The 62,697-nt window shown below is 35.7% G+C and overlaps 3 protein-coding genes across 26 annotated transcripts; 2 read left to right on the top strand and 1 right to left on the bottom strand.

Annotated features, from left to right (window-relative positions):
* Positions 1–8,519: 8,519 nt before the first annotated feature.
* LOC148881008 (alpha/beta-Hydrolases superfamily protein) lies at positions 8,520–24,841 on the top strand. 2 transcript variants are annotated; one of them, XM_088963193.1, is made up of 11 exons: positions 8,520–8,911; positions 8,996–9,209; positions 9,507–9,589; positions 10,438–10,538; positions 11,997–12,092; positions 20,243–20,296; positions 22,052–22,200; positions 22,305–22,422; positions 23,987–24,074; positions 24,156–24,363; positions 24,451–24,841. In XM_088963193.1, exons 1-11 carry the CDS (start codon positions 8,797–8,799, stop codon positions 24,479–24,481), a joined length of 1,257 nt encoding a protein of 418 aa, XP_088819319.1. In that variant the 5' UTR covers positions 8,520–8,796; the 3' UTR covers positions 24,482–24,841. The 2 variants fall into 2 exon arrangements, with proteins under 2 accessions (XP_088819319.1, XP_088819320.1); XM_088963194.1 differs by having other exon boundaries at positions 8,648–8,911; positions 24,156–24,246.
* A 2,984-nt stretch (positions 24,842–27,825) lies between these two features.
* LOC148881007 (protein ABIL3-like) lies at positions 27,826–31,736 on the bottom strand. Its single transcript, XM_088963192.1, has 9 exons — positions 30,844–31,736; positions 30,002–30,084; positions 29,739–29,889; positions 29,342–29,441; positions 29,139–29,231; positions 28,991–29,033; positions 28,777–28,841; positions 28,493–28,611; positions 27,826–28,255 (listed from the first exon to the last, which is right to left on the bottom strand). Exons 1-9 carry the CDS (start codon positions 30,946–30,948, stop codon positions 28,085–28,087), a joined length of 930 nt encoding a protein of 309 aa, XP_088819318.1. The 5' UTR covers positions 30,949–31,736; the 3' UTR covers positions 27,826–28,084.
* Positions 31,737–46,078: 14,342 nt separating this feature from the next.
* LOC148881006 (uncharacterized) lies at positions 46,079–55,519 on the top strand. 23 transcript variants are annotated; one of them, XR_016104708.1, is made up of 7 exons: positions 46,317–46,785; positions 49,714–49,783; positions 51,741–51,858; positions 52,690–52,745; positions 53,224–53,270; positions 53,932–54,049; positions 55,396–55,519. XR_016104708.1 is itself a non-coding variant. In XM_088963187.1 (7 exons), the coding sequence occupies exons 4-7, from the start codon at positions 51,747–51,749 to the stop codon at positions 53,946–53,948; spliced, it is 333 nt and encodes a 110-aa protein (XP_088819313.1). In that variant the 5' UTR covers positions 46,317–46,785; positions 49,714–49,783; positions 51,093–51,159; positions 51,741–51,746; the 3' UTR covers positions 53,949–54,119. The 23 variants fall into 23 exon arrangements, 5 of the variants coding, with proteins under 5 accessions (XP_088819313.1, XP_088819312.1, XP_088819314.1 ...); XR_016104706.1 differs by having other exon boundaries at positions 53,224–53,371; XR_016104707.1 differs by lacking the exon at positions 55,396–55,519 and adding an exon at positions 54,536–54,667.
* The last annotated feature ends 7,178 nt before the right edge of the window (positions 55,520–62,697 follow it).

The raw sequence follows: 62,697 nt of genomic DNA, 5'->3' as shown, positions 1-62,697 counted from the left end.
TGGGGAGGGTGAAGCAATCTTTTGGGCAAGCTTGGTTCAGGTCGGTGTAGTCGACGCACATGCGCCACTTGCCATTTGCCTTTTTTACCAGAACTGGGTTGGCTACCCAACTCGGGTAATGAACTTCCCTTATGAAGTCTACTGTGAGGAGCTTTTCGACCTCCTCATCAACCGCCCTCCAACGTTCTGGGGCTAAGTTGCATTTCTTCTGTCTAATGGGTCTGACTACAGGGTCAGTATTAAGTTTGTGAGTTATAAGGCTGGGATCAATACCGGGCATATTGGCCACGGACCATGCAAAAATATCTAAATTTTGAAGTAAGAAACTTACCAGTTCATATCGTAGAGGTTCCTGGACGGAAGCACCGATTTGTAGCGTCCGAGCCGGGTCAGCAGCTGAAGCTGGGATTGCAACCGTTTCTTCTGTGAGCACAGCTCGTTCTTCACCTTGCTCCGTAGGCCGCTCCAATTCGAGGTTGTCGGCCACCTTGGTTTTTCCCTCCAGGGCGGCAACATAGCACTTGCTGGACTCGAGCTGGTCGCCCCACGCTACCCCCACATCGAAGTCTATAGGGAACTTCATTGCCAAATAGTAGGTGGAGACCACTACCCATAGGACATGAGTGATTGGCCACCCTATTATGGCATTGTATGGGGAGGGGGTCACGACCACCAGGAAATCGTGGTTGTCTGACTGCACAGGGCCATGTGCCGACTTCCACAGGTACTGTTATTTTCCCGAGGGGCCTGACTTCCTCTCCACTGAAGCCCACCAGAGGAGTGTGTGCAGGCTTCAACTCGCTTCTCTACAACTGAAGCTGGTCAAACGCCGACTTGAAGAGAATGTCCGCCGAGCTGCCTGAATCAACAAGCACGTGCCTGACTTCGAAGTCACTGATCCTTAGTTTTATGACAAGCGCATCATCATGGGGGTAGTGGACCCCTTGCGCATCGTCTTCCATGAAGAAAATTGGTTCTTCCGTTTTCGATCTCTTCGGAGGGTTCTGTTCTTCTCGAGCAGCTTTGCAAACTGACGCCCGGGCTGCTGCCGAAGTACAACCCGCTACTATCAAACTTCCCACTATCACGTGGATGGTTCCCCGAACTGGCCTCTCTTCCGGAGGCTGTCTTTGCGACTGCTCGACCGGCCTGCTGCTGGACTCGGGGGCATCCTTACCGTTTTCCCCTTGTCGACCTATCATCTTCTTCTTCTTCTTCTTCTTCTTCTTCTTCTTCTTCTTCTTCTTCTTCTTCTTCTTATTATTATTATTATTATTATTATTATTATTATTATTATTATTATTATGTTGTTGTTGTTGTTGTTGTTGTTGTTGTTGTTGTTGTTGTTGTTGTTGTACAAAATTTCTTAAGTACCCGCGATGGATGAGTCCCTCTATCTCGTCCCGGAGATTATTACAATGTTCGGTACTATGACCGTGGTCTCTATGGAAACTACAGTACAAGTTTTTGTTCCTCTCATTTGGGTTCCCTTTTAGGCGAGGTGGCCACTTTACGTACGGGGCGTCTTTGATCGTCATCAAGATCTCAGCCCGCTTCGTGTTCAAGGGCGTGTAGTCTGTCTGACCCGCCACGGGAGCTCGGAATGGCCAGCTTGGTTTCCGTGCCCGAGCTGGATCCTTCCGGTTGTCTCCTTGACTGGGGAGTTCTTCTCTCTTCCTTTTTTCAAACCCGCCCCTAGTCCTTTGGTTGATATCCTCCTCCGTTCGCATGAACTTGTCCACGAGCTTAAGGAACTCAGCAATGGTGGCAAGCTGGTTGGCCACTATGTGCCACTTGAACTCCTTGTGTGTTACCCCCATCTTGGCTGCCGCGAGCTGAACTGCGGGGTCCAAGCGTGGGATCTGTAGGCATGCATCGTTAAACCGCTTGATGTAGCTGCGGATGGGCTCCCCTTCTTTCTGGACCATGCCAAGGAGGCTCTCCTCGGTTCGGGGGCACCGCTTGCTGGTGACGAAGTGCGCGGTGAAGACCTGCACGAACTGGGCCCAACTCCTTACTGACCCGGGGGCCAGGTTCTTGTACCAGGTGCGAGCCACTCATCTGAAGGTGGTAGTGAAGGCTACGCACATACAGGACTCGCTGGCCCTAGCCAGGTGCATCTGGGACTGGAAGGCATCGACATGGTCGCTAGGGTCAAAGGACCCGTCATACTTGTCGAGTGGGGGGAGTTTGAAGTCTTTGGGCATAAGAACTACAAAGAGTTCTGATGACAGGGGGAAGGGACTGAGAAGATTGGGGTAGCCTTTACCTCTTCCGAGCTCGCTCCTTCTTTGCCTCAGAGCTCGGGCAGAACGCAGGTTGCGGTTCGGCGGTTTTGCCGGTGGTGCCTCTACTGCTTGGAAGGACCGGCGTTGGCACTGCTTGCCTTAGTGCTCCCGAGCTCGATGGGCTTGGACTACTGGAGGTAGTCCGCGGCTAAGGCGTTGAACCGGTTTTCGGTGTGCAGGGGCCCGTCCTGAGAGCGTCGAGGTGATGCTGACTTGATGGATCAGGTTCCTGGTCCACCGGCGCGTGGCGAGGCAGGGGCAGCCGCTCTCTCTCTCCTATCGGGGGATGAAGCCTAGCTTCTAGAGGGGCTCCGAGCCTGGGGGGCCCGAGCTTGGGAAGCCTCCTGGTGGGGGCGCCCGCCTTGAGGGGAGGGCTTGGCTCGCATAACGCCGGGGTGCCGAGGTGGGAGCTGACTTTGAGGCAGTTGGGGGAACTATTGCTGGTAGTGGTATTGGGATACATGGTGCAACATCTGTTCCTGGTAGATTTGATGTTGTTGAAGCTGCTGCATTTGGGCTTGGATGGCCCGCATGCCATGCACCAGGTCATCAAGTTGGTTCTGGCTAGTTGCCGGGGGAACAACGGTTGGTTCAGCAAAGGTGGTTCCAACAGAGGGAGGAAGGGGGGCATTCATGACGGGAAAATTCACGGGTGCCACTGTTCGTGGCGCAATCAGGCTTGGGATCTCATCCACCGGAAGGGGGATGGTGAACTGTCCGATGCACACCACGGGGACTTGAGGTTGTTCCCCGGTGGCGTTCATCTCCATGCTACGTCCGGCATTGCTGGAAGAAGCCATGGGTGTTGGTGTTTCTTGGAAAAAGGTGTTATGAGAGTTTTAGAGGGAGGCTTTTAGAAGCGTTTCCCATAGACGGAGTCAATTGATGGAGTGCAATCCGGTCTGTCCTACCTGTTAGCGATCTTGCCTCTGACTGGAGCAAAAGGTGCCTGAAACGGAGAAGAAAGCGAGTAGTCTCCGGGGAGGAACCCGGTGAGAGTGCTCCGAAGCTCAAATTAGTATTTTCTCAAAGGCAAGATAAAAAACCAGATGGTGCAAAGTTATCACATACCTCCGTTCTTGGGGAAAAGGGGGCCTTTTATAACCACTTCGCACACTCATTCCCAAGCTCCTGTCAGGTCGAGTATCATTACCTCTGCACTTATGCCAGCTCGGGTGTCATCACCTCTACACTTCTGCCAACTCGGGTGTCATCACCTCTGTTGGGACAGACAACTGCCGTTGCTCTCTGTTGGAGTCGTCTCTGTAATTGGAGATGGTGGTGGCAGGTGGCCGTTGAAGTGCGGCTGTCAAACATCAGATCCTAAGTCAGTCAGGTGCGCCGCCTCAGGATACAGACTCCTTTGGTGTCAGGTATGGTTGTTCAGTTCGGTGGCCTGGAGACGAAGTGCTAGAGTGGTGTGCGAGGTGAAGTCTTGAGTTCGGATAGAAGTGTGGCTCGAACTGCCCTGGGGTGGGCCAGTTCGGGTTGTTGCCCTTTGGGCTCCTCGTAAGGGTCAGGGTCAAAGGGAGAGTTCGGGCTCCTTTTGGGGAGCTCGGACTGTTGGTTCCTCCTCTCGGAGCTCGCACCTTGAGCGTACTGCCGTGCTGAGTTGTTGCTCCTGTCAGGTCACCCTCGGTTGCTTCCACGTGTTGGGTGACCAAGAGGTCGGGCCAAATCTTCCTCCATCAACAACTACAAAAGAAGAAACCCATATCCTAATTAATTGCAGGTTTAGTTTCTGCAATATAGCATTTGGTTTTAACTTCAATGGTTTTATTAACTCAACATTAATTGAAATTTCTGCACTAAACTTACACTAACTAAAGTGCCTTCCGGTAGCCCTATTACGAGTTTGTGGACTGTACAAAATAGCTAGAGTTTTGACTTTAAAGCTTGAAATCGAAACTTCTACTGAGAATGCTTGGCATTTATGAGAGGAAGGGAGAATACAACTACACAACACAGCGACGTCGAAAAACATGTAATGCTGGCGACTTGGAGTCGGCCATTGTCAAATATTCTCAGTCTCTCAGGCAACAACACCGCTGAGTGCCAATCTTGGGTCTTGCTAAATGGCTCAGGTGTGCCCCAAAACAGAGAGGACTGGTATCTCTTTTATTTCTCTTCATCTTTTTTCTGTCAAGTCACGTAGATATTTATAAAAGAAATTAAAACAAAAACAGTTCTTATAACAAAAGGAAAAAGGAACAAAAGCAATTCATCCTGCCATGGGATGATTGGAGTTGCAAAGCATACAAAGAAAACCAGGATTCAAGCACTTGGCTTACTTTGCATTGAATTGAAGGCCAAGAGCGGGGATGAATTTGACTTTACAGGGCACAGGCTTTGTTTCAGTCAGGGTGGTAGGCTATTGAATGGAATTTACCGTTGTCCGTCTGCGTTAGTGCTAAAAGGGTAAAATCGGTATTTAACGAAAATTGATGCATCAACTAACATTTTCCGTCTGGATCAGTGACAGAAGAGAGGTTTTTGTCAAGGTATTTCTGGCAATGAAACTATAAAAGAGGTTTTTATGATTGTCAGAAACTTTAAGGGAGGTTTTCTATTTTATCCATATTTAAAAGCTAACTTAAAACTGGTTTTCGTGGAAAGTGGCTGCCATTACCTTACCGTTATGGTAAAAATGTCTTGCAACCTCCTCTCCTAGGCTCCATTTGAAAGTACAAATATAAATATGTAGAGCACAAAATCTTATATTCTATATTATTTTGTATGTATTTATATGCATAATTGTATATGTATTCCTTCCAAATTGAACCTCAAATACTGACCCTCAACCAAATGAATAAGGAAAAATCACTTTGATATTGAAGCGGGTTAAGAAATGAATGGAATGACAATAGAAAACGTGTATTGAGAAGCTAACCCTTTTGGCGGACACTGCAGACCAGAAACCCTTGCCAAAGTTGCTGTTGGAAAAACAGGATCGTGTTTGGTGGGCTTGGTAGTGAGCTTTTGAAAAGAATTACATCAACAATGGTCAATATATCTTGTTTGGGTTTTGGATATCCTGTTTGTTGATGGTGTCCTTTCAACTGAAAAACTAATAGAGGACCAAATATGAAATTGAGCTTATGGGCAAATGCTTAAGGCTGCGTTTGGTTGTAGTGTGAGTTTATTTGCATTAATATAAATGCATGGGAGTGCAAAAAAAGAAAATGCAAATTCCCATTTAATTTAGTTTTGGATTTTATTTTATTTTTTCTTCATGTCTTAATTACTTAATTTTTTATTGCAATCAAACAAAATAAATTAAAATTCGAAACAAAAATAGATCAGAATTTACAATCAAACCATTTGCACTGCCATGGTTTTGCATCAGTGCAAAATTATTTGCAATGCAACCAAACACGGCATAAAGAAACAAATGGTTTTCAAGTAAATTAGACTAAAACACGATGTACGCATGTAAATGTAATAAAAATAGGAATGCAATCAGGGTACACTTAGCGCAAGATGGGTAGAATGGAAGGGGATGCATCTAAAGTTTTATACCATAGCAAAATACCACTTAATATTGTAAGGCCAATTACGTTGTATGGAACATAATGTTAGAAAGTCAAAAAAAATCTGTCCAAAAATAAGTGTGGAATGAATACGTTGAGATGGATGTATGGAAAAACTAAATTGATAAGATTCAAAATGATAGAAAATAATCAAATAGACTATGATGGTTTGGTCATGTGTATAAAAGACCATTAATGGTACCGGTATTACTGTGATATATTGCAAGTTGAAGGGACGGGAGAGGCAAGGGGTAGACCAAAAAGAAAATGGATTGGATTTATAAATGTTTAAACACTAAAATTTTAACAATGGATATAACATTAAACAAAGTGGATTAGCGAAACAGGATTTATGTAACCATCCCATATAGACTTGAAAATGATGATGATGAATATTTTCATTGATAATAAAACAATATAGTTCTTCAAAAAAGCAAAAATTGTAATTTTTTTCAAAAAAAAAGAAAAACTAGAAAGCTTACAAGGTCATTGGTCTATTAATTCAGAGACTAAATCAACCCCTCACAATGTCCCACAGCACATTCCCGCTGTGTATTAAAAACATGTTCGATGATAATTCCAAAAATAATAATGTCATCATTGGAAGATGTTCTCAATACACGATGAGGAAAGGATATAAAAGGATAATTTGAAGACAATGATAGTCGAACAAACAAAAGCTGTGGCTGTTAGAAGCCATGAAAGGATTTATGCTGTAGCTGTGCTTCATTCTTTATTATATAGGGATTTTTTTAATAAAACCAACTAAGCATAAACATAAATATCAACCTCATACATAGACCCAAATCGATAGACCCCATTAAATCGGATTTGGGTTTGCAAATTGCAATATGAATCTTGGGATTGCTTTTAGTCGTTTCAACCCAATCAAGACCCGACCCGATCATTGGGTTTGACACCATTTCATAACGGTTGAAGTGGCTAAAGTGAATGGCTTATTCATCTGATTACTATATACCCTTAAATATCCAATAAAAGACGAAACAATAATTCATTCAGTTCAAATGACTCTGTACATAATTGAAATGGGGATGTTAAAAATATTGCAAATTTAAAACCATGTAACATGGATACGAAGTTAAGGAATGCTTGCAGGATGCAACATCGGTTCATATTCTAAGGAATACAAATACAAACATAACAATATATAGTAGTGAAAAATCTTATATTTTATATGTATTTACACTGCATATATTTGTATTTGTATTCATTCCAAACCGAATTAAAGAAAAATAGTATGAAATGGAGGTAAAGATTGATAATATGAACCCCTCTCCCCCTATTTCAGAGATAAAATTTGATGCTTCATTTAAGGGGTTGGCTTTTTGACACATTGCTTGAGATTCTCTAGATAAGTTTGTTTTTACTCAAAATAGTTATCAAACCGAGGCATTAAAATCTTGACCAGGTGTAAAATTTATACTTGGTTCACTTTTGCTTTTGTTCGTTTGTATTTATCATCAAATTCTTACCTAATACAAAAAATTTGTATTTTTAATTTTTAGTGCACTTACCAACAGTGCAATTTTTGCATCACTCTCATCTCAATTTTTTTTTATACGTACGGTTATTTTTTCATATAAGATGGAAACCACATCATCTTGTATCCCACCTTATTGCTAGACACATAAGTCTCATCCCCTCCATTTTGCACCGCAACCAAGCAGAGCATAAGGGAATCCATGGAAAGAGGTTTTAACTTTTATAGGAGATTCGGCTCTTGTTATCAATTCAATCCAAGTGAGTTGTACAGACCCGTGAAATTTAAATTTAACGCCTGATATCGGATCCGATATATCCATTTTGACCATTTCCCTGTTCAAGGCTTCAAGCTCATCTATTGGACTTCAAATCTATGCGTTGAAGGTAGGGGTGTCCATAAAAAACTAAATAAAAAAAAGGCAATTAGTCAAATTCATCGATTCGGTATATATATATATATATGCACTATATATATAATATTTATAATAATCCATTTATAAATATATTATATATTTTTATAGTATTTATAATATATTATATATTATTTATTTTTCATAACATAATATTATATATGTATTTATATAATATATATATTATAAATATAAAAATAAAAAACTGGAAATACCGATTCAGTTTCGGTTCTAAGAAATCAAAAACCGGTGAGACTGATTTGATTTGAAAATTTTGGCTATGGCTCGGTTAACGAACCGTGGACACTTTGTGTTGTGTAACCTCCAAACTAATGTAAAAGTTGGGGCCAAACAAACTTCCGTATTCAATCAAATACGGGTTTAGCCAACCCATAAAAGATGCTATTCTCTCTCGTCGTCATCATCATCAATTCAGCATCATCGGTTGCCGGCTTCCTTTTGTTCCGGAAAAGAACACACAGTTTCAACGTGGGAGTGGAATAATCTCCACCGACCATCTCTTGTTTGGTTTGCGAAAGTGGAAACATCTTTAGCTTTCTTATATGTACAACGCGCTACAGACATATAAAAGATATACTTAGTAGTTAGTTCCCATGGATGTATGTGATCATACTATATAATATCGCGTTGTACGTGCAAAGGTGCTGTATTGCTGTCTGCTAGCATCGCCACGAAGATATGCAATTAAAATTTAGAAATATCCAACTACAATTAGGATTAATGTTGATTTGCCGTAAATTAATAACAATAATTAAGAGAAAGGGATTGCGGAGAGTCTTAAATTGATTTCTCTCTCTAGATTCTGTTTCGACTTTCGACACTTGTAGTCTGCATTTGACGTGGAACCGTACCAATCTTTATCCGCCTCGTGGCCTCGTGGCCTCGGTCAAACACTGCCCCATTAAAAAGCAGTCCAAACATCAACTCAATTGGTCTTCGTTTTCTGTTCTCGCCTTCTGAGTTCGTTGGTTCAATTGAGCTTCTTGCAACGTAGAATCCTCCTCTCTGTTTCTCTCTTCTCATCCCCTGAAGAATTCCGGAAGGATGCCGTTTTGCGACGTCAACCAGTACCAGAGAGAAGGAGGAGAAGGAAACAATGGAATTAAGATTTTTTATAGAACTTATGGTCATGGAACTACCAAAGTTCTTCTCATTATTGGTTTGTTCCGTCTCTTTCCCCTTCTTTTTCCTTTTTCTTCCTGTTTAAATTCTATTTCTTTTCTGATCTGCGTGCTGTGAACAGGTTTGGCAGGCACTCATGATTCCTGGGGTCCCCAAATTAAGGGCCTTACGGGTTCGGTGACACCCAATGATGCCGATCGGGCGACCCCCAATCAAAATCCCAACGACCCAGAGGAATGGGAAGCTGCCGACGCCAACAGGGGAATAGAGATCTGTTCCTTCGACAACCGTGGGATGGGTCGGAGCTCGGTTCCCACCAAAAAATCAGAATATACGTAAGGTCTTGTTCCTTTTGTGATTATAGTTTTTTTGTTTTTCTTCTTTTAATGTCCTTCATGTTATCGTTCCTGCAATTCGAGATTTTGTACCGGTAGCATTTTGCTAAATTGACTCCAACTTGGCATTATGAAAAACCCAGAAGGAAAGTGATCGTTTTGAAAGTTCTTTTAGCACTAGAAAAGGAAAGAAAAATGCAAACGAAACCATTGTAGTATTTTTATGTTTGGACGATACATTGATTATAGAAAACAAAATGTTCCAAGTAATTCTTACTTGTATGCAATGGATGGCAGAACAACTATCATGGCAAAAGATGCAATAGCTTTGATGGACCATTTGGGATGGAAAAAGGCCCATGTCTTTGGGCATTCAATGGGTATGCTTGAGATATTTACTTCTTTTCCAACTTTAAGATTTTGATTTCCTAATAAAACCCATATCTAAAATATTCAGTGTGATCAGTTGCTTCAGCCTAATTTCTTGGGTATGTAAGTATGTTTATGAACTACAATGAAACTTAATCGGTTCAGTGTGTTCTACCATGACTCTTAATCATAAATTTTCTTAGAGCGGAAAAAAAAAACAAAATTGGGTCCATGTTTCTGCAAAGTTTTAATTCTTAAGAGTTTCAGTTTTGCCTATCTTCTTTAACAAGTCACTTTTGCTTTTGGTGTCTTGCAATGCCCCAATTGTTTATTTTAATTGGTTAAAGGAATTGGATTTGGTATATAGTTTCTGTTGAAGTAATGTGATTATATTGATAATATTTTCTATGATCTTTCATAAAGATCAAAAAGAGCTTCATTAATATAGAAAGGGAAGGAATGTTTCAGTTTTGCCTAGCTTCTTTAATAAGTCACTTTTGCTTGGTGTCTTACAATGTCCCAATTCTTTATTTTACTTGGTTAAAGGAATTGGATTGGAGTATAATTCTGTTCATGTAATGTAATTGTATTGATAATATTTTCTTTGATCTTTAATAAAGATCAAAAGAGCTTCATTAATATATAAGGGGAAGGAAAACCTATGCTGCTGAATAAACCTGATAGCAAGGGACCATATCAGCAGTACAAGGAGAGATAATACAACAAAAAGTGATTATATTATGATGGTTATACACATTCAACTGAGTTTTTTTGGTAATAATTCAACCGAGTTAAAGATGCCAAAATGAGTTTAAATTAGATTCTGTTTTATTAAACTTCTTATTTTCCATGAATACAGGAGCTATGATTGCTTGCAAGTTGGCTGCAATGGTGCCAGATAGGATATTGTCTTTGGCCTTACTTAATGCAACTGGTGGAGGTTTTGAATGTTTCCCAAAGGTCTCTCAATAATTTTTTATATCAACTTAGTTAATGGAGCACTCAGAAAGTGGTTTTTCTCTTGTTATGTGTGTATACCTAGAACTCAATCCTTACTGGTGGGTCAGGACTTATGTTTATGCTAAAGTTATAGATGTTTTAACTGGATATGCTTTAATTGTGAAATACTTCCAGTTTCATGAAATGCCTGTAGATTTGAGGTACCTTACTCGAAAATAGGGACAAAAAATTTTTTTGAATTAACATATGCTTTCCCGTGCATAAACCAGATTTGAGACAATATGGATCATATGCCCAATAGAAGTTACAGCATTGTAGTATCCTGTTTCTCCTTGGATCGTTACTCGCTTACCCAATCAATTTGGATTAAAGCATCCAAATCCACCTTGTAGTTTTCTTCCTTTCCTTCTCTTTTGTTCTGGATAAACAATTTGACTCAAAAGATTCTTCATTTGGTAACATCTATAGTTTCTTGATTGTTCTGATCTTGTACCAAAAAACAAAAAATCTATCTGATTACATTTAATGGAACTAAACCCATAGTTGCAGGATCTCTGACCAAAGGGCTTTATTTGTGGGAAGCCTTATGTAATAATGAAACTGCTATAACTTTTGAACTATACTTTGTTGTTCCGGCAAGGCCATTAGGTTTTATCTATTGTGATTTGGAAATACAACAGCATTTTCTGTGTTTATTTTCTGCAAGTAAATTATTGTGGCCTCAGTGGGTTGTATTGCATTTATAGTAGCTGATTAATCAAAAACTTTCTTTAGGTTCTATATTGCATTTTAGTTTAAGAATCCTTTGAACTAGAAAATCTTATCAACCTTCAAAACTGTCCGATGCTAACTTTATTAAGCAAGCCAACAATCTCCATAGAACATGGAGATTATGTTTACATGATTCAAGCAATGCTTGGTGTCTCAAAGCTCTTATAGGCTACTGCAAAAAGGGGAAATTGTATGTGTGCATACTGCATACTGCATTTGTTGCCTTTATTCACTCAGGAGAAAACATAATAATAAAACCAAGAGAACGAAGTAATACTGAATAATAGTGACAACTAAAATTGGAAAAGGCAATTTTGAAGTTATATATCTGCTTTTACAGCTAAGTTGATTCACATTAAAATTAAGAAATGTAAGCTAGATTCTCCATTTTCTACTGTTTCTTCCTACATAAGTACAGGTTCTCTTCTTGACATAAAGTTATTTGGTGACCTAGCATCCATTATACTTAGAACTAAGTAGAAAATGGTTTTCATAATCCAAATTGACTTTTGGGTAGAATTTGAGGCCATACAAGCTTCTATAATCACTTACAAATAGAAATTTTAGATTACATTGTTGCAAAACTTCTACCTGTAAATTGAACTTATTTATTTGCAAGATGAATGGATCAATTTATTTTCAGGTATAAAACATGTAATGAGTAAATAAATTGTTTCTATTCTTCAGATTGACCGTCAGATTGTATCCATTGCAATCCGATTCTTAAAGGCAAAGACTCCTGAGCAAAGAGCCGCTGTTGACTTGGATACTCATTACACGAAGGTTTGATTGTTATTACTCTTTATTTTCTCTACTGTCATATGTTATCAATAAACAGTTTCCATATATTATTACTACTACTACTACTACTTTTGTTGTGGTGGGTTCTTTCATCATTGGGATAGGAGCGATGTACCTCATCCATGTCATACATCTTCACATGGTACAGGACACTACTGAAACAGCTGCTGTTGTTTCCCCTCACTACTTTCTGATTTCATTGAAATTGTTGTCAGTTAACCCTTTTGTTCTATTCAGAAACATTTGATTCATATTCTTCTGATACTTTTCCTTTCTATTTTTTTCTCATTATAGTTGGCACTTCTAGTCAATACTATAAAAACCAGACTAGAGGTCAATCTGGTAGTGAGGAGGTCAGTCCAATCCATCCAGACTGTCCAGTTGAACTGATAACAGTAATTCATATATATTAAGCATATAGAAGATCCCAACTGTTGCAGAAACGAAGACATGATAAGGTCATTTTAATTGTGTCCTTATTGACTCCTAATCTCTCTCTCCTTGACCATTATCAAAGAAAATACTAGAAGCTGATCTCCCACCCATCTAAGATTCACGGTCCCTTTCATTCACTTTTATCCCGTAGGACGTCACACTCAACCTAGATGGTTCACAGTGAACTGAGAGGTTCATAGTTTTCCTCACAATTAGACAGTCTAAATAATTTCATCTGATTATTTATGTTATGTCAATTAACTTGGCAACCTAGATGAGAATGATCTAGGCCGCATCCAAATGGTCCTACTTTCAGGTTGGAGTTTTAAAAAATTTCTTATAATGAGGGACAATAGCAAGTTACAGGGATTCAAAGTTCACTAATTGTTTCTTGGGAAGCCCTTGAAATGGATCAATCCTTGTGCATATTCTCTTGAGTGCTTTCTCTCATTTGATCAAACTGGGGGTGTTGATCTCAGGGTTGTCCACTTCTTTGTTTTTTTTTCTTTTTTGACAAGATTTTATTGAAATAAACTAGTCTCAACAAACAATGCAAGAGACCTGAGGAGAGGTACAAGGTGTAGCCTCTCACAGAGCATGATAAATCAAATTACAAGTGTGCCCAGCAATGTTCAAAATTTCGAAGCAGGTGGCCCATACAGCTTTTTTAAGGTATTTTAAGGAAACACTATTTGTAATAGTGATACTCTGAAATTTGGGGTCCAGCACATTGATCCCTATTAACTCCTTGTTTGGCTAAAGTATCTGCCATCCCATTAGACGTTCTTCTACCCCATTGAATTCTTAGAGCCATATTGCTAGTAATCCATTTGATTCTCTTGATTTCATCCCTATAAGCATAGTTTTCAAGGCGCCAAGGCAAGGCTATGCGACTGGGGGGGCACCTTGTCACCTAGTCACCCAGGCAGGTGCCTAGGCGGTGGATTTTTTAAGTAAAAATCACATATCGTAGGGTAATTCCCTAGGTTCCATAACCATCTTTCCTTGATAACTATCCATAATTTTCATAGGAAAATTATAAAGTTCATGTTTAAGTCTAGAAAACCAACATATTTATGAGAATAAAAAGAAAGAAAAGAAAATTCAAAAAATATAGGTGCCGAACCCCAATTTTTGTTATAAGAAAAGAAGAAAAGAAAAGGTGGAAGAAGAAGAAGAAGATATGGAAGAAGAAATGTGTTGATTAGACAAAATTTTAAGTTCTTCCCTTACTTATTGGTTCAGATTTTGAAGTCTTTGAGGGTTCAATACAGCAGTTAGCAATGTTTGTGTTGATTAAATCCTAACAAATAAGAAAATAATAAAAAGAAATTAGTTTATGAACACAAAAAATGAATATTTTTGCTTAATAATGTCTATTTTATAATTATAATCTCAAAAAAAATAACAATATAAAAGTATACAAAACTGATTGATGACTGGGCGAGATCAGCCTCCAAGGGCGCCTTGTCACCTAGGCGAGTCACCTTGGCAACTATGCCTATAAGCCCATATTACTGCCTCTGGGTCCTTTAACCATCCTACCACCAGCTTAGAATCCGCTTCAATGGCCAATTTGTCAAAGGAGTACAGCAAGAAATTCAGCTCTGATATAGTCCTGCACTTGTAGGCAGAAACTCATTGTTGGAATTGAAATAGCTGATATTTTGCTAGCCTTAGGTAAATAGAAACTCCTTTCACAATAGAAACAACCTTATACCATTCCTTCTACTGTAATTAATATTCTTCTTACCTTTTTTCCTCATACTGTTGCCTGGGGTGGGAGGGGGTAAATGTTGTGGAAGCTCTAACCTAACTCACCTTGAATATTAAAATAAATGAGATATTCGAATTTTTTGAAGCATAGTTGGTTTTCTTGAAAATAGTAGTAGTATGCTATTAGAAAATAAGAGGTGTACATGACAAGATGCATACATGGAAAAGAAGGATCTGCTCAAAAAGTTACTCTGGCAGGAGCCAATCATCATACGAAAGATCCCTCCTAGCCCATGTTTTAGCTAACCCATCTTCCTTTAAGCTCACCCCTTATCTCCTATCTCATTCATTTACAGAATGGAATGGCAAAACAGGATTCATGTAGCTGACCCCATATAGTTGGGATAAGTCTTGGATGATGATGATGATCTCATTCAACATATGTTCCAGATGCCAGGGATCATGTTCTTTCCCTTTGCTCCATCCAATAGTATTTACCAAATCCCCTTCAATAGATAGAGAGGTAAAACCCTGTTGTCTTGCAATTCATAAGCCAGTCAAGAGAGCAGAAACTCGTGCTTTAGTGGAATCAGTAATACTGATCATCCCACTAAAAAATACAACAGACGCTTTTCTGCCCTGTAGAAGTTGCCTCCTATTCCAGCCACTCCTGGAAGTAGGGCATATCCTCAAAGAAGGTGAAATCCATGGACACAAAGTGCTTCCCTGAAATTGGCTCATAACAGCAATATCCCTTTTGATTTTGTGCATACCCAAGGAAAATATACTTAGTGGTTTTGGGATCAAACTTGGAGTGATGAAGTCCAAGGATTTGAACAAAACAAGTACACCCAAAAGTTTTGAGGATAACAGTGAATAGATCCTTATCTAGATATAGAAGACTACACGGGGTTTGCATGTTTAGGACCCGTGAAGGAACCCTGTTAATGAGGTATATGGCTATACGAATTGCATCTCCCCAGAAACGTATGGGAACATTGTAGTTGAGCATGATGCTTCTAGCTACCTCTAAAATATGTATGTTTTTTCTCTCAACAACCCCGTTTTGTTGAGGTGTGTGAGGACATGATGCCAAGGGTTTTGCAAAGTATTCCTTGGCATTATCAGATCTAAGAATCTTGGTCTTGGTTTCAAATTGAGTTAGGATCATCTTATGGAAAGCTTGGGTCAGAAGGGGACCTCATCTCGAGAGTGCATAAGATAGACCCATGAAAAATGGGTATAGTCATCAACAAATAATAAGAAATATTTGTACACCCCCCCTCCATGGTGGGAGTATGGTAGGGCCCCTAAACATCGGTATGCACAATCTCAAAAGGAAGGTTGCTTCTTTAATTACTTAAAGGATAAGATAATCTTTTATGTTTTGCAAGTTCCCAACTTTCTCATTTTAACTCAGACACTTCTACTGACTCAAACAAGTTTGGAAAAAGACTCTTTAAAGACCCAAAAGATAAATGACCTAAGTGGTTGTACCAAAGTATAATCTTACTACAAGACTGAGAAACACAATTTCCCTACTTCACTCTACTCCCCCTATGAATGTTCTAGTAGGTAGACTCCATTCATCTCACGGCCAATCCCAACACCTTCTTCGTTTTCAGATCTTGAAAAATACACCGATTAGGGAAAAAAGTTACCTAACAGTTTTGATTTTTAGTAATACTATTAACCGAAAGTAAGTTAGCACTAAGCTTGGGAACATGCAAAGCTGAGGATAGGGTGATGGTATCTGATAACCTGATGTCTCCCTTACTAGAAATTGGTACAAGAGAGCCATGGAAGGTCTAGTATTTACCTGGGACAAAAGCATGACAAGCAGTAGCTCTTGTACCTGTATGAGCAAGGGTTGAAGTAGGTTGTTGAGCTGATGTAGGCTGAGCTGAATTACTAAATTCATTTTCTAGCTGTGTCAGAGCAGCTCGGACTGCAGCTAGAGTATCTAGAGGAGTGCCTCTTGTGCCTGATGAAGTTGTACTATCAGTGTTGATAGCCATATTAGCATTCCCTTTCTTATTTCTGAGCTTTGCTGAAACTAGATGAGGGTGCAACTTCCAACAGGTGTCCTTAGTATGTTTAGGTTTCGTGCAGTGTTCACATACTAAGTCCTTCTTCACTTCCTTCTTCTCTTTATCCCCCCCCCCCCAGATTTAGGTCTAACTACTACCAAGGTTGATTCGGAGGGTTGTTGCTGCAACATAACCTTTCTCCTAGTTTCTTCACTATGCACTAGGGAATAGGCTTGGTGATAAAGTCACACTATCTCTTGTCAACAACTATTGTCTCATAATGTCATATTCAGAGCTCAGACCAGCTAGGAAATCAAAAACTCTATTAGTTTCAACCTGCTTTCTATATGTTTGTGCACCTTTTTGACTCTCCCACTCAATTGTTTCAAGATGGTCAATTTCGTGCGACAAAGATTTTAAGGTTGAAAAGTAAATAGAGACCTGCTTCTCTCCTTGCCTCAGATTTTTAACCTCACATTTTAGCTCATAAGCCCTAGCAACATTAAGAGGCTGAGAGTAGGTTTCCCTCATAACATCCCATATTTCCTTAGTTGTTTTAGCCCACAAGTAATTTCGGCTGACGTGTGGCTGCATAGAGTTGCACAGCCATGTCATCACTAAAAAATTCTTTTGGACCCACCTAGCATAAGTAGGGTCCTCCTTGGAGGGTTCATTCACATCCCCAAGCAAGAAGTTTAATTTTCCTCTACCCCCAATAGCCATCATCGCTAATTGAGCCCATTCCAAGTAGTTTGATCCATCAAACTTAACAGTTGTAATTTGAAAGGTGTTTTTAGTCATGTTACCTAAACCAACAGTCCCAAAAGCACCTTCTCCTTGGTTCTTGTATTCCATTCTAAGTTAAGAATGGGCTTTAAACTACTGTGACAAGAAAAAGTTGTATTTCAAGGCCAATAACAGCTGACCTAGGACAATGATTTTGCAGTTAGATAACAGTTAACTACTGTCCTGGGATTGATATCAATCCTGAGATTTTCTATCCGCACCTCTCTGAATGAATAACAAAGTCCTTTTGGTATCAATCTCAAGAAAAGGTACTTTATGAAGAAAAAAAGCCCAGAAAACTGATTGCTACATTCAGTCTTCAAACTCGATCAATCGATTACTGTCAGCACCTTGAGTCTTGATCAAATAACCAAGAAAAAACTGATCGGCACCTCCAATCTTGATCAAGAATCGATCTTGATCACTCAATTCCTCCCTGATTCTTCCTGATTACAAGAAGCTCTCTCCAATCTTAGGACAGCTGCTAAAGCCTTCTTGCAACCTCCAAGAATCAGCCGAAATAAGGATCTTTCTGAACTTTCAGTCTTAAACAATTCTCATGTGGTCGGCTGAATTAAATCCACATGAGAAACCCTAGATCTAAGGCTCTGATACCAGCTTGAAAGAAGAAGAAGAAGAAGAAGAACTATTTACTGTATTACAGGTTTGAAGAGAAGAAAAGAGAGAGAGAGAGAGAGAGAGAGAGAGAGTGAGTGAAGAGAGGAGAAAGAAAGAAGGGGTTCAATGGTGAATGATCTGCTGCCCCATACACTCCTTTATTTATAGCTTTTAAGATCCTTACAAGAATAGGAAATAAACAAAAGTTAGAAACAATAAGGCCAGCAGGCCCAACTTAACAGAAATTTGAAACTTCTAATAACAGAAATTAGAAACTACTAAAAAGAAATTAGAAACAACTAGGTGTGGGTTTGAAACCACACACACTAGAGCCTGAGTGTGGGGGTTTAGAACCCCACACTCGTGGCTAACCAACTATTTCTTCACTTTTGTTTTGAAAGTTGAGTAATTGTATTAAAAATAAGGAGGAAGAGGAACCCTTTCCAGAGCTATACAAAAGAAGCTAACTGCTGAAGACAGCCAGTCCCTCATTACTGTACAAAAAAGTTATCGGGATCTATCATCTTAATCAAAGATATTACTAATCCACTGATTACATAAATGAGCATAATTAGAAAAAAAAAATCCTTACACTCTTGACCAGAAAGTCATTTAATATTTGATCTTTCCTTTCAGCTGCTCAATGGCCAGACTTAAATCTCTAAAGATTCTGTTGTTTCTCTCTTGCCATAAGCACCAGCTGAGTGCAAGTGGAACTATTCCCTGCAGGATAGCCCCTTTTCTTCTAAAACTCATCATTATCCATGCTGCCAACAGAGCCTGCAAGTCTTTTGGGGTCACCCATTGCACACCAAACAGCTTTAGACAGTGGGACCAACAGCTGGGCCACCTGACCTGACAGTGAATTAACAAGTGGAAAGCATACTCTAAATGGCTCATACACAGGCTGAACTTGTTTGCCAACTGAACGCTCCTCTTCTGCAATTTGTCAAGGGTAAGGATTCTATCCAGCATTGCAATCCACAAGAAGAAAATCACCCTTGTAGGCACCTTAGATTTCCACATCCATCTCCACACCACCTTTCCTCTTCAAGCTGCCAAAGCTTAATGAAGAAATATTTTACTGCGAAGCTCTTCTTCTGGCCAAGGTTCAGAATTTCAATATGATATACCTCATATCGGACGTATGGTATCATATCGGTGGCTTTCTGAAACCCCAAATAAGGGGTGTTTCGGAATTTGGGCCTTTTCAGGGTGTAGGCAAGCCTAAAACGACCCCCTGAAACATTTTTTTTAACTAAAAAAAGTTATAAAGTATTGAAACACCCAATATGCCTGTTCATGCATATTGGGTGTATCGATTAAACCATGCTTCCAGCCCACCCTCCAGCAGATCTGATCATCCAGCTCACTATTGGGCTGGACTTTATTAGTAGCTTCCACCAATGACACCAGCTCTTGCATCTCCAAATCATGGATGTTTCTTCTCAACCTTGGGATCCACACTACTTGACCTCCTAACATTTGAAAGCAGTCACTGACCTTGTCCTTCTCGTGGAGTGTGATACTGAACATAGTCGGGTGTGATTAACACAAAAGGCTCTGACCGTATCAAGTTTCCCTCCAAAAATAATATTGGACGTTTCCTGGTCTGAAATGAATGTGTTTGGCGTAGTCATCTTTCAGCTTTGTGATCACCCTCCAAGTGCTTGTCCCATATGAAATTTGGGGAATATTAGAGAAACATAATGTGTGACTGCTTTATCATTGAAAATCCTATTAGAGGTGCAAGTCTGGTATCCTGTTTGAAGATTTTGCACTGCATCAGCCCAGGCTTCAGCACCAGGACCTGAGCCTGCCCAAGTTTTACCCCTAAATCCTACTGTTCCTTTCTTCCCACACTTTCCGCAAGATTGCATGAAAAATAATTTTCCAACATCTATTTCCCCACTTTGTCCCAACCTACTACAATTCCATCGCCAAAGTAGATAGATAACATTCCCCAGGGTCACTCACTCTGCACCATATAAATAAAGGAAGAAATGCCATAACCACGGTAGCTTCACAATAAAGGAAAAATAAATTCCATAACTTTCTTGAAGATGCATGATGCAAACATGTAGATTCACTTTTTTTGTCAAGACTTGCCTCCCAGATGGAAAAAGAAGGATCAAATAGTTTCAAATCTTACATGCTGGCAACGCTTCAGCATTATCAGCTGTAATGATGACATCAAAAAGAAGCTAGTAGATAACTTCCCAAAAGAGTTAAGGGTCCAAACATGACGGCTATTAGTAGATGGAGAAAAATAAACCCTCTTGAGAGCTTCAAGAAGAGTGGTTATTTCCTCTATTTTTGGCTCCTAAGAGATTGGATGAGGTCCAATTTCCAATAATTCTTCTCTTTTCCAGTACAGTTTTAGACCAATTGCCTATTGAATATTGATGGTGTTTAGATAATTTGTTGGTTTGTTCAAACCTGTGAAATATGCTTCATGTTTTTTGTTATAGCTATTGGAGTTGAATAATTTTCTTTTGCACATTCACATGCCCTCATTAGTTGCTTTTGCATTACATTTTTGTGCAGGAATATCTTGACGAATACGTTGGACTTCACACAAGGAGAACAATCTTACATCAAGTTAAGGATTGGAATAGTTCAAAATTGATTTCTTGCATCATAACCAACCAAACCGAGAGTTCCAATCTGAATCTTTTGCTTCCTTTTTGGCCCACAATTTGTGTTGCAACTAAACCATATGTCAGCCATGCTGCTTCATTTTTTTGGGGGGGCTTCTTTTCTTGTGCACTGCATTTTATGTTCCTTCTGTCTTGTTGGAAATCATAATAATGGAAAAGAACTAAATAATAAGAGGGAGAAGAAAAGTTAATTGATAGACTCTACAGACGAGGCAACATTAGAACCCTCATTCACCCACTGTTTTTTTGTCTGTGCAAGATCAAGATTTTGCAGAATCTGTTTATTTGATTATTTGGGTTCTATCAAGAGAAGTTTTCAATTCCAAAGCAAGGGTTTAAAAAGTCTGTTTCCAATTTGAGTGACTAATATGCTTTCTGGGTTATATATATATATATATATATATATATATATATATATATATATATATATATATATATATATATGTATATCTGCTTTCTGGGCATCCAACTTCAAAAAAATAGGGACTGAACTTTGTACAAGTTCATGCTGTCACAGTGAGTGCCAAGTTCACTCACATGATATATTAAGAGGAGTCCACATAAGTGCATTTGATTTTTATCTGTGTTGACATATAGTGCCCAATTAAGATTTGTATGTTTGGTGTCTATTGACATTGTGCTAGATTTTAGGTGGGAGGATGTTTCACTGGACCTCTTTGATTGGTCTCTGTTTGGTCCTGTTGCAGAGATCTTCTTGGGGCCTGAGGCTTGAGGGCTTTTCATTTCCTATGACTCTAAAGGTCATTTGATATTGATAAATAGTGCAATTCATTTACAATAGTGGGTTAAACATTGGATATTTGGTTTTTTCGCATATGTTCCTAACAAAATCATGAACGTGTGTACCCAGAACACATTAAAAGTATTTGAGGGGCTAATGTTTGCCTCTTTGCTTTGAAGTATTGAAGTCAAAATTCAAGTTCAAATGGATAATGAGAGCCAACAACCTTATCAAGCTGCTACTACTTGAGCAGGAAATTAGTCAAACAATTTATATTGCATAACAAAGTCTCGACATCCTAGTGTTACATTATCACCATGTTGCACAATCCTAGATAGTTTGATAACTCCACTCAATATTAATGTATATTTTGATTTCATTAATCCATGTTTCAGAAGCTATGTTATTTGAACCCAACTAGAATCTAATATGAAATCCTTGTTTTTTCATTCATGAGATTTTACGGTGCTTATAAATTTGGCAAAAGTATTTGTTAGGAAGATATACAGAACTGCACTTTAGGCTCAGTTTGGGAAGAGTGCAAATACGAATATGCACAGTGCAAATACAAGGTTTTGTGCTCGGTTTGGGAAGAGTTCAAATACAAATATGTACAGTGAATATGCACAGTGCAAATACAAATAGAAATACCATGTACAAGGTTTTCCACTGAGCATACTTGTATTTGTGCCCTTCCTAAACTGAGCCTTAGTTACTAATTCAACAGCTACACATTGAATATTTGTACCGATACATGTGAAGATCAGTTTAGTATTAAATGTGTACCACTTGTATAATGTTTCCACTGGTACTTTTGTGCATATATATGAAAAGTAGCAGTGCATGCATAAATTAGAAGCAGACTATCTTAGTTTTCCATCATAATGAAGTTATCTTTTCCATGGTTTCTATAAGCATATTTGCTGACTTAAAAGAAAACGCCCTATTTTGCAGGAGTATGTCAAAGGTATCTCATCAACTGGAATGCAATCTAAATATGGATTTGAGGGTCAAGTTAATGCCTGTTGGACCCATAAAATGACATCAAAAGAACTTAAAGTGATCCGATCTGCTGGATTCATTATTTCGGTCATTCATGGCAGGTTTATACTCTTAACTTCAGAAATTCGGTAGTCCCTCTTCTCATGCCACTTGACTCTTGAGAGTTACATTCCTTCTAACTAGTGGATGTTTTCCATTTTTATAGGCATGACATCATTGCTCAAATATACTACGCAAGGAAACTTCAAGAGAAGCTTCAGCCCATGGCAAGAATGATTGATCTCCATGGAGGACATCTAGTGAGCCATGAAAGACCGGAAGAGGTATTTATGTTTTTCGAATAGACACCCACAAAAACATCTCTCTCTCTCTCTCTCGGGGGGGGGGGGGGGGGGGGGGGGGTCAAGGGTGGGCCTTGGTGCAACGGTTGGGTTGGTCCATTGTGACCTGGGTTCAAATCTTGGAAACAGTATATGCAGGGGTAAGGCTGCGTACATCTGACCCTCCCTAGACACCACATTGGCAGGAGCCTCATGCAATGGGCTGCCCTTTTTGAAATGCCACTAGGCCCACAACCATTATTCTCTCTGATGTATGCATAAAGACAGAAAGTGAGTGGTTTCTCTATTTCAGTCGTTTAGCCTATAAAGTCTGAACAACCAATGAATCTTCCACAACGCTAGGTTAGTTACGTTTTTTTCTGGTCAACTCTGATAATGGGTCAACTTTTAGTCCAAAACACCTTGCTACCTGTTCAAAACAAATATTCCTTTATCAGAAAGTTTAATAATAAAATATTAAAACTTTAAACGGTTGATATTTATTGGGGCTATCAATGCTCTGGGTCAACCCAATCCGATTATGTAAACACATTATACGTTAGATAGCAAAAGAATTGTCGATTTATTGTCAAATGACCAAATAAAGACTTGTCAAATAAAACTGGATCCTATCGAGTCAGACCTGGTAAGTTCGATTAATAATAGAATTGGTTCTGGGTCTAATCCTTACACACCCAATAGGGTCTGGCTCAGGTCTGGGTTTACCCTGACCTAGCCCAAACCTGAAGTTCCGTACTTTACCTCATTAGTGAAAAATTTTCCATACCCTACACAACCAGCTCTCTTTCTGCCACATGGACAGATTGTGGCTCATCCAAAATGTCCACATGATAAGAGACCTGAATTGGTTACATATTCAACCTCACAGTCCATATTAGCCCTATCTCCACCTTGTATTTGGTTTTTTTCCAAACTAATGTCATCTATTTGAAGTTTTAATTTTAATTTAAAATTTGCCCATAAATAAGGATTTTTGGACTTAAACTTACCCCATTAATAGAGGCTAATGGAAGGAAAATGCGGGGTCCAATTGGACTCCCAAACTGCTTTGCCACGTCAAAGATTCATTGGTTGTTTAGGGAAGCCCCAATGACCTTGATAGCAAACCTACTCCCTATGCTTAGCAATGAAATCTGAACAACCAAGAAATATCCATGCAGAAGTTGGTTTCCTCTCTTTATCCCCCCATTAATGACACAAATTTGAGACCAAACCCTTGCCACGTAGTCAGAACAGTCCTTTTTTTAGGAAGTTTAGTATTAGAATATTGAAACTTTTGATAACCAATATTACTTATGGAAGACTCTAATAAAAGTGGGCCACAGGCTTACGTGGACCCGAAGTGCATAGATGACCAGTCCGAAGAGTCCCCTACTTGGTGGATGGCTTAGATTGGCCACAACATCCATCCATGTGGCAGAAACATGGTGGGTTCTGTAGGGACTAGAGATCTTTGTGAAAAATAATAATAATAATTATAGTCATTCAGTATATGGATGATTGTAAAGGCAATTTTAACCCATAACTCTACTTTAAAAACTTTCAGGTCAATCAAGCTCTTCTAGAGTTGATGAAGGCATCAGAATTGAAGTTGAATCCGCATGATTGGTCAAACTTTCCCAAGAAAGGAACTGGTACCAAAGCAGCAAACTGATGATCATCAAAGGAATTTTCCAAAATTCCCTTTGCTAATTTTGTTGTTATCTTTCTTTCAGAGTGGCAACAAATGGAGACTCAAATATATTTAAGCAGAAGGAATACTGAAGGAAGAAAGTATTTATACGTCGTGTATGAGATTCTATCCAGGTTTCAATTTAGCCTTCTGTATATGTTTGGTCTCTTTGTGATGGTATTTGAATATGGAAGGAAAGCTTTCAGTAATTCAAAGCCAGTTCAAGTTAGGGCTTCCCTTTCATATAAAAGGTATAAAGAGATATTGAACAAAGTTTTCTTTTTTCTGGTAGTTTGACCCATAAATGTTCTGATTATCTAGTTTGTTTGATTTTTCAGGCTGGGACTCACTGGTGTATTCAATAAGTAGCCAGATCAATGTATAGCAAAGAGATACACTAGACCAGTCTCAACCAATTTCCAATCAATCAAGGGACCCGAGAGTCATATTCTTGCTTTATGGCGCTGGTCAGACAGGAATACAGTAGCATGATTGGAGTACGAAATACACGAGATGTTTGGCATTAAAACTAAGATGTATTATTAGGCCTCTCCGTTCTTACGCTTACACTGAAGGGTATAAGCAGGGAATGAACGGGCCTCCTGCCCAACCCCATTGGATTTTATTTGCCTGCAAACAGGCCCTCGTAGCTGAAAACTGTATAGCAACATTAAAAATTTTGTACTGCATACACCTCAGAAATAAAAGGGTCGATTTATTTCTCGTTTAGAAGTAACTCTTTTCTTGATTTCATGGAGAATTTCAGTGCCTTATAAATCCTATAATCTATTAAATAAATCGCTGTGTTTCTGGGTGATGAGAGTTCCCAAACAGATTTAACCTGACCACAACACAAATTTTCAAAGGGATAAGCTGCTAACTCGCTTCAATTACCAACCTCTTTCATCCAATTGACGCCTGGAACAACAATATGGCCCATGAAAGAAGGCATACAAAGGTGCTTCCTGGGATTGGTTTCAACATGGATTAGAATAGCTCAACTGTACTAAGCAATTAACTGGGCATCAGCACCCCACCCCCCACCCCACACACCTAATATAAGCATGTAAGCTTTCGAATTGTACATGACTACGAGGTATCAGGTAAACTCTTCCTGCTATGTTCATTTCTGGTAAACCAATTATCACCAGTAGAGCCAAGTCAGATTCAGCAGGATATAATTTGCAAAATTTCTAGTCAGACTCAAAGAGAGACAAGCCTACCGCTAAAGATTTGATCATTTGAGCGCTATATAAATCTTATTTTTATACCAAATATATTAAAGTAAGTTAACATGTTTGAGAAACTAATACCAGAGAGAGCAAGACACTTACCGGAGAGAGAGACGACGATGACGACGGTTTCCAATTGCGTTTGAGTGCTCTTATTTGAGAAGATGGACGTTGAAGAGAAGGAAAGCTAAATAAATAGTCTTTGAAAAGATTCTCCGTGGGAGAGAGTAGATTCTCTCATTCTTTACTGGTCTCGGTAATATGCCCTTCGAATATCCTTATATTCTTCTGAATTATCCATTCTCTATCTTGCCCGAGGTTATTATTCTCATATTTTAACAAGGTTATTATCGTCATTTTATAAAAAGTCGGTCCAAGGAGAATGCATCCATGGTATACGTACCTTTTGTTTTTTATTTTTTTTTTTCTCCATGGGATGGGGGCTAATACGGAGCATTAACAGTTGATAAGGTGATCTTACTAATACCTTCAATTTTTTCTTGACCATCTAAAAAGTTGTGGTGATCTATATATCTAGTGGCTGATCATTAAATTTTGATCACAATAGCACTCAAGATCTTTGAACTATTCTGAGTTTTCCTTTTTTTAAGACTAGCTGATGGAAAGCTTTCAATGTGAGCTTCTTTCCGGCAACAACCACTACCTATTTCTTCACCCCTTCTGAAAAACTTGGGAATTTCTTCACTGTGAAAGTGAATTTGTTTCGTTATACTTCGATCATTGTATTATTACAATGTCTGAAGGTAGTGAAGGCATTTGACAGATGCATTGCATTCTGAAAGTCCCCATTGTCTGAGGATTGCGCCATCTGTTATTAAATTCTGACAGAACTTTTGAGGTTTCAAGATATTGTTCAACTTAGAAATCCTCTTCTTCCTCCGGATTAGGCATTTTGAAGCAGTAGAGGCCAGATTTCTCCGTGCAACATTCATTTAGTGCATTTGTGGACGTCATTAATTTCTTGGTTTGAACCAAGGATGGAATTGTAATATGAATTGATTAGTTTCTTAGAGCTATAACTTTAATTGAAACTCCAGATTCTTGATCTCAGAGATTGAATTGTAACTGTATTTGTTGGTTTGCCATCATTTACAGGAATGGCTGTATCAGCATGTTAGATGGGATTCTTGCCATTTTATTTCCTAGTCTAAGAAGCAATGTCTTAAGTGGGAAGCGGGAACCAAACCATTAGTGCTAATTTAGTATACGATGGATGATGCCATTACAAGGCGCCGTATGCACATTCCAGTGAAGAATTCCTTTTTCAAAAGAAGAAAAGAAAAAGGAAGGGCCTGACTGGAAACTGAATTAACTGTTGAATCACATTCTCACAAATCAACAGGGGGCCAGGGGCTAGTTTCTTCCTCGGGCGGGCAGCCAAGTGATTGGCTCAGCGGTTGTACGGTCTTGAATCCCGCTATTAACATCTCTGTAAGAAAAGAGCTGTTGGTGTGATATTGTACTGTTTAGTTAAAAGATTAATGACCCCTATGAGGTGTCAGACAGTGATTAATACCAAAAAAGTTTGTGTTGTCCAATGTCCCTATTGCCTATTGGCCATGGTTAATGATGCTTTAACTTTTAACCAATGCAAGACACCTCTGCCAGTCATGCATGCTCATTGTTAATTTGTTTTTCCATCCTAAAGGCTAAAGTTAGAATCCACCCAATTTTGTGTAATACATCAATATTTTGTTCTATTTCTCCAGAAAAGAAAGGCAGTTTTATTCATTATTTAATATAAAACTGTACATGGCAATGTAACTAAGGGTTAAACATAACGGTGGAGTGAGCTTTACAAGCAAAGTAGGCTAAGGTGTGAGAGCTGCAGCATTGTAGTTCCTATTTACATGAACAGAAAAGATGGAATCCTTAAGGAAGGGGAAAACTGACCTAAATAGAGAGTGAGAGACTAATATTCCAGTGCCTATTTGTCTAAACCACATGAACTTATCCACAACTTGTATGTTTCAATATCAATTTCAATTCTTGAAAATTGACATAAAATTGTAGTCTATATAGTTTTCATTGGCATTAAAAAGTTTATTAATTCTATCTCACTTGTTTGTTTTATATATTGAAAAGGATTATTAGTTCGTCCTGAATTGTGTAGTTGAATTTCCCCCCAGCCACATGGAAAAAAAAAAATCCCCCCCCGTGCACTCTTATCATAAGCATGCTTTCAAGTTTCAGCACCATCTCTGTATCTCTAAAACCTCTAAAAGCCCCATCAAACCAACCATTCCATTAACTTTCTGTAATTCTTTTAATGAACCATTTAATAATGCCCTCCAATTCCTCTCTCTCTCTTTTATAAGAGTCTTTATGGCTTATCATATTCACTTTATCTCATTCATTAGATTTTCTGGGCGCAAAAGAATTAAGAAATCAATACCAAAGATCATACTTATGCTTGCATCAAATGAAACTGAAGCTGATTACCATATGGTACTGAGAGAGTAGGACGAATCAAGTTGCTTGTAGGATTTACAAAAAGTGACATAACAATTTAGCATGTAGTGTCAATGATAAAATACATTTTAATGGTATCAAAAAAATATATCCATAATAAATGATAGCATTATCAGCTGCCTGGAAACAAGAACAAACTACAAATTGGGGTGCAAAATAGAATGAAGGAAAAACTACAAAGCAGATTAATGGTAATTTCTCTACTCCCTTCCATGCTCCTCTGAATCGATTTCTATGTCTTTCTCTGCTAGTATTCATCCAGGTAAGTATACAACGTATCATCTTTTTTGGACTTGCGCCGGCTAAGCAATGCTTTAAGAAGCCGTTTACTTTTGCTAGGATATTGTTCAATGTCTTTTGGGCTTTCCTTTTCAGCATGAAGACGCATTGAAGCAGATTTCCGAGGCTCCGAAGGGTACTATAGGAACAAATGAGAGATATTCCAACATCAGAAGTAGTAATAAAGAAGTTCAATTTCTGATGTACAGGGGTACCAACAACCAGAGAGGGAGGGAAAAGAAAATAAAGAAAAAACCATAAAGCAGTGAAAATATTAGACATTTGGCATATTAGATCCATATCCTTCTGGGGAGGAGGGGAGGGGATTTACTGATGGCATACACTACTTTAACAAATTTTGTTCTACCATGCTTACCCGCTGTCTTGAGACAGGTGTGCTTGGCCTACTTGAGACAGGTGTAGTTGGCCTACTTGAGACTGATCCAGAACGTAGAAGTGGAAATGAAGGACGATATGGTGATAGTGTTCGTTTCTCTGATTTACAAATAGACAATCATCAGTACAACTCTCCAGGAAGAAATGTTTATATGAGATAATAACATATATACCAAGTATGACACCATCTGAAGATATTTCATGAAAGGGGAGACAGAAATGAAAGATGTCTCTAAGAAAACATTTCTTTACCAAGCAAACTACCTGTAAAGGAAAAGGTTCCTGGTCGCTGAGAAAGCCGTGGAGAAGGTGACGGAGAGCGTCCCTTTCTACATATAAAAATCAATATCATACAAATGAATAAAGAGCTCTTATTTCATGAACAACAAAAACATTTTTGATAAATGTTGATTCATTAAATAGAAAAGAATACAAGTTCCCTCAAAGCCAAAAAAAAAAATATAGTATTGATCCTTACCTAACAGAAGATCTCGGTGTTTCTCTAATGGTTGCTCGAACAGCTTTTGCATAATCACATTATAAAACAATCAGACTACAGATATATCTTACATGAATGCAGAAAATGTTGACTACATCAAAGATAAAATGACAAAATTGAGAAGTACCATTCTTAAATTGATGCCAGTTGTCTTCATCATCTAGATTGCACCCTTGATATTTCATTACAGTGTGACCTGAGCCACGCATTGTTTCTCCAACTAAACACAAAATCCAATTAGCAGAGAAAGCATTTTCCCCCTCAGCAACCCCTTGTAAAACAAAGCTTGAAGTGTAAACATGAGAAGAAGAAACCAGTACAAAATCTTACCTGGCAAGATGTACCGCTTATGGTACTTTGGAGTTATTATCACCAATGATTGTTGTGCCCGGCCCTGATGATCGGTATAATCTTGGCATGATCTCAGTCGCTAAAATACCAGGAAAAAAGAAAAAGACAAGGGAATTCTTCTCAATAGTCATTCCACTTTTGGTTTCCATGCAAAATGAAGAATGCCAGACCAGACATTCATTTATGAGTACAATAGGCTTTTCTATGTGCAATCGAATAATAACAGTATAAATAATGTCAGAATTATTTCCCCATAACCAAAATGCATAGTGAATAACATAGGAAAGCAGGATAGCTTCTCTGAATCTTCCAATCCTTATGCATGCACTCAACTAATCTATCACATGCAATCAAATTTTGGAAGGTTCACAAGTACCTGTTCGATGCAAGAAACCCGAAGTTCAGTTCCTGAAACCTCAACAACCTTCTCATCCAAGAGACCATTAACCTTGTAAGTCACGGAGCCCAGATGGTCCACAGTGTTAACAAGGGCTTTAATGGCATAATCTTTCAAGGTTTCTACCACTCTAAATATCAAAAAATAATAATAATAATAATAATAATAATAAAGAATAAGGACAATAAATTTCAGTTGGACCATATAAAGCCATTTATTGCAAGGAACCAGAGATAACTCACACTTGTTTTTGGTCATCATTGGTATATGATAGTTCAAAGTACTCTGCTGCCGAATACAACTGTGTTCTTAGATTCTTCAAGTCCTGAAAAATCCAAATACAGTAAGCAGATGGAAATTCAAAACAAATTCGAAACCATTTCAAGAATTAATCACATGTCTTGGAGATGAGGCAATTGTTATGTGCTGACTATAGATAAAAATGGTAATGAGATGAAATTCAGGGTATAGAGAATGAACTTATAATAAGTAAATAGTGTTTTATTGGAGAGACCAATTCTAATAAAGCAGAACAGAAGCAATAAGGCACTCATCTCTGTTGATCTAAGGGGACTCTGCAGATAGGTCAAGGTAATTTGCGGAGGTCCTTGGAGGCTACTAGTTTAACGAGATCCAATTGCTTTCAGGTTTTCTTTTCACTGTGATTTTGAGGTAGATTTCAAGAGAGCTAAATGTCTACTAACTCAATGCAAAATTTCGAGTTGAAACAACGGGTGAAAAAGCAATCCTCACAGCCACAGTGAAGCTACAGTAGCTGCAATGCTTGCACAGCTTTGAGGTGGACTCAATTAAGATATTCATTGATGTCTAAGTTGTAAATCACATCTGTATGACCCAGAGCACGTTTATGAAGAAGAGAAATAAAACAAAAATCTTCCACAAATTAAGGAGCTAACGTAAGGCTTTAATTTCCAAACATGTTGTCAGGTAATAGCAAGAGAGTTTCACCAATTAGATGTTCATTCCACGAACCAAGGTAAATTCTCCCTCGATTCCGTCGAATAATAGAAACCCGAACTCGTTTTGCAAGCTAGAAAGAAAAGGGAAAGATTATAGGGAGTACCTTGAGACTGTCTGAGAAGAGCAAGCTTTGCTGCATGGACAACTCATCATAAGTGGAAGCCTCCTGAGCAACAGACAGTGAAGAAGACGAAGACATGGTTTCCATCGAGATATGATGGGAACTTGATGTCCCACTTCCGCAACAAGAATCAAAGACCTATTTCGCATTCAAAACTACTCTGCCCGTGAAGCTCAAGAAGCAATGGCATCAAATGTTAAAAACCCATCCCTAAATCGAAAATTTTGAATCTTTTCTCCGCAAGCACAATCGAGAACCCAATTCTCCCCGAAGACATTGAATCGCAAATCCAAAATGACTAGCAAATGGCGTTGTTCTGGTATTGGAAGTTGAGTCAAAACAGCTCGTTTCCTACGAACCAACAGCCTCAGCACCAGCAGAAAATGAAAAGGAAGCCAAAGAAGAGGAAGAGAAGAAGATGAAAGCCAGGTTTGCTCTTTCTGCAACCAATCCAAGGAAGCCCGTTTACTAATTTATTTGTGTTGATATTCTTCGAAGCCGCAAAGAGAAAAGGGGTGAAAGAGGGGCCAGAAAAACAAAAGAGAAACAACCTAAAATCAATTTTAACATTCAAAAACAACGGCCTTAAAGGTGAAACCGAACGGTTAAAGAACCAGAGCCAGAGCTTGTGAGCTTCAGGTGATGGAGATAGATTTCATTGGTTTCTATTTTCGCAAATACAAAAAAGATAAAAATAAAAATGAAATTACAGACTAGAGATAAGTCTGATTCGGTTGTGTTTGAGGTGAAGATTGAAGAAGGCAATCCGGATCACTCCCTCGGGCTCACACTAATAATAAAGGATTCAACCTTCTCTTGGAAGCAAAACAGTTGCAATGTGCTTCTGGGGCTGGCGAGCTGGGGGGGATCCGGACTCCGATACCACAACCCAACTTACTTATGTAGTCATCATTTAGGTGGACCCTACCTCTCCAGAAAGGAACAAGATCTACTCTTAAAACCTTATTTAACCTCCCCTCCCTTCACCATTTTCACCCCTCCATCTCCATGGATTTTTTTTTTTTTCTTTTTGAATTTATTTTGAGCCTCACCACCTCACCAGTCACCGGTCATGACTGTAACCAGCCTCACCACTAACGCAGGCAACGCTTGAACTAATAAAAAAAAAACTTACCGTATAACTATGACCACAAAACTAGAATACATTCGTATCATCTCAAGTGGGCCCAGCTCAGATTATTCAAGATATGTGGTACGCGGTGCATTTGCAAGGCATACAATACACTGATTATTGTATCCTACTATCCTTAGCATCTTTGCTGAACAGTCATTCTCCTTATATTTTCCCCCTCTTTTTTCTCTCTCTCTCTCTCTCGATTTGGGGGATTCACTTCACCAAAAATCACTCCGTGACGACAAACAAATGTCTCTTGGTATCCCTCTTTATTCGGCCATGTCCCGAAACTCCCCTCTTTTGCTTTTATCTTTTTCCTGAGAATTGTCCTCTTGTCCTTGGATTTTGTTGGGTGAATGGGGTCCGCTCAGAAAATGTCTAGCACCTCCGTTTGATTATCACCATAGCAGATGTGCGGTGGAGGGTGATCCCCTAGTCCATCGTCTGTACCGGTATAAATATTAATGTCTGCATGCAACACTTACTTCCTCTAGACAATCGTCTGCACCAAAAAAGTGAAAATGGAGATAGAGATGCATCGTGGTGTAATATATAATAATGACGCATGGCATGTAATCCAATCATGGCTGCTCATTAAGGAAGCGACATTAGAACCTTGAAACACTGGATTAAAAAGGTTGAAGTAGTTTAGAGGGAGACCGGATCTGCTCCTCACACCTGGCGCCTCACAGGCACATTCTGTTATGCATTAGGAACATCTCCCGTACTCATTCACGGACGGAAAATGTTCCCAATGCATGATGCATATGCATGTGAGGCGCCCATTTGTAAGGACCAATCCACCTGCGAAGCTGTGATAAATTTTAATAGAAAATCAGATCAAGTGTTTGACTTTGACTGTCGCGCGTATTGCCCAAGCAACCCCTTGAAAATGGGCCAACTTTAATTATTGAAGGGCTGACCTCTGCTAAGTGCTAACATCTCGGTATGATGATTGGATTCCTTCACCACCATCAATCATCATTTCTTCTCTGTAATTTTTGTATCACGCAATTCCGCTATACAACCCGTGATTCTCATTTGACGATTGAACAATCAAATAATTGGTTAGCTAATTAGTTTGTTTATTAGTTTAAACTCTATATCGGCGTGACTGGTGGGTATAGGTGAGGTGAGGCCCGAGCCCTCAGTCAAGGTTGGGTCGTGTCGTGGTAGTAGAACTGTGGATACGAATTTCTTGGACACTCACGTGTCACGTGGAACGCTCCTCCTCCTCACCGTGAGGCGTGACTCGTGAGTCATGAGATCACAATCTCAAAATCTTCCTTGTTTCACTGTGAAGTGATCGACAGCAGACCGTACAGTACTTGGTTTGCTCTTTGCTGGTTGTTAGGTCAGACTCTACAACAAAGGATGCTTTATCCCGGGGGCCCATAAGTGAAACTGGCCTATCTGTCGGCTTGCGCAAATTGCTCCAATGCTCCCCACTGGTGGGCTTGTCCTTTCGTCATTCCTCGTTCCGTGAATAATAAGACAACAGAAAATAGGAGGGGGCGGGGACTGACCGGGACTGGGAGTAGGGCTGTTCATAATAAATCCAACCCGACCAAATTAATCAATCCGGACTGACCCAATTCGAGTCGATGGGTTTTTTCAGCATCGGTCAGTTTTGGGTTATAAAAAATTATAAATCGATGGTTTAGGCCGGTTTTAGTTTTACCGAATTGACTTAGTAGTTATCAGTTAGTTCCTAGTTAGTAGTTACAATCTACTTAGTTCCTACTTAACTAAGTTGTCTTTATCCTAGTTACAATCTAACTTAATTTTTAGTTTTCTAGTTAGGAATGACACTAATGGCAATTATTATAAGACAATTAGATAAATAATTTTTTTGGAAAAGTTTAAAGAAAAGAATCAAAAGATCCTACTTTTTATGCTCTCTTACACCAAATAGGCAACCAATTACAATTAGAATTAGATGTCTTTTTTTGGCTTATATTAGAAGGCTTCTTGAAATAAACAAATTCCAGTCTTATTTCTCTAATACAGTTTGACTTTCTATTTTCTTGATAACTTCTATTCTAACTTGGTCCACCCCCTACCAATTCCAGTCTTCTTTCTCTAATAGAATTAGGTGTCCTTTTTTACATCAAATTCCAGTCTTCTTTCTCCAATCTACCAATTTATTACCATGGTTGAACTTAGAGTCGAAATCGACCCAAACCAACTCAAACCAACTAAGTCGATTTTGCTTAACACAAGGTCGGTTTCGGTTTCAATTTTAGGTAACCTGACTAGGTCGGGTCGGTTGGAAAAGTCTCAGTAAGCCGACCCAACCTGACCCATGAACAGCCATAACTGGGAGTACAACGATAGGAAGGCGGAAGGCCCTTGTTTAGTGTACTAAATTGTAAATTACGCTTACGCTCAAATAGACATTAATCCCAATGAACCTTGTGATTGTGAATTGTGATTTTGGGTTTTTCCCGCGGCAGCCCAAGGCGCCCCCATAGGGGGGCAAATGGATCCCGGTCAGTATCCGATCCTAGTCTATTTGGTCGGGCTCTGATCGCCCCTGCTCGGATCTTTGGGTCACACTTTATCCTCACTTGCCGGTTTGAGTTATAAAATCCATTGTTCAGAGAATCGAGTCGGGCATAGAATAGAAAAAGGGAGAGGTTTACGGGTCAAAGGCTCGACCAGGGTCAAACCGGAGGTCGAACCATGATGGCGTGGCATATATACTATGAGTCATATAATATTATATATTATATATTTTACAATATTTAATGTACTTAATTATACTGGATAGATGGTTAGCTTCTTAATTTAAAAAACAATTTACTAAGGTTCAAGCCTTTTAACTTGTATTTTCTTTAAAATACATGCATAATAATGTAATATGTATAATAACTAGTCATTAATTAACATAAGTAAAGAGGTGGATTAGTGGTAATTAAGTAATTTGTGAAAATAAGAAGTCTTGAATTCAAATCTTGTTAACAACATCGACTTGGGCAGTTTCATGAAATCGAAACCGGTTCACCGATTTTCCGGTTCAACTGACCGATCAACCAGTTTTTAGTGGGTTTTAAGCAGATCCAATTATTGGGGTATGACCGAACTAGTCAGGTGCTTGAGTCACGATTCAATCAGCCGGTCTGATCCGATTTTCTAAATATTGATAAAATCTCAAAACCTTAGAAAGAATCCAAACTCACCATGTTGATATATATGGGTGGTCCTCTATCAAATCCAAAACCAATATCAAAAGAATCCAGATTTCATATTCATATAAATTAAAATCAATATTTTGGAAACCAAACCAGAATTGTTTTGGTCACTGGTTTTTGGGTCAACGGTTCAATTGTCTGGTTCAAACGGATGATCTGTTGTAATTAAAAAATAAATAAAAATGAAAAATAATTAAAACAAAAAAATGATTAAAAGCCATTGTTCGAGTTGAATGAGTTAATGGTTTGATAGCCCATAGTGGATTAGGCTCAGTTTGGAAGGAGTACAAATACAAATATGTATAGTGCAAATATAAGGTTTTGCACTCTACAAATTTGTATATGTACTTTTTCCAAACTGAACCTTACTAACCAAATCAATTTTTTTTTTTTTGCAAATAAATGATTCAGGGTAAAACGGAATTGGTTGCTTAAATTATTTAGAGCCAAATGGTCCAACCTTTCTGGTTTTACAGTATTTCTAAAACCATGATATAATATAGGTGATATTGAAGATGTATGATTACAAGGACTATTAAGTGGGTAAGGACCAATTCTGTTAAGCTTAATTTTGAAGGAGTACAAATGCAAATATGTACAGTACAAATACATACAAAATATACAAGGTTTTGCGCTCTACATATTTGTATTTGCACTCCTTCCAAATTAAGCCTTGCAAGAAGTACAAATACAAATATGCACAACACAAATACATACAAAATATAAGGTTTTGCGCTTTACGTATTTGTATTTGTGCTCCTCTTCCTCATGAGTGCACTCCCATATAAATTTGGTTGCAATGCAATATTATTTGCACTAATCCAAATGTATAGGAGTGCAAATGGAAAGAATGCAAATTCTTGTCTAATTTTCTTTCGGGTTTTACTCCATTCTATTTCAGGTCTTATTTTACTTCATTTGTACTGCAATCAAATAAAATAAGGTAAAATTTGAAACAAAAACAAATCAGAATTTGCATCCAAATCATTTGTTCTACAACCAAATACAACCTTTGGAACAAATCCAAACATATTCGGATCTAGTGAGAGGTGTAAATCGGGCCACAACACGATTGTGCCTGTTTGTGGCCCGGCTCAGCATGCGGCAAAACACAGCCCGTAGGCCCACAATGGGCCTAGTGTAGCTCATTCAAAAAGAAAAACTAGTCACAACGGGTGACCCCAAACGGCTAGTTTTAACTTTTTTTAGGGTTTTTTTACGGAAATACACCTCAATCAATAACTACAAGTTAATAAGCCTAGAAATAGCTATATAGGGGGTATTTATGTATTTTGGATTTATAATGACCAAAATACCCCTCCCAACAACTAAAAAGTGACTAGTTTTTAGGGTATTTTAGGTAATTGAATTATTTTCAATCCCTATAAATAACCCTATCCTCCATGGCTCCACACCAGTCCATCATTCTCATCACACCAATTCAACAATTCTTTTCTCATTTCTCGTACTCTTTCAGTCTCTCCTACAGTCTCATACTATCATATTGCCATACTATCATACACTTAGGCAGTTAGGTTAGGCCGCAATTTAGCCATTTAGGAGGCTTTGTGAGGCTTCAACCGTTGAAATCAAGTTGAGATTCTAAATCAGTAGTTTGACCATCTGGATAAGTGCAATTAAATTATTATTTTTTATAATTAAAAAATGGTTGGGTCCTCCCCAAAACCAATTCCCCAATGGTAAGTTCAATAGCCTGATTTGGAAAATATTTAAAATAGAGGAAGTTGAGGGGAAGGGAAAAAGAGCCATTTGCCAAAAATGTAGGATTGACTTAGCTTTAGTAGCAAGGGTGGTATTGGTCACTTGGCCATACATTTGCTCTTCCATGAGAAACAAGAAAAAGACATTTACTTTAAAGATTTGAAGGATGTTGAGGATAAATTAAAAGACAAAGAAGGGCATAATACTACTACACCTGATGAAGCAGATGATTAATGTCAAGGAGATGGAGCAATTTTTTCAAATTTATTTAAATTATTTGTTATTTTTTCAACAATGTAACTTTTTATTTTCAATTTGTAATTTTTTATATTTTAAATGAAATAAAATTCATTTTTCTCTAATTTGATGTCCATTTTGTATTTTGGTAAGTATTTTTTTTTCATTTCTTTGTTAGATTTTTTATTTTTTAAATCTGTTTTCAAAGCGGGCAATTAGGCAAGGCTGCAAAGCCCAAAGTAAAGTTAGCCAAAAAAAAGTCTAGGCCTTTTTGGCCCGATTCGGCCCAAGCCCACAGCATGACCTACAACCCACTCACCCCAGGCCTACACAGACTTAGGCCGTGGGCCATGCTGGGCTGACCCCCAAAATATCCAAAGGGAGGGAGGCACAACCTGGGATAACCCATACTTTGTGTGGGCTACACGCGAGCCGTGTTGTGCCGGCTCAACACTACCCGTTTTATAGCTCTTAGGCCCATGTTCACCAACCGTTGGAAAAGAATTTACATCAATAGGATTTTCCTAATGGACGCTGAGATGTGCATACGAGGGCGTAGGGATGCAAACGGATCGAATCGGATTCAAATAAGGGTATATTTGAATCCGATCCGAAGATCCGATCAGATTTGATAGGACTCGATTTGAATTTGAATCCTATTGGTAAGTCAAATCTTCGGATCTGGTCTGACTTGTTTTCTTTAAAAATTAATAAATTATTAAAAGAAAAATAAAATATACTAATTTAAATAAAATAAAAACAAAAGTACAAGTATTTTTTAATTATTTTCATCATATATATACATATTTTGTATAAAAAATAAATAATATAACAAATAATTAATTAAATATATATTGGCCGAATAGTTGTAATTAATTCATTAAAAGTAGTTAACATTAATTATTATTAGTAATTAGTAGCTGGAATTAATTAATTAGTTTAGTAGTTAACAGTAATTAATAGCACAACTTCCTTTTTTTAGAAAATGATTGAAAGTGGGAGCTTCCCACTTCTCATAACTCTACATGGTGATGGGCTCCACTCTTCATGTTAGTGGGATGTTTTTTTGAACTACCACTATTTCGATTTTGACACGTATCCATTTTGTTTAAATCTTTGAAATACAAGTGTCTGAATGTAAGTGGGCTACATCTCTGACTAGGGGTGGCTTTTGCCTGATTTCATTACTTTAATATATATATATATATATATATATATATTAGATTTGCTTTATTGTACTGGTCGTTCATAATTAAGTTGAGGCTGAAATTAAGGCAAAATATACGATGCATTGGCTGTACTAAAGAGTAAAATTCTTGTTTAATTTTGTTTTGAATTTTACTTTACTCTGCTTCTTATCTTGATTTACTTCATTTATACTGCAATCAAACAAAGTAAGCTAAAGTTTGAAACAAAAATAAGTCAGAATTTACACTAAAATCATTTGTACTACCATAGTTTTGCATCAGTGCAAATTTATTTGCATTGTAACCAAACACAACCTAAGCTTTTTTCACCCAATAATTGTGGCTCATTATATAACAAGAAATTAGATGTGGGTTCTAGACTTGATCCACCCCACACTTAAATTCAATGAGGGATAGGGTCAAATAGGGTTTTGATTTTAAAAATCGACTCCACTACAAGTTTTAGAGGGGCATAAGGGAGTGTTTAGGGGTACAAGACGGGCAGTTGGGCCAGGTTTTAGCTCAACCTAGGCCCTACCCTAAGAATTGGGCCTAAAACCCAAGTTTGGCATGAGCCCAAGGTCAAGCCCGAACTATTCAGTCCAAGCCCAACCTACACTAAAATTTGATGCACTCTGGATGGGCAAGCCCACACTAAAAATTGATATACATGTGTATATATGTATGCATGTACGTATATACATAAAGTTTATATATATATACGTATGCATGCAAATATGTGTATACATATGCACATATACATGTATATAATTAGATTAGGGTTGGGTTAGGATAAGCTTAAGCTGGCCTAATTTAAAAGGCCAAACTTTTAGGCCCAAGCCGGGCTCAATGATCGAAAATTTAAGCCTAACCCATTTAAATTTGCAAGCTGAGCCAACTCGGGCCCAAGTTGGGCCCACCAGGTTGCACCCCTATAAACCATCTCAACCACATTTTCTGGAGTTTACATCTGCGCCTCACAATGCCCGACAGCACATCCCCACCTTGTATTGGGAACATCTCCCAATGATGTCTCATCATCTCCGGTACTGTTATCGGGAAATATTCCCAATACAAAGTAGAGATGTGTTGTGGGGGTGCCCCTTTGTGAGGCCCAGATGTGAAGTCCATTTTCCGTGCTTGAGACAATATTCTCTGAGGCTTCATTTGGGTGTCCATAAACATGGTGCACTCAAGTGCGGGCCCACCCAGTTGCACCCCTATAAGTGTTGGGAGGTTTGGAAAGGAGGGTCAAGAATTTACAAAACCACCCTCAAACATGTTCCATCGCCATCCCTATTTTAGTTAAATAAATTTCAATCACATTTCCATGCTTGAGTCAATATCCTCCAAGGCTCCTCCATTTGGGTGTCATAAACATGGTGCACTAAGTGTGGTGTGGTTGATCAACGTGGATGAATTGGTATTATTTGAGAGTGTATTTGTTGTGACCCCAGTTACATTCTCTATTAAGCTTCATTTGGTTTGTGGGATCGGAATGGAAAATATGGAATATTTTAGAGAATTCCTCCCTTTCCATCTTTGCTTTGTGGGATGTCATGAGATGGGATGGGAAAAAGGTGGGATTATAGATCCCAATTATTGGGATGTGGAGTCCTATAATTTTGGTGGGAAACAAGTAGGAATGTAAGGGAAAAACTTAATTAACCTAAAAAAAACATCTTCCTTGTAGTATTTCTAAGAATTAATATTATATCAATGACCCATAAATAAATTAGTAATTATTTAATAACATATTAATAAAATAATTTAATTAAAATAAGTAATAAATGATTAATAAAAATATTTTTATTATTTTTTCATAACAAAATATTAAAATTATTAACTAAGCCATAAGCATTAATAAAATAAAAAATATAAGATAATAAAACTTAAAATATTGATTAATTAACTGATTAATATCAGAATAATGTTTAACAATAAAATATCACAAAAACATTATTAATTAATTAATAACTAACAATAAAATATTTACTAATTAATAATTATTTTTAACAATTTAATTAAAATAAATTAAAGAAATAATTTAATAATTTATGAATAATTAATATTAAAATAGTAAAATTATTAATTAAGTCACGGGTATTAGTAAAATATAGTAATAATAATAACTTACAAACTAATAAAATAACTAACTATGTATTTTAAATAATTAATATCTAATTGAATCTTTTTTTCCAAGTTTTCTTTCTGTATTAGTTTATTGATAATAAATAGGGCTTTTTATTGTTGGATCCAAGTGGTATTTATCAAAATTCACTTGGGGTTATTGGTCAAAACTCTCTGCGTATCATGTCTTTTTCTGGCAACATAGTTTTTTTTTTTTTTCTTCCATTGAATAATGTATCGGAGGAGTTTTTAAAAATCAAAAATCAAAACCCTTTCTGTCATGTGAATTTTGATAAATAACAGTTGATTGGTTACCAATTTTATGATATCTGCTTGATTGTTTATTAGTTTTTCTGGTATATGTATTTCCAATATTAGAGTCAAATCCTTTAAAAGTAGACCCAAAGGTTTAAGCAGTTCTCTCCAAGTGGACAGGTCAAATGAGTTAATTTATAATATTAAAATAACAAAAGTAAAAAAAAAATGTAAAACATAATAACCTAGTAAATAATTTATTTGAACAGGTCATTGACGAAAATAACACTTTTTAACCCACCCAACCACTTCATTAAAACCAGCCCTGATTTTAGCTCTCTGTCTCTATCTTTTGCCATCACGTAAGGCTCAGTTTGGAAGGAGTGTAAATACAAATATGTATTGTATTGTATGCATTTGTATTTATTTTCTTTCCAAACTGAGCCTAATGAACTAAAATACAGAAAGAAAAAGGACAAAAGCAGGATCCCGGAATGTGGCTTGTTCAAGATTAAAAGTGGGATTGGTTTGTAGCTTCTATGCAACAGCTAGGCAAATAAAAAATATTCTAAAATGGACATAATTTACTTTGCAACAAGAACAGGATACTAGCCTGCAATGTGCCGGAGATAATAAGCAAAATGAATGCCGGAAATAAAAGAAAGGGAAAATGATTTAAATCCCCCCCCCCCCCATTTTTTTTGACAAATGTCATTTTTACACTTTCAGATATAAAAGTTGCTGAATTACAAGGTAACTAGTGAATGACCCCGTACTAAGTACGGAAAAGTTAATCATATATATATAAACATTAATGATTTTTATTACTATTTTTTATTACTGTTTATAAACTGTCATTTTTTAAAACACTCATATAGTCTACAGGTTCACATAAATTGACCCTAATATGTCAAACCCGCAAAATTATATAGGTCATTAAATTCAACTTGAAACATTTATTACTTTAATTTAACCATTATTATTACTATTAATTTATTTTAGTATTTAATTTAAATTTTTGTTATTTAGTAATAATATTAACTAAATTTGCAATTATTTAAACATTTATTTAAAATATTTTTTCCAACAGAGTATAATTATTATATAATAGATTTGTTAATTCATATTTTCCATTTAAGAATAAACATTAATGATTTGGCTTAACAATTTTAATGACTATTATTAAATATTGATTCTTATTTAATGTTTAATTAATGTATTTGGTAATTATTATGGGGTATGCGTTGAATAAACATTAATGATAACTGATGATTGTTATTTCGTTTTTTATTATTTACTTAAATAAGTACTTGATGGTTGTTATTATTATTAATTATTTTTATAAATAATTGATTGTTATTATTGTTTACTTAATTCAGCAATTTTGAGTAAGTAATTATTTGATATAATCTGAATTATTTCATTTTTTAATTATTTATAATAGACATTTAGGGTAGACTCTTTATTTGATTTAAGAGACTTACCATGTTTTTATCTAGACAATGACCCCATACTAAGGGGCAACTACAGTATCATTTTATTTGAAATTTACTATTTAACAATAAAAGATCAATATCCTATTGAGCAACCCACACCAAAAAAAAGTATCAATAACTTTGAAGTCATTAATCTATTTATAAAATAGTAAACTTAGATAAATGTTTACAACAATATCACCAATACTGCTTAATATTTAGGGACATATGAATGGATAAAAAACATTTATGATATCCACTCAAAGAGGTAAAGAAAGAAGAAAATCATTCAAAGAGCTACTAAGAAAAACAATCCATGCCAAACAACATTTGCAGATGCATCCATCATCTAAAGTAAGAGATGAAAAATATATGACTACAATCAAATCATCATCATGTATGGCTACAATCAACTGATAATATAATTAAGACTCCAAAGCCCATCCAATAGAGGAAACATGAAAGAAAGGAGACTAATGGGATCATCCTAAGTATGGAAGTCACCTCCGAGTTAGGTGGAAACGCTTCTTTTGGTCGATCATGGTTATGGATTTTAAGTCTAAGCTCCCCACAATGCACGTAGATTGGCTAGAATTTATCTTTAGGAAAAGATAGTAAAACCTATACATAACCTAATGGCATGATTGAATTATGGGAATTGGGAGATAGAAATAGAAAATGTATGTTGAAATTATAATTTTGGGCATGTTGATGTGTCAAATTCAAGTCAATTATAATACTCATAGATTTTTAGTTCATTTATTTAGTGGTGATTTGAATATTTTTTATTCCATGTTTTTATTGAGTAATATAGATTAATAATATATTAATAATTATGAAATCAGTAATAATAATAAGTATATTATTATTACTATTATTTACTAATAATATATTCTTATTATGTGTGTATTGATTTTGAAATCAGTAATATTAAATTATTATTATTATTATGAAGTAATTAATTTGTTATAAGTACAAATTTTAGTTAATTCCTGAAATAATAATTGCTTTTATAATTCTTTTAGTTTAACAATAATGAATAATTGAAAGTTTATAATTTAACTTTCACTAAATGAAATATTTATTGGAGAATAATAACAATATTAATTATAATTACTTATAATAATAATAATAATGTAAATATTTAACACTAATTATATATTTATGAAAAATCAATATGAATTAATATAAATATAAAATGATTATATCCTAATTAATAATTAACATTATTAAAATACTTATTATCATTAATTAATTAACATTCCAAAGTAATAATTATCATCATTAGTATTAGTAATAATTAATTATAATTATTGATAATAATAATATAATTATAATCATTAATATAATATTATTAATTATAATTACTTATAATAATATAATTAATTATTTCAAATAAATGTATGAATTATAATTTTGATAATAATTATAATATAAATAATTACCATTAAATACTTATTTCCAAAATAATTAATATGAGTTAATATAAATACAAAATGTTTATTTCTGAATTATTAATTACCATTATGAAAATATTTATTATTAATTATAACTACTTATAATAATATAGTTAATTATTTTATTTAAATGTATGAATTGTAATTTATGATGATAATTATAATATAAATAATTACCATTAAATGTTTATTTTCAAAATAAATAATATGAGTTAATATAAATATAAAATGATTATTTCCGAATTATTAATTATCATTATGAAAATATTTATTAATTATCATTTCGAATTAATAATGAGCAATATTGTCATTAATAAATTATCAGTAATTAAGTATTAGCAGTATTTATTATAAGAAATTATTTTTCTGAATTAATAATGAGCAATATTATCACTAATTAGTTATTATCAACAATTAAGTAATAGCAATAATTATTATAAGAAACTGTTTTTAGTAAATAATTATTATCAGTGAGTAATTAATATTAGTAATTAATAGCTAGAATTAATTAATTAGAAGTAGTTAACAGTAATTAATTATTATCAGTGAGTAATTATTATTAGTAATTAATAGCTATAATTAATTAATTAGAAGTAGTTAATAGTAATTAATTAGTAATTAATAGCTATAATTAATTCATTAAAAGTAGTTAACAATAATTATTATTAGTAATTAGTAGCTGGAATTAATTAATTAGTTTAGTAGTTAACAGTAATTAGTGGGTTGTTTTCTTGAACTACCACTAATCTGAATTTGACACATGCCTAGTGGGCTCTATTCTTAAACTACCACTATCCTGATTTTGACACGTATCCATTTTGTTTAAATATTTGAAATGACATATGTCTAAATGTAAGTGAGCCACATCTCTGATTGGGGAGGCTTTTGCCTAATTTCATTACTTTAATATATATATTAGATCCGCTTTATTGTACTGGTCATTCATAATTAAGTTGAGGCTGAAATTAAGGCAAAATAGACGATGCATTGGCTATACTAAAGAGTAAAATATGTGATTGGTGATTCATTGTTTCTAGGTTTCTAGAGGTTTTCTCTCTCTTTTTAGAGAGAGTTTTCATTTTGGGGTTGTTTTGGGGTTCTTCTCTTTTTTCATTTCAGTCCTTCATTTTCTTCCTACTCTCTCCCTATCTTCTCCTTTTTCTTCTTCTCTTCTTCATTTCTCTCACTCATCTCTTTTATTTTTTATTAACTCGATCCAATCCTCCACTCTCTTTCATTTCTTCTTCTTTTTCATTTTCCTTGTTTTTTCTTTTTTTTTTTTTTGCAAGGATTTTAGTACTAGAGGTGGAGTGTTGGGCGGTAGCCTTAATCGCTAGTTTGAATTTCACCATTAGTGACTATTTCGGGTGGATCCAATTCCGATGATAACAAATCCGGCTATTACAGTTTCGGGTGGTTAAAGTTTCAATTGATTCCACTTTCGACGATAACAGTTATAGCAGTCTCAGTTCTAGGTGATTAAAGTTCCAGTTGGTTCCACTTCCAGCAATAACAGTTTCGGCGGTTACTTTTTTTGGGTGGTTAAACTTCTAATTGGTTCCAGTTTTGGTGATAATAGTTCTGACGGTTTTGGTTATAGACTTTTAAAGTTATAGTTAGTTCTATTTTGTTAAAGTTTCAAAAGTTATGGTTCCAAATGGTTAAAGTTATGATGAATCGTTATTGTATTTATCCCTCTCTTTCGGTGGTTGGAGATGCACTCATTTATCTCTTCTGTTAATGATTCTACATCATCATTTGTTTGTTGTAGAAGTTTCTTCATTTTCTCCTTTATCCACTATGAATATTTTGTTCTTGTTAGAGACTTGTATTCTTATTTGATACTATTACCACTTCTTTGTTTTCATATAATGCTTTTGTACTTTCTTGTTTGGTATTGTGACCACTAATCTGAATTCATATAAGCTTCATAGTTGAATGAAATATGATGTTTTGCCTTAAAAAAAAATATGTAATTGATTGAATGTATGGGATTTTCCCTCAAAATAATTAATGATTTAGGTGGTGTTTGGTAAATCTGAAGTCTAAAGTTTGAAAAGTAAAAAAACCTTTGAAAGCATTTAGTGGAAATTTTGTTTTTCTACTTTTGCAAACATCTAAATATAGTGGAGTTGTTCAGTTATCTGAATATTATGCTATCTGAAAATTGTGCATTTTATGATTTTACCCCTAAAATTTTCATTTAAATAACAATAGTGAAAATTATTAAAATATTATGATATCATAAAATAATAAAAAATAAATATTAAGAAACAATAAAATTAATACATCAATAAATAAGATTAAAAAATAATAAAGAGTAATATTATAAAATAATATTCATTAAACAAATATTATAGTGTTTAATATTTAGTGAAGCTAGTGCATTATTTTACCTATTTTTTGGGTCTCAAGTTGATCGTATGGGAGAAAGACCACTGTACAGTCTTTTACATTGATTTAAAAAAAAAATCGTGAAGAGAAAAAAATCGAGTTAGAATTGAGAACCTACCTTGCATCCACGATAAAGAAAAACCTTCGCGGTGGTTTTGAGCCGGCAGTCATTAAGACTGACGCATGGAGAAGACTAAGGTAGCGGTTTTAAAGAAACCGCCACTTAGAAAACCAAAACAAATAAAAAAAAAAAACAGGTGACGGTCTTTGTATCCGGTTTATCAGTTTGAACTGGAATTGAGCCAGTCTATACCCCTTTGTATTCGAATTAGACATCGACATCAAGCAAAATGCCAAAAACATTTGGAAAAGATGAACTCTTCCCGCGTTTGTTATACTCCTTGGTGCATGTTTGACAAGACTGAAGTTTTTTGGGAGAGGAATTCAAGAGATGAGAGCCAAAACCTCTTTACAAGGAACCCAAGAGATTGTTAAGTCAAAAGTGTTTTGCCAAAGAAGAGAACAAGACCTCTGCTACTTCCTGCATTCGTGAAAGCTTCAAACCATCGTTTTTCATTTGAGAACGACTGAGAAATTGACAACATACTAGTATCCTTCGCTTGAGAAGTTTTCATTTTTGTGTGAATCAACTGATTAAGAGAGGAGAAGATTTGTTTCCTTCGATTGAGAAAACTCCAGCATCATCCTTACATTTGTTCATTGCTCGACCAAGAGAAGGTAATGCTCTAACCCTCTTAATTGTTTTTCATTATGTACAGTGGGTACTAGGGTTTTTTCCCAATCCTCCCTCTTTTTGGGGTTTTATGTTTGCCTTGAAGTTATTATTTGTGTTTCTGGGCTTGTTTTGTCTAGGTGTATTAGGGTTTTTGTCTGATTAGTTGGAATAGTCGAGGATGTGGCAAATTCAAACTCAAGTCATTTCTCATGGTCTGAATCGAGTCAAGAATTAAAATACCCTAACATTTTGACTTTCCCTCTAGAAGGCTTAGTTGAATTCTTGTTTTTTGGAAGCATGGTTTTGACGTGATAGCATGTGCTTTCTCAGAAAATTATATTCGTTTATGTAAAATTTTGATCCCTTAATTTCCATTTGTTTTTGTTTTATTTACGATGAACCATATAAATCAAAAAGAGAAATTTCTTTTGTTGGATGCCAATAACTAGGTTATGTCTATAAATCTGATTTTAATGTTTCTGCTCACTAATTTTAGTGTTTAAAATGTGCCTTGAATTTTCAAGGATAAAATCTTTATGTCTCTTATTGAACCTCCAAGAAGGAACATGCTAACATGAGTGATGAAGGTTTTTTGGCAGCACCATGTTGTTCGGACTACTTCTAGGTGGTCGATGACTCAGAGGCCGAAGTGGAGGATTTTTGCTGGATGAGGACTTGGATGCCGAGTTGACTAGGCCGAGCTCGAGGTAGATTGGGTGCCGAGTTGTGTTGATTGCTGAGCTAGGTAGTTCTTCAGAGAAACCTGCAAGGAATCAATGTTAGAGGACCCGGGGTGGCTAACCTGGCGAGGTCGCTCCGATGATTAAGTTAGTATTCGTAGTAGATCGCGAGCTAAAAAATCATAAAGTATGAGAGCTAGAATGTGCTTACTCGCCTCTTTCTTGTGTCATTGGGATTGGTGCCTTTGTATGGGCATTGTTTGGTTTGGGGCCTCACGCACTACATCCGAGATTTCGAAGAGGTCATGTCTAACTGGTCCGAGATCCTCGGAGGTAACTGCCATGCACGTTGACCATCCTCTGGAACATTCGGTACGTGGGCCAACTTTCGAGAAACTTGGGAGTGTCGGGATATGCATGCCGAATTTGTCGGCGAGCACATCTCACAGGTCACTGCCTGGTCCCCAATCAAGTCGGCAAGCCCTCGAGGGAGGTTGCTCCTTGCGTCAAAGTCACTTCGGCCAATGACGAGGTGCTACAAGCTAACCCTGGACGAGGTTCTACAAGCCGACCTAAGTTGTGGTCGAGGTCGCTAGGTCAGCGTAAAGGAAGGTCGCCAGGTCGGCGGTGAAGGCAGGTTGCCAAGTCGGCGGTAAAGGCAGGTCACTAGGTCGGGGTAAAGACGAGCCGCAATCTAGGACTCCAAATCATCACTTAGGTGGTGTCTAGGTGTCATCTAGCTATTCTAAGATGCCATGTGTCACAATGTCATTGGAGGGTCAAATCCGCTCTCATCAATGAGGATCAACGATTTGGTGGATTTCAAATTATTTTTATGGAGAGCTATTTGTAATTTTATGGGTGTTAAGTCTATTTTTAGTGGAAGGGGTTTGTGTTAGAGTTACAATGTTTATTTTGTGATAATTATGGAAATCTCTTGTTCATATATTTTTCGATTGTCATTTTCCCAAGATTGGTTTGGTTTCCCTTGGAATATTAGGATATAAAATATAGGGAGTGACATGTTTTGGAAGTTGTTGCAGATTCGTCAAGTAAATCATATTTTCTCTCAAACTTGGAACAAGTTGAATTTATTATCGGGCTCCTGTGGTTTCTTATAATTCTAGGGTGTGCAACCACCAAAGCTGAATTGGCTCTAATCTATGGAAAAATTGTAGGAAAAAAGAGAAGTGTAAATATCTGTGTACATAGATACTCGTATTTTATCCAAATTGTTTTTCTGTTGGCAATTGTGTAAACAACCAAAGCTTCCCATGTTTCGAAAAGTTTGTACAAGGGAATGGTTAATGGCAAAATTGTTAATTGTTTATGCCAGATGTCCATACTTGAAGACTATGTCCATATATTTTTCTATGGAAACAAGACAAAGTCTACTAGTTGAACCATTTCAGTGTTGATCTTGTGAATACAATTAAGAGAAAATATGTCCCCTGTACAAGTAAATAAGTGATTTAAGGAGAAATTTTTTACTAGAGGCTTATCCATATTGTATACCAAAAATCTTAGAGATAGAGCTCTCCGCAAATCAGAATTTATCAAATCTCTTTTGAGTTGTAGGCATGGATGATGATGATGATGAAGTGTGGATGTAGGCACAAACAACAAACAACTGTTGGTTCTCTATTTGGAAGAATGAGCCTACTGAAATTTAGTATTTATCGTATCAGTTAGAGACAAACAGATTTTGTATCATCAAAATAGACTTCTCTGTGTCTCAAGCAATGCTTTATTTTGATATGGAAAATACGTATATTACCTGCATAATGTATGTATTATTCGAATCTTTGACAACAAAGATTTCAAATAATGGAGTCCCAGGAGTTGTGGTGGCCAACTGACTGAAACAAACAAATGTTACTGAGTATGGAGTTTTCTAGCAATGTATATTTTACTTTCCAGAGAAGCTTTATCACCTATATATTCATGTTAGCCCATGCTTCTTTGTCTTGGTTTTCTTCTCATGCCATAATGTGATGAGTTTGAAACATAAACTTGGAACTACACTTCATTCTTTTTCTTAATCGTTGTTGGTAGTTTGTAGGTTTTCTTGCGCCAAATTTTAAGATACAAGAGTTAACTGGCTATTGCAAATACCTTTTAAGTCAGAGTGAACCCATTAGAAAAAGCATACCAGTTTCACCTTGGTATTATTAGGTTCTCCTCTCAAATGTTATTTCCTAACCCAATGTCTAGCATTGAATTTCCATGTTATTTTTTTTTCTTTGTCAGAAATGAAGAGCTGGAAACTGCACTCATGGAGATGGTCAAGCAGGATAACCTTCGGCAATTGAATGCAAGGGTACATCTGAATCACAATAGACTATATGCTTGTTATGCCAGTTGTCATGTTAAATATGAAAGAAACATATGCTTTTGTAGGACTGTTCACAGTTTGGTTCTAGTCAGTCTCGCTCAATTTTGCCAAGTGAAGTTTTGTGTTGTCTTTTAAGCCAACTGAAACCAACCAACAAAAGAAAGAACCAAATTTGAAATTGAGTGTTGATTGACAATCAGCTTAATTGGTTTGTGTTCCTTTGCATTTGTTTTGAATTTGGCCCAACGCTCTGGGTTGGACTTCACATTTTTCTAGGTTTTAAATTTAACCAATCAAGGTTTATATATGTATCAATGAACAACCTATCTAACATTGGTTGGGTTCAAGTTTTATTACCTTTATTTGCTTGGTAGTTGGTATGAAGTTTACAAATGCAATAAAAAAATAGAAAATTACACCACCAGTTTTTCTTTGGGATATAGATAGATTATAATGGGAAAACCAAATTCATGTAGTTGATCCAATATGGTTGGGTATGTCTTGTTGAGTTGAGCTGTTGATAAAAAACTATGTAAAGTGTTTTTGTTTTATTTATTTGGTGGGGGGAGCATATCTATTAAAAAGGAAATCATTCAGAAACATTTTAGAGTAGGGAGTGAAGGAGGTATGTGGGTGGGAGAAGAATGCCATATCCACAAGGAGAGGCTAGGCTATCCCTTTCATGTGGATGTCTGGTTCTTGAAAGGTAGTTGAATTGTTTGATTGAAGGTTTCATATCTATTTGTGAAAACTTTTTGAGCAAATGTTTTTATAATGTGGATGTGTGATGTGAGGCACCAATTCTACTATCCTAAGGCATGAGTCATAACTAGAACACAAGAGGTGTAAGCCTCCTGATAAAAAAAATAAAAATACAATAAATATCTCATAAAACATGAAACTTTATGAGAAATTAGAAATTTTCATATTTACAATTTCTAATAATAAAATCATCACAATTAAATTTAGAAATTAAGTATCATAATCATAATTATACAAGTTCATTAAACATTAATATATCACTTGCAAAGAGTGTGGCCATTTTGTGTGAATAGAAATGCCAAAGTAGGAATGTCCATAGCCAATCGACCGCACCCAACCCCAAATAGTTGGAATCAACACTTGGTAATGCCCTTCATTAATAGATTTTTTGTCAACTTTTCTTCTGTATATCTTCTACTAAGAACTTAAATTTCACTATTTAGTTCATGTTTCTTTTGTGTTATGTATGTGTGGAAGGGGATAGTTTTCTCTACTTTGCAAACCTATGTCAAAATTTTTTTCTTTCATACAGGTAGAACAGTTGGAACAAGAGGTAGCAGGGCTATGATAGGCCCTATCAGATAAACAGTAACAAGAGTGTATGCTTCAGGTTTCATTTCTTCTGAGTTTTATCTTTCATCTATTTGGTGAAGATGGTTCTTAGTTACATGCAACACAAGCAAAGTGAACCCAAGATCCTAAGCATGATTGTCCCTCTTAGTTTTATCTTTTTAATGCCCACCTCTTGTTTGTTGAGATTGAACAACAAAGCTAGCTAACTGCTCCCTTCTTTTGTTTCTTTTGAAATTTCCTCAGAATTTCCTGGCTTCTTGAAAGATGAAAACCTCCCATGATGATGGATTTGCTCTGAGATATCTGCCTAAAATACTTTTAAGAAAAAATGTAGTTCCAAGTGTTTAATACATGTTTCCTTGTCTACCAACTTTTTGATATTCTTTTATGTTATTTTTCCTTGTCCTGGCTAGTTCTAGCAGAGACATAAGATTAAATCCTGCCTCCACCAGGGATTAGGAGGCTTCAGTTGGCAGAGCACTACCCCCATTCTGTATCCCATTTGCATACCAAAAATATGTTATTGTTTCCTTGTTCTACACTAAAACTAGCCAGAAAAATGTACTTATATCATGATAGCATACAACCTGATCCAGTGTTACTATAGGTCCTAATGCGGGTGGAGCAAAAGCCAAGGGTAATAGAGGATGCTCGCAGATTAACAAAACGAGATGCAATATCCAGTCCATTGATAGAAGATAAGAATAGGGGTGCCAGTGGACCAGGTTTGGGTTGGACACAATCTCAATTAAAACCAATTTGAGCGGGTTGGACGGTCCAATAAGTCATTGAATTGGACCAATCCAATCCAGTCCCGCTTGAACCAAGATTCGGTCCATTGAATTTGAATAGGTTATCTGAACATTGCTACAAGTAGTTTAGTTATTTGTTTAATATTGAATTTCTATCTTAATATTTTAGGTTTGTTTTTTTATTGTTCTTATGTTCTTGTATTTTTTTTCATTATCTCCTTAATTTCTTCATCCCTCTTACTTCCCAACATTTTTCTTTCTTTCCCTCTACATTTTCTTCTATTACCTAATTTATGAAATCCTCTCTACATCCTCACCAGCTCTTTTTTCTTTCCTATTTTTTTTTTTTTTTGGTAAGCTCTATTAAGGTCATTTTCATCAAATTTTCAATTTTCTTTCATTTGTCTAGTGATTAATGAATCCCTGTAGTTGTGTCCAGCCTAATTTGTTTGGAAAATTAAGGCTAAGTTTCAACTAGCAAGCTAAGGGCTTTGTGGGCCTATTTCCAGCTTGCTTAGGGCTTGTTTTAGCCACCTAATTAGCTTCTATTTGGGTGTGTCCTGCATTAACATAACAGGGTGCTATGCAGAATTCCCTTTAAGATTAAGCATCCAGTGTTCAAATGGTATGAAAGGCAGATTTGAACATTGGATGCTTAATCTTTCAGCTCCATCTTAAACATGTACAAATGGTATGAAAGGCAAATTTGCAATGCTGATATCATTTATCGTCCACCACCTTTTCTTTTCCCACATTCAAAACTGCATTTTTCATACTACGTTATTCCTTTTCTTAATCTTTCAGCTCTATTCTCTTTAACGGGTACAAATAGGTGGTTTCAAGCTTCCATCAAATCTGGGGTAATTTCACCACTAAACTCTTTATTTTGGATTTCAAGGAGATATTGTCACAATGTTGAAAATTTCTCTTTGCCTTTGTCACAAGTTTTAATTGGAGCACATAATTATAATATATGAAAGAGTGATAGGTTTTCAGTTTTAGGTAAGACTTATAAAACTTAAGGATTTGAAATGACACTATACTACTTGGAAACATAACTATTTGGATGAATATGATTTTATCAAAAATTATGTTCTTTTCTTGCTCCAAGAATATCTACAAATACGTACCATTATTCTATTGCTTGCATAAATTAGTTTTTGTATAATTTTGTTACATCTATAGAGTACCTAAATATGGGTTCAAAAAGGAATTGATCCCTCTGCAATTTTAGATTTTTATATAGATTGGAATAATGTGCAAAAATGTAGAGACCCAGTTACACCTTTTCAACATCAGTACTTATTGGATGCACAATCTCCTCTTCATTACATGCAGCCACAACTATTAAATCAGTCCCATATGAGGCAATTGGAGGAAGAAAGGTATTGTAGGATGCATCAACAATACTTTTATTTACAACAGCTCTGTAATCAGGGATCTGATAGTCTGTTCCAACTTGTGCAAGTGGGAACTCTGCCTTCGGGTACTTATTGATTGAATGAAACAATATTTTGTTTTTACAAATTTTAGTATGTTTGATAGGTTATATATCTAATTTCATGTATTTTAGGGAGAAAAGATAAAAAGAAACATGCTTGTCGTTAGAAATTGGTGAAAATCAAGGAATATCTTTTTTCCTTGAAAATGTTTCTATAAATCACATGTTTTATTTTACTTTTATAAAAGTATGTCATACTTTGATTGGTTATACATAGATAACCTACCAATTGGCAGTCTTCTAGCCCGTGCCCCCCCCCCCCTGCTGGTTGTGTTCTATTGCAAAATGTTACCCTTGGATTTTCTTTAATAACCATGCAAGAGATCAACCTATGCATATATATTTTTATTTTATTGTTAGTTAAAGTTAAGGGAGGTAGTATTTATCTTGTAACTTTTCCAGTTGGATGGCTTTTGACAGGTAGGATTAGTTTCTCAAAAACATAATTTCCACATATTGTAGTAGGAACATGTTAATCCAATGCATTTTCTTCCTCAACCCTATTTTCATTTATAAATATCAACCAAGCTCCTTTATTACATCAGGAACATGTTTCATATGAGCATCTCGATCCCTGAAGGAAAGTCTTTTATCAAATCGGCATAATCCTACACTTTTCCCTATTAAATATGGAGGAAGAACAAGAAATCTTCCCAAAAATGAGTAAGTAATACTCTTTACCATGTCTTTTCTTAATCACTTTTCATCACAATGTCAATACATAGTTGAACCACCACCATAGGTCTGAGCTAGTGATTCTGACATACCACCGACTTAGTGATGTTCGAACCGCTTCAGACCGGCCACCAAAGGTGGCAGTTTTGTCTAACTAAGCTGGCGGTCTTGCCTTATGGCAATGATGGACGAGGTGGTAAGCGTTGGATTGCCGCCTTAGGTCTAAGGCGACGGTTTTTGGTTCTAAGGCGGTGGTCTTGACCTAGGACTGCCGTCTTAGACTATTTTTCTTGTAGTGATCCTTAAACCATAAAAGGTTATTATGTAGAGTACATATAAACAAATGCAACCTCATGGACAATCACATCTTTTAGTAGTGGCTTCACACGACTGTCACATTCTACGGCAATTGGTGCTCAACAACGATTAATCTCGTTATGCCCTCCGGTATTTTTGTGTTGATGAATTGCGCAGTGCGTGTCCCTTCCCTTGGCCTCACCCTTGGTGGTCTATAGATCTTGTGATTCTTATCCTTTTGGTAGATCTCATTCCCTTGGCATCTTGTGGATCTCGCAACCATTCGTCTTCGTTGTTTTGTGACTGTTGGTGCTGCATGAACTCGTGTTATTTAGAATTCTTAAATCATTGAAAGATGGGCCATCACTTTTGCCTTATTTATTTGTGTTCTTGTTCACTTTGAATATTGAGAGTGACATGTATTAGCTATCTATAATTAGTGTAAACAAGTGAATATTAAAGTCATACCCTGTAACAAAGGAGAATTCATTTTCTTGTTACATTCATCATTTGGTAGAGATCAAAGATGTAATTTCACCATTGAAGGGGATAGTAGAAGTTTATCTGGACTAGTAATTCATGGTTTTTCCCTTCAAGTTTCAGATGGATTTTCATGTTAAAAATTGTATGCGCTTTGTTTTTTTATTCTTGTTTTATTCATCTTTCTTCTCTATCTCATCAAGTTCACCCTTTGACTTTGAAACCACACTCTTTTTTCTTAACAAGATGTGATGATAAATACATTTTGTTAGATGTGAAAGTACGTTTTGTGAAACGTGAACTAATGAAAATTAAGAAATTTTTTAACATGATTTCTTGAAGTTTGGATTTAATTTGTAGCCAATGTTAGTGAATGCATCATAGTTGAACTATATTCAAGCAAACTGAAGGGTGAACAATGGTGCTATCTTTGAAAGTGATTGCAACTCTATCCTCTAAAGTTATGTTGATGATTGTGGCCAGAAAAGTAGGCTCGTATTAGCTGATATCTTGCACCTTTCTCAAGGTCACCAATTTTCTTTTGGCTTTATTGGCAGAGAAGGCAACTTGGCTGCCCATATCACTGCAAAATGGGGTTTTATTTCCTTTTAGGCACTTCTCTTGATCCGCAACCTAATTGGCTTCTTGTGCTAAAAAAGGGTTGTTTGTCTTCTGTTAAAGCCAAAACCCTTTTGTGATGTTTTTGCTTTTTTTTTTTATTGCTTAAATGTTGTGTTGTATGTTTGTTTGGTTGTCTATTTAGTTTCTAATGAATTTTCCTTTCAAAAAAAAAAAAAGAGAAAGAAATCCACTATACATATTTGTAACAAGACAATGGTATAGTTATAATTTAAAATGTATTAGGGTAGTTAATAGGATTGATTCACATGTATATTTATTTGAAGCATGAATCATAGGTTGCTCTTAATATCCATTGAAAGCTAATAGGATTTAGAAATAAAAATATAATCATTAAAGGAGATTCAAAGCTTGTCATTCATTAACTATTTGAAAGGCATTAATGATCCTCCTTGGTTAAGACTCTTATTGAAGAATGCTTTAGTACTTACAAGAACAATTAGTTAAATATGTTTGCTAATTGCATATCTACAGGGCTATTAAGGTCTTCATAGTTGCCATATGTGGAGCTGTTTTGGGCTTCCATCTTGTGCTGGTTACAACATGCATGTAATACCACATTTGATATTAACTAGAAGATATATGTTGTGTAGGAAGTGCATATAGATAATACTAATAACAGAGTGAGGATAAAAATGTAAGAAAATAAATTTAGTTGTAAGAAAACAAGTGGAAATTGAGAAAATAATTTAACTAAAAAATAGAGTAAAAAAACCACTAACATCAATCAAGGCTAGAAAAGTATATAAAAGAAAAAATAGAAGAAAATGCGATAATTCAATACCTGAACTTTTAAAACATGCTAATCCATTGTCTACCGTTAACCAACCATTAAGTGGCATGTGAAAAGACACAAATGCCCTTCGAGTTTATATAATTTTCTTTATCAACCATCTAAATACCCTTATCCTAACTCACATCTTTTAGCTTTCAGGAAATCCTACATCTTCATAAACACATCACTGATAGCTCTGAGATGTCCCTTCGAAAAAACACTTTTCATCATCTTCTTCCTCAAGAAGATGAATCAGGCCAATTTTCTATTTTGTGTGTGAGCAATCTAGTGGCTATTGTACTTACTCTCTGCCTTTTGGGATTCTTCTCGGAGCTACTGTTGTTGATGTTGAACAGCGGCAAACTGTCGTTGCCTCTCCTGCCTTCTAGAAGCAGGGACCAAGTGCTTTTGACGTGGCTTTGAACCGAAACCCTCTCATCTTACAACAAGTCTCGCATTACATATGAGCATAGGATCCCCTCTTACAAGTTACAGCAAGTCCTGCTCTTGACATGGCAAGCCTTGCACTATTTCAGCAAGATCCCCTATTTCAGTAGTACATTTCAAGTTTCCTCAAGTGAGACTGAGTTGAAATGATTCTGCAATCACTTCTTTCCCCATCAAAGAAGACCATCGGGAAAGAAGCGATTGTGGAATTCTCCATTATATTTATTGGATTACCAGCTGGTTTGGGGTTGTTCATCATTACTTTGGTTCAATCTTAATTCCTAAGAAAGAAGATGATGAACAATATTCCAAAGGGTAATTTTGATATTTTCAAAAATTAAATCGCACATGTCATCACGTGATTACACATAATTAATGGTTGGTATTGAACTGATACGTTTTTAAAGTTCAGATACTGAATTGTCACATTTTAAAATTCGGGGATCAAGGTGGAGTTTTCCTTTATTAGTAAGTGTGTATGTGCTTTGCATGTGGCAATTCTAGATGACAATAATGATAAGATGGCATTAATCCCAAAGTACAAGTTATTAATCAGAAGTTTTTCCTTATTAGTAAGTGTATACGTGCTTTGCATGTGACAATTCTAGATGATGATAATGATAAAGGTAAAGGCTTAAACCTTCCCTGATATTTACCTTAAATATTAAAACCTCTCCTCTCTTTTTAAAAAGGACAAAGACCTCCTTTGTAGAATGACGCCATCAAACAAAAACTTCCCTTCCATTAGTAATTGATCAACATCCGATTGCATCTCATATTATATGTAATTGATTTCTTTGAAAAAAAAACCAAATTTAGCCTTTATAGGCCCTTCAACAACAATTGAGTAAAGAATATCGAATAAGTGGTCAAATAGATGGCCCTCCAAAAGAAACACTCGCAAAATGATCTCCTCAAGCATGGGAAGGTTTGATAGAAAAAGCAAGATTAAGAGTGGCAGACTTACCACCATCAAAGAAGATGTTGGACAGCAACAAGAAGGTGATGTGATTGAAGGTGCTTCTACTTATGCCACCACCAACAACACACTAGATTTTGGTGATGTTGGGAACTTTTTACTGGAGATTAGGGCAATAAACCCAATTTTGAGATCTCACTAGGACGCTTCTGGCTTTATTCAACATCTATGGGGTTTTGCTATTCAACGAATCAATCCAATCTTGAGAACCGTTGGAAGAATTTGAAGCATCCAATTTAGATGTAATTAGCGTCAATCCAATTGATGGGCTCGTAATTCAGAATAGGGACTTCAACACCAGAACTAGACCAGAGAGCGAGAGAAATGGGTTCCATGGCAATTGCAAAAAGGCCTTAACCAGTTTGCATCCCTTGTCCAGAACAGAGCCATGGAACCTCTATGCTCAAACTAGCAAAGCTCCTCCATCATAAAGGCTTCTACATCACCTTGTTAACATTGAATTGAACCTTAAGTCTACGGGACCAAATTTCTGAAGGGCTAGCTAGAATTTTTATTCAAAATTGTACCTAATAGACACCCACCATCGGATATGAAAACTTGCTAGAATTTTTCATCATTAGAAATAAAAGGCCATAGAGGGACAAACTGAAAGAAGTGTTCCTCGTTTTGCATGGGCAGACTGGTATCTCTACAAGGTATGGAAAATTAATCAAAATGTTAAGAAAGGAATGGTAAAAGAGGCTTTTTGATGATTTTAGTAGATATAACCATGATAGGGGAGGTCTTGGTCCTTTTTGAAAAGAGAGGGGAAGTCTTAGTATTAAGCATAGATGTTAGGGGAGGTTTAAGTCCCCGTTTGGTTTGCAGGAATAGGGGTCTGGAACCGGAATCGGAATGGGCTATTCTGATTCCAATTGTTTGGTTGGGTAGAATAGGAATCCCATTCTCATTCCTTTGGAATGGCATTCCCCCATTTGAGGGAATGGGCATTCCTTGCCCCTCCTTTGGGAATGAAATCTCATTCTTGCTGATTCCATTTCTCATTCCCATTCCTATATGAACCAAACAAACTATGGGAGTAGATCAATCCAATTTTGATTACAAAGGATTTCGATTCTGATGCCAACTGCAAACCAAACAAACCCTTAGTCTTTTACCCTAATGATAATAATAGCGTGTCCAAAATTTTCTATAAAATTCATGTTTGCTTTTATACTTTTTGTTTTTTCTTATTAATTGGATGGAAATTGCAAAATCCAAATCGAATTACGTAAGCACCTCATATTGGATTACAATGTGTTGGGTATCATTGATTAGCCTACCTATTTGACTGGTTCTTCTTTGTGTAATGTTTTATCTTCTTAGTGTATCTTTTTTTTTGTTCATATATCAAAAAAATGCAAGATTTAAAGACATGTGAAAGTAATAGTTCAAATTACATTTTAAACCTCATAATTAAATAGAGATTAAATAAAAAAATGGTATTTTAGTCAAAAGAAAGTTCCACAATCTTATTAATATTTTAACAGCAATGTAAATATAGAATTATATATTGTTCATTTTTCTATAAATTTTTATTTCTATGTGTGTAAAAAATATATTTTTTTTGTTTAATATAATAAATATATGATATTATACATGTCCAAATGTTTTTTTTTGTAAAACATTATGTGTTTTTTTTATTTTGGTGTTTTTATATTTAATTAATTTTTATAATTTAATTATGATATTAAAGGTTGACACATTTGACCCAAAAGTTGAATTGTGGGTCTTTATTAGACAAGAAAATAATTTCATTTTTGGTTAGTTTTAGATTATGTATTTCATTTTCATCATTAGTAAAAATAATTCTTATTTATTACACTTAATTTTTTTAATTCAATTTAAAATAAAAAAACATCATAAATAGGTCTAATTTTTTCTACATTTTTGTAAATTTTTAGATTTATTCTTATTTAAAAATGTCGTTATCTAACTATGACTTCATGGCTTCACCAATTTGATTATGATGGTTGAATTGCTTAGTTATCACTTGAATAAAGAATGAGTTTGTTTTTGAGTAAGTTTTAATATATGGTTTTATTGGATATAGATATAATTAATAACATTTATTAGTGAAAAAAGTAACTTAAATATAGAATTTACTAATGGATAATGGGAATTAATAACTTAAATATAAGACTTAATGGAATGGGATTAAATGAAGTGAAAAACAATAATTGAAATTACATTTTCAATCATCGTAATTAGAGATGGACTAAATGTAAAAATATAAACATTTTAGTTGAAAAAAGTTCTACACCCTCGTCCCTACTTTTAGTCAATGTTCAAAGTATCAAAAACGCTATGTGTATTGGAAATGCAAATTTAAGAGACGTATTAGGATACGCCTTGGATACGCATGGATACGGACGAAAAATTAAGATAAACATGGAAACACATGGAAATGCTATATATACTCTAATAAATCATAAATAAACATTAATATCACTAAATATAAGACGTAAATGAGTTATTTATGCATAAAATAACACATTTTAGTGGGTTTTATGAAAAAACATATTATAATCAATAAAAGGGAAGTTGGGAATAGAAATATACTATCTAATTATGGACATAATAGATCAAGTAGTTATTTTGCATGTTTTATTCTAATTTTCTAAGAGCTAAATAATTATTTATTTTTATTCTAAAAAAAAAATTAAAATTAAGAAAAGTAAATATGTAACAAAAAAATTGAATGGATTTATGGACATAATAGATGAAATAATTATTTTGCATATTTTATTCTAAAAACAAAAAAATAAATATCAATATTTTAAAACACAGAGGCATTTCACTACCTAGAGGCATGAAGCATAGTTTAGAATGCAAGAGGCGTAAGCTTCCTTAAGAGGAGGAAGGAGGAAAGGGGGATTTCATTTTTTTTCTTTATATTTAATAAAAAACTTTTATATTAAGAAAATAAAAAATGCATAATAGTTGTTAAAAGGGTGGGGGGGGGGGGAAACCACTTTCTTTCCCCTTATCTTTTCTAACATTGGCTGAAAATGTAAAAAAAAAAAATTGAAAAAACATATTTAGTTTCACTCATTTTTTCACAACCTTGAAAAACTTGTTGAATCTTGCAAATTTATAGATGTTTTGGCAAATTTTTACAAGATTTGAGTCTTTAAAAAGGTTAAAAAGCTTTTTGAAGGGTTTGGAAAAGAAAGAGGGCTTCTAAAATGGGTTTAGAAACCCTATTTCGGAGGGAGTTTTATTTGTGTTTCCGCCACAGTAAAATCGTATTGTATCGGCCAATACGCTTCCGTAGCGTATCGGCCGATATAGTGCCGAAACGCACCGATACTCAATGATATGAGTACGATACGACCTCAATATGACGAATAGATACAACACATTCAATTTGGTACCATGTACCATGCCGAAAACTTGCTGGAACGATACGTATTGGCCAATACAGACTGATATGTGATGAAATTTTAAACATTGCTTTTAATTATATATATATATATATATATATATATATATATTATTAATATATATATATATATATATATCTGTTAATATATAATATATATATTTCCAAGGCCTCTTATTTTAATGTATGTTATCATTTCATTTAAAAAAGATATTTAAGAGAGAGAGAGAGAGAGAGAGAGAAAATAGTAAATACAACATAATAGAGTAAAATATTAGTAAATCAAATAATATAAGTAGGTTGAGGTTAACCAATCAAACATAAACCAACAAAAAATAAAAATATTATTTAAAAATTATTAATTTAAAATTCCACTAAATTTCCACTTAAAACTAATAAATATTAACAAAACTTAGTAAAAATAAAAAGCGTTTCAATTCCACTTAAAACTTAATAAATAGTAATAAAAATAATAAATTTAAATATGATTTAAACATGGGTTTGATATATTGCAAATAGAACTGATGTTCTAATGTTGTATTTTGTTTATTTTATTAGATATCTTTGCATTAATTAATATTATTATTGAAATTAATAATTTTTATGAGTTGAGACCCTTACTATGCATAGTGCCTATACTACACAAGAGACTTATAAATGTTAATGAAAATTTAAAATGTAGAACCCATCTTATCACTCAAACAAATAAGACAAGTTAAACAAGTTTATATTGACCAATTTTTGAAAACGGTTCCGGTTTATCTATATAATAAATATATAAAATAATAATAATAATATTATTATTATTATTAATCTATATATAATTTGAAACTTAATAACTATAATTAATAAAAATGGTTAAAGTTAATAAAAATATTAAAGTTCAACATGTTTTTATCTAACAACTATTAAAAGTTAAGAAATTAATAAATATTAGTAGTTCATAAATTAAAAAAACTAAAATACAATTTAATTCTATTTGAATATAATTAATATTAATAAAAAATTAAAATTTACAATAAAAAGTAAACAATTAATAATAAAAAATTTAGTATAATAAAAATTAGGATAATTTAAAATTAATAATAAAAAGTAAATAATTATGAAAACTAATAAAAATAAACCATTTACATTCCATAAAAAAGTTATAAAAATTAATTATGTCATAAGACTCCTACTTAGGGATGACAATTTATAACTTAGTCCAATTTTGGGCTCAAGCAAATAATGTGGGTAGTAACAAATTGTTTATAACTTAGCGTAACCTAATCAGATCTATAAATTTCCATGCTCGAGCAACTTTTTTTATTTTTTTTTGAATTAGGTATAGCTCAAAGATGCACCAAACCCACACATAATGTGGGTAGTAGTGCTATAAACGGACTAGATTGAAATCAAATCTAGCTACATCCACATCAACATCCGATTATGAAATTTCTAGATTTGCATCTATATTTGATTATTATTATGTTGGGTTTTGAATTTTAAAGTATAAATGCATACATTAATATCTATGTGTATACAATAATTATACTACATATAAAAAATAATAATTTTCATTAGACATGAATTTTAATAAAAATGGGTGGGGTTAAATCCAAGGTTCAAAGGGCGTATTGGCTTGTATCGGTGCT

This window comes from Nelumbo lutea, chromosome 1 (assembly GCF_056320005.1).
Source record: "Nelumbo lutea isolate HS-2025 chromosome 1, American lotus-T2T, whole genome shotgun sequence".
Taxonomy (NCBI): Eukaryota; Viridiplantae; Streptophyta; class Magnoliopsida; order Proteales; family Nelumbonaceae; genus Nelumbo; species Nelumbo lutea.
Note: the sequence above shows the minus strand (reverse complement) of the source record. Positions and strands in the feature narration are given on the sequence as shown.

What these genes read in the sequence shown, in the direction of transcription:
- LOC148881008 (XM_088963193.1), top strand. Translation starts at nt 8,797, where the DNA reads ATGCCGTTTTGCGACGTCAACCAGTACCAGAGAGAAGGAGGAGAAGGA. An exon ending in TGGATACTCATTACACGAAG is followed by an intron (nt 12,093 to 20,242) that starts GTTTGATTGTTA and finishes ATTTTTGTGCAG; the next exon opens with GAATATCTTGACGAATACGT. An exon ending in ATTTCGGTCATTCATGGCAG is followed by an intron (nt 22,201 to 22,304) that starts GTTTATACTCTT and finishes CCATTTTTATAG; the next exon opens with GCATGACATCATTGCTCAAA.
- LOC148881007 (XM_088963192.1), bottom strand. Translation starts at nt 30,948, where the DNA reads ATGGAAACCATGTCTTCGTCTTCTTCACTGTCTGTTGCTCAGGAGGCT. An exon ending in GGGTTTCTTGCATCGAACAG is followed by an intron (nt 29,442 to 29,738) that starts GTACTTGTGAAC and finishes CTGGTATTTTAG; the next exon opens with CGACTGAGATCATGCCAAGA. An exon ending in AGGAACCTTTTCCTTTACAG is followed by an intron (nt 28,612 to 28,776) that starts GTAGTTTGCTTG and finishes TTTGTAAATCAG; the next exon opens with AGAAACGAACACTATCACCA.
- LOC148881006 (XM_088963185.1), top strand. Translation starts at nt 49,739, where the DNA reads ATGGAGATGGTCAAGCAGGATAACCTTCGGCAATTGAATGCAAGG. An exon ending in TTCGGCAATTGAATGCAAGG is followed by an intron (nt 49,784 to 51,740) that starts GTACATCTGAAT and finishes GTGTTACTATAG; the next exon opens with GTCCTAATGCGGGTGGAGCA. An exon ending in AAGCTTCCATCAAATCTGGG is followed by an intron (nt 52,746 to 53,223) that starts GTAATTTCACCA and finishes CATTACATGCAG; the next exon opens with CCACAACTATTAAATCAGTC.